This window comes from Plectropomus leopardus, chromosome 17 (assembly GCF_008729295.1).
Source record: "Plectropomus leopardus isolate mb chromosome 17, YSFRI_Pleo_2.0, whole genome shotgun sequence".
Taxonomy (NCBI): Eukaryota; Metazoa; Chordata; class Actinopteri; order Perciformes; family Serranidae; genus Plectropomus; species Plectropomus leopardus.
The window spans coordinates 13,165,547-13,226,494 of record NC_056479.1 but is presented as its reverse complement, the minus strand read 5'-3'; the positions used below and the strand labels follow the sequence as shown (position 1 = coordinate 13,226,494).

General features: G+C 38.7%; 2 protein-coding genes across 3 annotated transcripts; one reads left to right on the top strand and one right to left on the bottom strand.

Annotated features, from left to right (window-relative positions):
• The first annotated feature begins 1,043 nt into the window (after positions 1–1,043).
• axin1 (axin 1) lies at positions 1,044–27,442 on the top strand. Of its 2 annotated transcripts, XM_042505051.1 has the most exons (11): positions 1,044–1,167; positions 3,610–4,575; positions 13,513–13,653; positions 14,748–14,844; positions 16,034–16,171; positions 20,189–20,718; positions 20,821–20,985; positions 21,913–22,107; positions 22,306–22,413; positions 25,039–25,188; positions 26,974–27,442. In XM_042505051.1, the coding sequence occupies exons 2-11, from the start codon at positions 3,686–3,688 to the stop codon at positions 27,098–27,100; spliced, it is 2,541 nt and encodes an 846-aa protein (XP_042360985.1). In that variant the 5' UTR covers positions 1,044–1,167; positions 3,610–3,685; the 3' UTR covers positions 27,101–27,442. The 2 variants fall into 2 exon arrangements, with proteins under 2 accessions (XP_042360985.1, XP_042360986.1); XM_042505052.1 differs by lacking the exon at positions 22,306–22,413.
• Positions 27,443–40,047: 12,605 nt separating this feature from the next.
• On the bottom strand, positions 40,048–50,866 carry galr2b (galanin receptor 2b). The gene is made up of 3 exons (XM_042505774.1): positions 50,771–50,866; positions 47,140–47,522; positions 40,048–40,810 (listed from the first exon to the last, which is right to left on the bottom strand). Exons 2-3 carry the CDS (start codon positions 47,511–47,513, stop codon positions 40,048–40,050), a joined length of 1,137 nt encoding a protein of 378 aa, XP_042361708.1. The 5' UTR covers positions 47,514–47,522; positions 50,771–50,866.
• Positions 50,867–60,948: the final 10,082 nt, after the last annotated feature.

Below are 60,948 nucleotides of genomic sequence, written 5' to 3'. Positions count from 1 at the left end.
CCAAATGTTGCAGTTGTTATTTACAGTAAGCATACGGCAGCCATGGTCAATTTTGGACAACACTACCCAGTTGAAAAACACAGAATTAGTTAGAATAATATTACTGTCACAAGCATGAGCCTCTTGTCCATGAGTAGATGCACACTTCCTCCTGCACAGTGATATACTAAGTGATTTTGGATTGAATGCGCCCTTTAAGTTTAGTCTACCAGTCACATGGAGCACAACCTAGCCTGTTAATAATTTTACAATTTTGTTCTGTGGCTCTAGAGGAAAGTTTCTTAAGTCTGAAAAAAAACTAATGATAACGTGTTTATCAAATGAAAGGTATTGGTGAGTTGCATGGAAAATGTAGGGCCTAGCATTTTTGGAGCTTGAGCTATACTAGGGATTATTAAAGAAAGATCAACTGTGTGTCTGATGAATGAATTTTGTCCTGCCAGTCCAACACGTTTATGGAAAAGCAGTACAAAATAACTGGAGTTAACCTTTATTATTAGACAGGATCTAGAGCTGACATGATCAATAATCAAATTTGTTTAGTACACACAACCTCAGCATATATAGGCCTTTACAGCGTATTTATAGGCCTATACAGCATATAAACAATATAGGTACAAGAATGCCTATACTTGCTTTCCTGTGATCCATATTTTAATGCTTATAATGGAGATTAATATGTTGAATGTATTGATGTCTGCCCCAAATAGAGAAATTAAAATGAAGTTAATGAAAAATCAGCCAATATGACATAGGGCCATTTTCTCTTCTGATATTAAGATATCTGGTTTGTTTGTTTGTTTGTTTGTTTGTTTTAATATTTTGAGCCATATTTTGGAGGATTGAGTCAAAGAGCAAAAAGAAAATGCTTCAATCATTTATTTAAATGCTCGAGAGAGAGAGGGAGACAAAAAAAATCAGTGTACCACATGTAGCAAAACTAAACAGTGGTAATGTGTGTAGTGAACGGGCGAGGCGCTGTGCATCATCTGCCGTGTAGCCTCAGCTCCGCACAGACAGTGAGAGACAGTCATGGAGAGGTGGAGAGCGGACTGTTTTCTTTGTTATTTTTAAAGTCGTGCACTTCGCAACTATGACACTGTTGGCGGCGACTTGTGCCGGTCCAAACGCCCGATGCACTCGAAAGCAGCAAGAAGATTTTCACCGGTTAAGTATATGTCACTTTTTTTTCTCTCCCCCTGCTCAGAGATTGGGATTGCGGTTGTCGGGAGATATGTGCCATCGCTTTTTGCTGGTTGTAAATCTATTCGGAATTTGGTGTGGGATTCTCTCTGTGTCCTCTGACGGTAGGGGAAATGCTTGCGGTCGGCCTGTTGTTCGTTTAGTTTAGCAGCTGTTAGCGGAGACAGGACAGATATTAATAGGTGAATAGTGTGACAAAGTTGTGCACTTGTCGGTCGGCTGCTGAAAGGCCTGGCTGTATGTGTGTGTGTGTGTGTGTGTATGTCTGTGTGTGTACGGAGTTTGTTTCTGGCTCCCCTCCCCCACTCGCTGCTGCTGTTCTGCTCATTCTGGAGAGGCCAAGACATGAATGTGATGAGAGGCTCACTTCAAAAGGAACAAACGGATACAGTTTCAGGAAAAAGGGACGTTTCTGCACGCGGCTGTGACCGGCTGAGTAAACGCATAGACCTTACTTAATATCCCTACACACCTGTGACCGCAGAACCGTTCATTTCAATATCAATGCGCTGACCGAACATCCCTCGCGCGCGATGCATCATGACATACAGGAAGCAAAGATGAATGCTGGTTTGACCAGAAGAGTAATTTCTTAGCAAACAAGGCATTAAATGTGCTTGTATTAAAACAGCCCACATTTTATCCCTGGTTACCATTTTCAGCCCTGCACACCTGGCCTTATGCACAGTGCACGTGCTGCGCACACTTCAGGATTGTGCAGAGAAATAGCACTGTTGCCAATTTTGTCTTTGTTCAATCAGGAAAATGATTTGTATCTGTATTGGAAAAGACAGAGAGTGGGTGTGCCCTAAAGGGAACATGATGGCAACCATTAGACAAAAAAAACAAACACAATATTTATTTTGAAATCACAGCTCAGCTGTCAGCTGCTTTTGAAATCTACTTTTTGCAAGATATATTATCAATCCCCAAACCATTGCAGTTAACAAGTGCACCGAGCTATAAATATGATTTTGATTGGTCAGAGCTGTTGGTGGTTAACATGATTTCCTCCTGGCCTCATCTGTCAAGAAATATTGGCAGCTGCACGAAAGTGTTAATTTAAACAGTGAGAGAAAATTAGCTCTTTTTTCAACGCTGTGGCTGCATTTGGGAATCGACACTAAAATGGTTACTGGAACTGTATCTGGAAAGCTTGAGCTGTAAGTACAGTTCGTAGAGGTAGCGATGTATGCACTACTGTGTCCTCCCAGCAAGGAAGCTCACGGACAATACACAAGGACCAGGACATGTCCTTGAACAAGACATTCAATCCCAAAAATCATTCTCTCTGCAGCTGACCCTGCACTATAATAGCAGAAGCATGAAATAAAGAATGAATATGATATAAGGATCAATAAAGTAACATTTACACTACTGCGCATATCAGCTAATAGTCTATTGGAGAGAATAAGACTGCTACATTATTGAGTTCATACTGTAAACCTCAAGTGATCTGATTATACACCAATACTAATTTGAATGTAACCAGAGTAGATGTGTAAAGTAATGATATTCTTATGCATATAAATCAGAGGATATTATTACTGCAAACTACATTAACACTACAACATATTCATACTAGTGCCTTCAGGGCCAGACAGCGCTGAAGCCACGACTCTTGGCTTGGATTACCACAACACTCCCACATAACTCTGACTGTGACTCAGTACGGCACAATTATAGACTATCAAACCACATTATAGACTATCAAAACCGCATAATGAGCTAAATGACTCCAGCTTCCGGTTTCTGCTTAGGTTTGCAGATGTGGTGCAGAAAACGCGGTCATACAGTAGATCAGGGGCAGGAAATTCTTTTTCAGTGTATTTTTGTGTTATCGCTTTTTGAGTTGATTTCATCACTAATTTCCACAGTTGTTCTGTTAAACTGATTTCCAAATTCAAATGGAAGTTCACTGTATTGTAGTTTCCAAAGATTGTAATAATGTTGGAATGTAAATAACTGCTGTACAGCATGTGCTGCAAAGGTGAATCAGCACGGTTTTAGAGCTTTTTAGTGGCTTGTCTAACATTTAGAAATCCTCTGGATTTCTGCACAATTTGCATTAATTTTAATGCTCAGTTGGAAACCGGCCACATGATGAGTTTTTTTATGAAAACCTGATGAAAATGCAAACTGTGTAAAAGTCCCTAAGGAGGTAATAGTCTGTTTTTAACCAGGCGTATGGTGATTATGGCACATAATCAATCACCTGATCGCAGAGCTAGGTCTGTTGATATGAATTCTTTGTATTAATAAATTGCTGCAATTTTATTTTACCTTTTAATCTGAGAATAATTATTAAAATATCTTTTATAGTAGTGCCCTGTCAAGGCTAGCACTACTCTACCTTTCAATGATGTGATGAAGCTGCGTCTCATTGTATATTTTTCCTCCTTGCAGGAGTTTTTTTGCAGTGGCATAAGTAGAGGTCTGGATCTGATAGTTGTGCAGTGTGGGCTCTACGGGGACGTGGTTTATGGATGCTGGGACTATGAGCATAAGCGACAAAAGGGACTACTTAGCAGACCTGGGAGGCAGCTTCACTGAGGATGCTCCTAGACCTCCAGTGCCAGGGGAAGAAGGTGAGCTGGTTTGCAGTGATGGACGCCAGTACAGCAGCCTCGGCTTTCCTGCAAAGAACGAGAAATGCGAGGCGTCTGTGGCGACGCCCAGGCGACCCGACTTGGACCTGGGTTATGAGCCGGAGGGAAGCGCCTCCCCTACACCACCGTACCTAAAGTGGGCAGAATCTCTTTACTCCCTCCTGGATGACCAAGATGGCATCCATCTGTTTAGGACGTTCCTCAAGCAGGAGGAGTGTGCAGATATGTTGGACTTCTGGTTTGCCTGCAGTGGCTTCCGCAAACTTGAAGCGAATGAGGGTAATGAGGAGAAGAAGGTCAAACTGGCGAAAGCTATCTATAAGAAATACATCCTGGACAACAATGGGATTGTTTCCCGACAGATTAAACCAGCTACTAAATCCTTCATCAAAGACTGCGTCACGAAGCTTCACATCGACCCTGCAATGTTTGATCAGGCTCAGACTGAGATACAGACTATGATGGAGGAAAACACGTATCCCTTATTTCTCAAGTCTGACATTTATTTGGAATATACGCGGACAGGAGGTGAGAGCCCTAAACTGTACAGCGACCAGAGTTCTGTTTCCGGGAATGGAAAGGAGCTGCCGGGTTATTTACCGACTTTAATCGAAGACGAGGAATGGAGATGTGACCAGGAACCAGAGGAGCAGCCCAAGTGTGACCCAGCACCAAGCAGCCGGCTCACTCAGAAGCTTCTAATGGAGACGACACCACAACGTGTTGCCAACAGCCCCAGATTCCAGGACAGTCACGAGTACAGGTAAATCCTCCCAGCAATCACGAAAGCTTCACTTCAGCTTTAACTACACAGCCTTTCTCTGCAAGCTGCTGAATTAGAAATAAACCTGAAACCCCACAATACCACGAACGCTGCTTGAAGTTTGAGATGAAAACAGAGTCTGAGTGTAGCTCAGGAGACAGCTGAGATAAGAGGAAGACGGTGTATTTACACCTGTGGTGTTGAGGAAATGTCAGAGGCTGCAGAAGTTAACTTGTTGTTAGAAGGTTGAAGTAGTGCTCTGTGTTTTTCTTGTACAGGTACTTGGGGAATTGTGTTTTCCCATTGGACCGGGCTTTATAGGGAAAGAGTTCAACATGATATTGTTTCCAACATCATTTAGTCTAGAAACTGACATTTTTGCGTTCCTTCTCTTTTTGTTAGTATTAAGTCTGTGTTTATAGGAAAACAGTCTCTTTTTACTGGCCATGGATGTCAACTTGATTTGATAGCTTTTGCTCTGATACCTCATCCGAAAGCAATGACAAAAACTCTGATGACAAAAAGAAGAAAAACATTGCACTATTGAAACACTAGTTAGCCATCAAGTACACCCTCCTCTTAAAATGATCCTTTTACATTAATGTGCATATCTGTAATGAACTTGCTTTTTTTAAACTTAAGATCAAAGCTGGAAATGTGTCATATTTATTAACTTCAGAATCAAGACAGAAGTAATATTTCATTCTTTCTAATTCTCAACCTGATACCCAGGGTTAGTTCAGCAAGTAGTTCAGCCAATACGGTTGGTCCTGCAGAAAGGTTGTCATTTTTCGTCACCACCAATTTCCAGGCCACCACCACTTAAAATAGTCCATGTTGGCAAGAACTAATGCAATATAATCATTCCACATGTTCATCAGTTTTGTTTTTTGGTTTTTTTTTATGCAATGACTGCAGCTGTCCATCACGGTGCTGCAGCGGTGCCTTACTGTCCGCATCACAGACTGGAAGCAGAGGAACAAAGTAAACTTGACCTCTTCCTACAATCTAGGAAACTGAATTTTTTTTCTCTGAGAAACTTCCTGCAGTCCGAAGAGCGTCGGAGGCATATTGCCATCTTTTTGAGTTGTTATAAACTTGACTGATTAACCTAAAGTATCTGAAATTGTGGTTAATTGGCATGGAATTTAAATGTTAATATAAAAAAAAATGTCCGTAGCACCTACCACCACCACCCTAGTTGGTGCCAGGAAAATCCCTGGTAAAGGATGACTGTGTTGGACAGCTACTGTTTGTTTGTGTGTAACAGCAGCATGAAAATAATGGCCTAGCATCTTTGAGATACTTTCTATGCTCACGTGAGGTCAAATGTTATAATCTGTGAAATGCCAAATCTGCTGATGGGCAGCTGATTAATTCTAAGAAACATCAGCATTTAGTCAGTTTGTTGTATTTGGACACACACGGAGAGGGTTTTATTTAGATTTAAATTCAATGTACAGTTGTTGTTTTTTTTTAATTTGGTGTAAACCTGTGGCTGCTAAACACAATTTCCAGCATCAAGCCCGCCCGTCTGTTTCCTCACTCTTTTGATGACTAACTTATCTGCATTTTGTAGCTGCATTTGAGTCTTGCAGAAATAGTTGGTCCTTTCTGCATATTTTTTCAGATTTTCTGACTTGTCATGACAAACTATTTAAAGTTATAAGTTGTTTGGCCTGAATGCACCCTTCTTTTTACTCTTAGGTACTCAGTACATTGTGCACATAAAACAGATTTGAATGTCTCTACTGATTATTGCTTTGGACAAGAAGGAGCAGAAAACTTTGCTTTTGTCTTTTGAGTCTATTCAAATGCCTGAAACTTCTTTATGGAAGACACTCGGATATGTCAGTAGGAAAAGAACAGGTGTAAATGATAACATTAGTGATGGTTTAATTACCTTTAAGTTAAGTACAGTTCAAGGGGTTAATGTAAAGCTCGGACTGTTCAAGCTGTTATTTGCTTTGACCCTCTTAGTCATCATATCCACATTACTGATGATTATTTCTCAAAAATCTCATTTTGCAAATATTTTGTGAAAGCACCAGAGTTAACTCTACAATATCATCGCTAAGCAATATCAAAGTATTTGGTCAAACAATAAATTGATTTTCCTCATACTGCCCAGCCCTAGCTAACAGATAACAGTACTGGATGTTTTTTTTGGATTGTTTTGGTCATTTGATTTGAAACTGTCTAAATCTGAGCCGTCACTGTACTTTTTGTTGATCTTCGAAATTTTGTTAACTCCTTCCACACGTTTTTAATCTTACAAAACCTGCAACTTAGTATATACTCATTCTTAGGACTGCAACTAGTTATTGTTTTATTGTCGATTAATGTCAATTATTTTCTCAATTAATTAACCAACTATGTGGTCTGTTAAACACCAGACAGTGGTGAATAATGTCAGTTAGTGTTTCCCAAAGCCAAAGATGACACACTCAATTGTGGTGATTATTTCTACATTTGCCAACTAATCGATAAATTGATCAGCTGTTGCAGCTCCACTCACACTGTACAAATCAATTGACTGGCCTCGACGTGGCTGCCGGCACTAAATGTAATCACTTAACCGCTGGTCATTCTTGTCCAATGACAGTTGTGACAAAGTTTATTAAAACAAGACAGTTGTGTCCTCAACTGCGTTTCCTGCAAGAAGAGAAAGTCATCATTGCTTTGTGCAACACTACACACACGAACACAGAAAAAATATGGAGCTGCCGATTATGGTCTGTGAGCAGTGTCAAGACTACAGTTTTATCCACAACATGTAGAATTGTACTCTGATAACATTTAAACATGTTTACTGTAGTTTAGAACAAATCTTTTGACAAATCCGACAGCCGACCAAAATTTCTGACATGCCAGAAATCCATCCGATCAGAGAAATTAATCAGGTGTCTCCTCAAATGACACGTTTAACGACAACTGATCCGGCTAAAATTTGCTCTGATTCTAAAATTAGTTTGAGGGGCTAAATTTGAGGCTAAACTGGGCTTAATCCGTACGGTGTCTACCCGGCTTAATACACAGCAGCTGGTAAAATGACAGAGAGAACAGACTCTGATTGACTCTAAAAGGCTCTGTGTAATCAGGCTGTGGATGCTTGTTCACTCTACATACTTGTGATCCTCCTGCATGAGAAATTGTAATCATGTTAAACAAATGAAAAGTGGCTTAGCATTAGTAACATGCTCACAATTAAAATGTCTTAGAAACGAGAGCGTAACAGTGAAAGATCAAATAAAAACATTAGTAATTGCTGGTTGCCATAACCTTGCTAATGTACAATTTGTAAAGCTGGTTATGTAATATGGTTACAGTGTCTTCAGTTTAGGATTAAGGCCACTTGCAGTAAAAAAGAAAAAAAGAAATAAAATACCAAAGACATGTTGAAATGTTGAAAGGAAAAATATACAGACTACTGTCATTGTTGCAAACTGAACCCAAAAGAGGCATCAAGATCTGAATGTGTGCTGTTATTATTTGCAAGAGAGCTGCAGCAGTTTCTGGATTTGTTGAGAACCATTAAATTATTTGCCAAATAATTTGATAAACAATTAATCCGTTGAAGAAATTTTCTGATTTTAGTTTCTTACTTTCTAGTTTCTTTACTGTTTTATGACTGTAATCTGAATGAAAACAAGACATCTGAGGACTCTGGAAAACACTAATGGACATTTTTTTGCCATTTTCCAACATTCTATAGACCAAACAACTAATCGATTAAGGGACTGTTTGTTATTTGTGAGAGAGGCACTTTATATATATATATATAGTTTTGCATTGAGGAGGGCCGAACGCTTTTTTAGATTTGGCTTAGAGGAAGGACATTCAAGTTTAAATGTTTTTTTACTGGATTTATTTTAAATATCCTTAGAACCAGTAAGTCGGTTTAAAAGGCACGTTTCTTTAATTATTTACAAAAACACCATTTATCATTTCCATAGGCTGTGACATATAAAATACTAAAAATGACAGCAAATATTTACCCAGAACAACAGTAACAGATAGTAAGTTAAATGCACTTAGATTTATAATTGCACTCTGTTGAATGTTATAATCACATTCCTAGTACTTAACAAAGTTCATATATGGTTCACAGACCCTATTGCTATTTATGATGGAGGAAGCTTTCATGAATTTTCCCCAAGTCAGTCAGGGAGGCTCAAGGAAACAGGTAAGGTCATGATATTAAAAAAAAAAAAGAATGAATAAAAAATGCCACCCCGCCACCCTCGTACTCTGATAAAATGCATTCCATTATCGAGAAAATAATCAACAGATTGTTTGACAATGAAAATAATCATTAGCGTCAGTCTATTTTGCAATAATACTGGTCCTCCGTTCAGTAATTTAAAATCTCGTCGCTCTGAAAAGGAACTTCCCCATGTTTGACCTCTACTGCTGCAGCACCAGTGTTATGAGTAGGGACAGGAATTCGCATCAGCTGACAGACAGACAATACCTTTCAGTTAATATCCTCTCTGTGACTAACACACTGCACACAGTGCAGGACGGGCAGTGAGGACAGAACAAAACCTGTTATAGTTTGGCACCTTAAAACTGAACTAAAATCAGACCTGCCATAGAATTGGCAGCCGCAGACTTATACTCATTTTTCGTCTTGTTTCATCACATTCTCCAGTATTGGCATACAGATTTTCTGGTTGATATCTGCAAGAACGCAAGATGAACTAAATGCTTGTTTGTGTTTGATTTTTTTTTTTCTCTGGGAAATAACCAAAGGCAGTTTTCTTGGAGATCAATGTTTGCTTGAAATCTCAAAAATATAAGAGAAGAACACAGTTTTAATTAGAGAGTGAAACCGTTTTGGGCGTATATTCACATCATTATTTCAGCAATCAAGCATTTGGCTGGAATTACAGAAAGACACGCTTCATTTTTAAAAAGCCTTTTAGCAGCACCCGTTGGGTTTTTATGAAACTAAATTTTACATCAGTTGCGTCTGATCTCTTCAGAGACAAGCAACAAAAGACATTAAATAGTCCTTCAGATCAGCTTTTAGAAATCAAATGACTTGAAAGAGAATGACCTATACATTCATTAATGTTTGGGGAGATTTTTGAAATGTGAAGAGCCCAGTTTTGTTCGTGTTCAAGTTAGTCCTGTACTTCAAAGACGAGACTTCATCGTCTTTGTAATTTTAATGAAAGTTTTTTCCTTTGGGTGATCTTTTGAGGGTCCTAACAATGTGTATGCTGGAATGAAGTTGAGACAAACATGGAATAATTATATGGATGAACAACTGTGTCACTGCTAATAGTACTCGGTTATAATTTTGTGTTTGGAATTTGAGTTTTTCTTGTAGAAACAGTGAAACAATACCTAAAAGACAGCGAAACAATGTATAAGATTCTTCGGCCTTTGCATGTATTTGACTGTCGACATGAGAGGGAGACAGGCAGGATCGGGGAGAGAGAGAGAGGAATGGCATGTGGAAGTTTTGATTACACATGGAGGGCAACTGAGGACACCATGGCCAGTGTATTTGCAAAAATACTTATAGAAAACATGTTTGACAAAAGACAGCTATTTCTAAAACAGTTGGAAGTAGGGATGGCAATTTCAGTTAATTTTGCTTTCAGTAGCCATACACCCATCAACTGATAACAACATAACAATGCAAAATGAGTGAAATTCAAGAGGCCTTTTCTTTTAGTCCAGTGCTTCATTGACTTGGGGAGCTTCAGCGGTGGTGACATTTTAATGTTTTGTGATGTAAATATATTGCCTTTTATTTTATCGTCTGATGGCTTTACTGTCAGACAGTTAAAAGATTAAAGTAAATATCAAAGCATGTTACTCCTGATCATTCAGTGGGATTGTTTCTCATTGATAAGCAAGGTAAGGAGGAGCGGCATTGAGATATACTGACAATAATGAGCTTGTCGATTTAACTTTTCCTTTCTGGTAGCTACAAGGTGCTAAAATAATCGTTTGTAATGATGATATCTACTGTTTTTAGATAGCCAAAGACATTAGTTTGTGCCTCTGCACTCAGTAACATATTGTGGTGCCGCTAGCTTTCCTCCCCAGGTGGGCAGGGCTTTGAGAGTGGGACACTTTGAGCTTTCTGTTTCCCCCATGTTAGCCCTGGTGAATAAGCAGCTTAACAACTATAGCATTGTAAACTATGTTAGCACCTCTAGCTGTGTTAACAGCGCTAACATTGTTAACATAGTTAAAAATACTCAAAATTGAGTTGCTTACTCACTGGGGCGACCTGAGGGTGGCCATAGTGTTTCCACAGCAACACTGTTAGGTTGAGAAAGCATTGCTCGCTGTGACCGCCAAATTAGCAGTGCCGCTAATTAGCTCCCACCAGACCTGGGTTGTGTACAGTGCAGTGCAGTAAACTGAGAGCAGGAAAATTAACCTGTAGACTGTATGTGTAACTGGTCAAAAAAATATTCTCAACGGTTAACCATTACAATCCCTAGTTAAAATTATCTTTATTGGAAGTTAATACAATAGTAATGTGTTGTGGCTCTCTTGGTGATGGCTGTCTTTTATATGTTGTGTTAGCACTGTAGCCTATTGTTTTTAAGGTTTCCTTGGATGCAGTGTGCAACAATAAGCACTTTTTTTAAATTGACTTCCCAGTGATTTTATATGACACAGAAACTTGACTTTAGCTTTGTTATCATTTATGTGTGGTTAAGATTAAATGTTTCCAAAACGAATTTGCACCTCTGTGAGCAGTGTTGCAGAACGGTTTTGCCCAAGGACTCACCTCATGTGTCTTTCATCAGCTGACGGATTGCATTAATGTTTGCTTCCCTCCCTTGTCACTTCCTTTCATTTCTCATCATCAGAAATGTTTCCACATATAATCACGACTTCAAACTCATTTTCTGTAGACTTCACTTTTTTTTATTTGTTCCAGCTCTTCACAAACCTGGCACTGTAATTATTCGCTGTTGTTGAATGTAGATGCTAATGAAAATCAGTTGGTCACAAAGGTTTCATTTTGAACTCTGGGTGCTTCTGCATTCCAAACAGGGAGAAAGCTTCAGGGAATTCCAATTTGAATAAAAAGAGATGATGCCTAACATCTTTAATTCATGTGTACAAAGCCCTGCAAGAAGTGTGTTCAGCAAAGTCAGTAACTGAAAATGTAGAGGGTTGAGACATGAAGCTTTCCCATATATCTGCAGACACTCTTGTAGGTTATGCATCAGAATTGGAGCTGCAGTTGTACTCCACCGTTCAATACTGTGGTATTGAATTTGGTTTGTTCACAAAGGCTGTTGGAACACTATTAAAATCGAGGTTGCTCGCAAACCTGTGCTGTGGCTGTAGATTTGGATTACAACAAACAGAAGTGAGAGGAGTTGCAGGAGCCTGAAAGGTTGACATATAGCAGGCAATGGAGTATCAGGTCCCAGGTAATGAGTTTGTGTGCACATTTTAAATGGTTAGCTGGCCTGGCTGTTATAGCCCGACCAACACTACAACAACAACACTTTGAGGTCCGATGTTGATATTTGTGAGTTTTAAAAATATGATAACCACATAGTGGCTTAAAATATATAACACACAGTTTTTATGCAGATCCTTTGTTATTCTTTTTCTCTTTCATATCCCCAGTACCGTCTGCAGCAGTTGCTACTAACCTTCCATATAAAGTAAAACAAATACTGACAGGACACGCAAACGTAGTCTAGCCCAAAATTATTTAATTAAAATCAAAGCAATGAAATATCAATCACTTAATGTACAGAGGTTATCAAAGAAACAAGTTGGTTGAGATCCCAAAACAAAACATCATAGCAGTGGCATGATTTATATTGTGTTGGTTCTCTCATTAGTTTCCAGTTTGTTTGTTTTTTCAATAAATGTTTGCTTCTGATTTGTTTGTGTGCTGGTAATGAGTTCCACTGTCTGGAAGTTTTTAAGTCGATTTGTATCCTTTAGATCAATTAGATTTTGTTTCGATTTGTAATCAAAGCCCCTTTCCAGCTGGACAAAAAACCCTCTTACATCTTGCTTTTGTCCTTGGCGGGAAAAGTTACAATCAGCCTTCCTGGGATAAATAACTCTAGTACTCTTAGACTCAAGTAGATATTTATAGACCGCAGCTCTGATTGGCATTGATGGAAATTTGACATGAGTGGACAGATGTTCTGATTTTCACCCCGTTTTCTAGCATGACTGTCAGTAAGTCTTTGTCCTCTCAGTCACAAATTATGTCCTTCTCTGTCCAAGCAGCTCTTGAACATTGTTCCACATTGGTTGGTACTGAGTTTGACAGAGGGACTGAATAGGTAACAGATATTAAAAAAGAAGCAACCATTTTCACTGGCCTCCATGCTGCTTTTTACTGTTTCTTAACCTTGTTTTCTGGTGCATTCATGACGTTGAGTTTGTTGCATTAGAAGACAAAAAAAAAATACTCATGTACTCGTATTGGGAAAGGACTGTATTGCCTATTTTTTAAACGGGCTTTCCAGCTTTCGAAAAACACGCATTATACATGTTTATTTTTATGAAAAATTGTACAAGGTACCGGGATGATTTTTCAATTCACTCCTCAGTGCTCTCTGGAGAACAAACTATGTCCTGGAGACATTTTTTCTAAATGCTCCCAAATGTAGTCTTGCATATCTTTACTGACATTGCATGTTAGTTATTGACCAATTTACATTGAAACAGATAATTCTTCAATTAGCTGATTTTGACTGATTTCCCAATCTAAATCTACTACCTACATACCCTGTTTTGATGTGGTTAAATGGAGGACTTATGTGCTACAATATCCGACCACTCATCGTAAAACAATACAATATAACAATGAGTCATGTACATCTTTGTTTACAATGCATTTCTACAAGCACGTCTATCTTGTCATCATCTCTTCCAGTAAATGTTTCTCAGCGTTTCCTGTATTTCTTTGTTTTTTTCCAGGCATGCACCATGTCGGGAGCCCATGAACCCGTACTATGTCAACATTGGTTATGCTGTGGCTCCTGTTACCAGCGCCAACGATAGTGAGCAGCAGAGTATGTCCAGCGACACAGAAACTATTTCTCTTACCGACAGCAGTGTGTATGTATTTCCCCATCTCTCTCGCTCTCACACACACACACACATACACACATATCATGCTTGAAGTCGTTACACCAGGTTATAAAGGCTATGCAAGGCTGCATTTTTAGCCTAAACACAAGATTTATATCATCTAATCAAGATACTGAACCCAATGCTATGTTAAGTATTCCCTGTCGTATTTAAAAGAAAGGCATGTCATATAAATTAGCATTGCTCAGAGACAGAAATAAGAGTTTAATTGGCTTCAAAATTGCAGTCTTTTCTGGTTTTTACTTGTGCTCAAACTTAACAACAGGAGCAGCAGCTTAAGCCCCATCTGCTCGTTAGCCAAACCAGTAAGAGCTGTTAGACTTGAGCTCTGATGCTAATTAGGAGTCCTAAAATCTCACTCTAAGCAGACATAAAACCATGTGTGATAGAATGAACAGAAATTAAAATACTAACCTACTGACCTCTTTTGTAAATGTGCCACACAGAGCGGTTTTAAATGTTTCCAAAGCGATTTTTTAGAGTCACAGTTTTGTATTCGGGGTGAACAAAGCAGAACTTGTCTCCTTTCAGAGGTAACTTTGTTTGGGCACAAGCAGGAGACCAAAGGCAATGTTCTGTACCATCTGGGATCATTTGCAAGCAGGACTTGTATTTCAGAAGCAGACTAGGCAGATGATTTTGAAACTATTTTGTAGGTGCAGAGATTGCACTGGGGACTTGTGCCAAAGAAACTTCAAAGCTTGCACAACTGGACAAAAATGTGTTTGAAGCTGAATGGATTAGAGGCAGTTATCGGCTAATTGGTCCACAGCTTCCAGCACATGAGAGTGTGAAACCCAGCATGACCAATACCACATGGAATTATGGACTGATGGATTTGTTAACATGTAATTGTAATCTGCCAGACCACTTGTGGTGCAGGACGGACACAATAAGCCTGTGAGAATGGCTGTCCCGCTGCACTGATTAATCAAGACTTACAAGGTGTTCGTTTTCGGCAAAAAAAAAAAAAATGCGGTGGAAAGCCTTCAACTTCAAAGCTGCCTGTGTTGTTTATTCATGAGGATGTTTTATGAAAATGTCTTTGTTGTTAATTCCAGAGATGGGGTTCCACCCTACAGATACCGCAAACAGCATCGCCGGGAGATGCACGAAAGTGCCAAAGCAAATGGGCGAGTGCCACTACCTCATATTCCAGTGAGTTATTCATGGGTTGTCTCCCTTCCCTCTTACTTTCTGCTTCTACACCTCTCTTTAACTGTCTGTCTTTGCCTTATTTTTCTCTGCTGCACCATTGGAGATGTGCATATTTAAGCTGTGCTGTGTCGCAGGGCCTGTGATGGAGTGTAAGAATAGCTGATGGTGAAAGAGAAGGCTGTCTAAATGTAGCTTGATGCTTTCCTAAGCTGTGAGCAGTGAAGCCTAGCAGACATGAATCCTCCCCTGTGACAGCCTGATGCCTCCCTCTGCAGCTTACGCTGTCTCTCGGTAGGAAAACCCTGGCCCTAATTAGGCCTCGGAGTAAAGAGTCAAATTAAAACTCCACACGTAGCATCCCATTAGGATGCATGAATCAACTGTATAGTAGAGCACAAATCCCCAAAGCGTAACTCTCACGATTCCCTGCCCCAACAAATTAATCATGACTTCACTTCATTGGCAATAAGAAAATTGACAAATCTTGTAGGTCATTTTTTCTAAATGTCACTTTGTTTTCCAGCCTTTTTTAATATATAAACTGGCTCCATATCAGTCATTAGCAGCTTTGAATTATCATGATTACAGTGCAGTAGCTTGCGTTATTAGGAAATGTCAATCATGTCCTCATTAAGGAGATTACATGTGACATTTAAAATTACATTACACTTGTTATCTTCCCAAGTATATATTACCAACATTATTTAGATGTGTAAATTGAAACAGAAAGGTTAGTCACAAATTTAGGTTGAATTCTTTGTGCTGTAGACATGTTTATTAAATTGATATATTTGGTAAAGCTTGCAAAGTGGTGTTTTATTTTTAATGGGAAACGTAGCCAACCTCTTTCACAATCACACTGGAGGAATGGGAGTGTCACACTGGCCTAAAAGAATTCATAACAAATGGTTAATTATACATTGGCATGCAGGAAAATTTAAAAACATCACTACATCAGGAAGGATTCAGTAGTAGTCAGAAGTAAAGTCTTGTTGCATTTGAGTCAAATGTAAATGTATTACTCCTTTGGACATGTAATGCTTGACACTGCCTATTTGAATGTTTCCTGCTTATGTTTTATTCCTTTTATATGGTCTTTGGTGGTAAAACCGCCCATATGGTGTTGACAGTAACACAGCAGTGGCAAAATTTCACAGAGTGCTTTACAGGTTGACATTTCTTCCCTCAGCGCACAAACCGGATTCCAAAGGATATACACGTGGAGCCGGAGAGGTTTGCTGCAGAGCTGATCAGCAGACTGGAAGGAGTACTGAGGGAGAGGGAGGCTCAGGAGAAGCTAGAGGAGCGGCTTAAGAGAGTACGACTGGTATGCTCACTTCATGTTGTAAAGTCTTGTCTTCTGTTTAAAGCACATGCAGACTGGTTAATTAAAGTCCCCCTCCACTCAGGTGTCCCAACCTTGACTATACTGATTTGAATCTGTACTAAGTTTGTCACTAGAAAGGTGTTTTTAATTTCCTCTACTGAAGCAGGCTGTGCACTTCCCCAAAATCACAGATCAAAACATGCACCAGGCAACATAGATTAGGTATGTCAGTAATACGAAAGCCAATCACTGTCTGATACAGGGAACATGCATTGACAGGGGAACAGACTTTGTCACAGCAGCGGCCAAGAAACCCAAAACCTCCAGCGCAGAGCAGACTTGTCAGTATAGAGAATCGAGTTAGCATTAGCATAGTGAGAGTGTAGAGTGTGCAGTTTTTGGATGTAAACTGGACACTGGAGCTTTCTTCCACTAGCTACCAAAAACCTCACGAGGCAGATATTATTTTATATCTTACAGTCAATAATGCTGTCTTAGCCGCTGCCAGCTAGCCAGCAAGCTTACTACACTTAGCGTTCTGGTACGCCTGCTAGTTGCTGATTTTAGTTCACAACAGACTCCTCATTTGAATCTGAGTCTGACTGAGGCTCGAAAAAGTATGGCTGAATTTCTCTGATATTTCCTCTAATGCTAGCCATCTTGATGTGCAGTGCTTTCACCTGTCAAACAAGCGTTGTGTCAGCACTCGAGAAGGCAGAAAGCAAAATTAACGCAAGCAGCAGCAGTGGTGGGCAGGGCGGAGGCCAGATCTAGAATTTCTCAATGAGTGAGAAAGGGTAGATCGGCTTCAAAGCAGAGTTTGTGCCTGGAGTGGGATGTTAATTTGGTTTAACACGTGAAGAGCAGTGTCTCTCAGCAGTTGTTGCAGAGGTTGACACTGATAAGCACTGTAGACTAAAAGACCTCTAATAAACAAACAAACAAACACAGTTTAGGTAGTGCAGGGAAGGAAAAGGTGCCCACATGTTTCACTCAGAGATGATGAGTGGCTTTTTCTCAGCTCAGTTACATCTTCAGGTGACACTGACTGAACAGCATTATTGGCCAGGTGGAAAAGAAAACGGAGGTCTGCTGATTGTTTGCTGGATTATATCATCAATAATATGTCAGAAAATAATGAAAAATGCCTATTTTAATTTCCCAGAGCCCATGGTATCTTTAAATATTTTTTTATGACCCAACAGTCCAAAAACCTAAAGATATTCAGTTTATTATTAAATGTAACAAAGATAAAAGCAGCACATTTTCACATTTGACAAACTTAAATCAGTGAATATTTGGCATTTTGATTGAAAAGTGACTGAAACGATTAATCTATTAGCAAAATACAAGCAGAAATTTTCTGTCAATCAATGAATCAATTAATTCAGTAGTAAATTTGGCTTCAGCGTTTATATTGAATATTAGATTTCAATCCCACTATAGTTTTGGTAGTCTCATCTGCTGGAACACATTTTTTTAATCTTTACTCCACAAATCTTGATTTCAAAGGCCTCTTATTTCACCAGAATAAATTTGATTTACTTTAATAAAAGAATAAATTATGACCATAGACAGTGTATTGCAAAGCAGACCAGTAGTATCACTATCAGTAATGTGTGAGAGATACCACCCAAAGCCCATTCCTGAGCCAGAAAGCAAGATGAGTGTCTGGCCATTGGGCTTAAAGTTTCCAGTAACAAAGGAGACTTAAATCCGTCTGGCCTTAATGAAATTAATGAGGCCAGCCATTTGAATGGAGAATAAAAAAACATTATGAATCACTTGGAGATTTCCATCCTTGGCCTGTCAGCGATCTGGCTTTGTCGATGAATCAGATGGAGCACCTGCATACTCGGCCACTTGTAAGCCTGGAACAGCGTGCAGCCCGTTTGATGTCACTTGAACGGTGATGAAATGGTTGCTGCTACCACAAATGAAATCTCCCTCAGTACACAGACCCCAGTACTTAGTCTCAAGGCAGACAATTTGTGTGGTTTGGCCCTGAAAGGAGAGAAGCTGCCATCACACAGCTCGAGGTTTGCGTTATTAAACCTGGAGGCAAGCATGAAATGACTGCCTTCATCAAGTGATACTCTGAGCATCTAGAAAAGGAAATGTGAGCTTGGCTTTTAGCTTTTTTAACCATAATATCAGAGGTATTAAAACTGATACGGTTATAATGCAGGAAGGATTTCTGGTTAAAAATTGATGTTATCATTTTTATTGCTGTGCGGTTCACATGATTGCATGAGGATGTGAGCAACTTATTGCCACAGCTCCATCACACAGTCTGCTAAGAATGAAATAATGGCTTCACTTAATGTAATTTTTTGGAACAATGGACCATGAGGCTCAGCTATGCACAGAATAATTCACATGCACAAGTAGCAGCATCCCATTCATGGAAGCAAATCAGTGGTGAAATGACTCATGTTAGCAGGATGGTCATTGCTTGTCTGAATTGGATTTTTATTTGGTGTTAACAAGACAGCAGAGCGTGCAATCATGTATACTATTAGTCCTCACAAGGAGAGGCCCGTTGTTGAAAAATGAGGCACTGTAGACAGTTATCAGTAAATCCCCAACCACCACTGGAGCTAACTTGTAGAATCTGCTGTTGTTTGCCAAGGATTTTCATTTTCAAATGAAAAAGAGAGAGCCGCTGGTAAAAATGTGCTCAAATAAAGTTGCCAATAAATAACTTCCAGCTTACACAAATATCTGGATCTGGTGCAGCGATACAAAGATGCATCAATTATTAAAAACATGCCAAAAAATATTTGGTTGTTGGAATAGCAAAAAAGTAAGGCTCTCACATGCAGCGCTGCACAGATATTTAACGTCAGTAAAATATATAAACTCAGAGATACTTCTATCTTGTCTAGTATGTCAAGTTTTTTAATCAGTGCCATTCAGCTTTTGGTGGTGAGACAGACTCGTGAAATGCAGCTTAGCTAGAAAAGTTCCACTTCAGCAATACAGAACACATTTATTTCTCACTTATCTGACAAATAGGTGCGGGGGATACCACAATCTTTGGTTTTAATCTTATATCGAATAACGCAAGGCTGGAATTGCAGATATCAATCATGAAAATCGATGCCTTTATTGGAGTATTGATCCTGTAGACTCTAGAATCAATGTTCACAATGAAATCATAATATCGGAAATCAGTATCGGTATACAGTGCAACACACTTACGTACTGTTGTCTCACTGTACCACTGTATCTCTTTGTTCTGTCTCCTCCCCTCTTTCTCATGTCTATCCCAACGGTTCATGTCTGGATTGGGAGTACTGCTGAAAATGATTTGCACCTGCACATTTTTTTAATCATGCCGTGTGTTACGTGACTGTTTAAAAAACAAATAATTAACGATACAACAAACTTCGTTAAATATGCAGCTCCTGTAAGATATCGTTGGGTGTAAAATTCAAATTATTATTTTTTTTTTGTAATATTGGTGGTGTGAGGTCCTTGTGCCATAAAGATAGACTATTACCAGTTTTAGATGACTGAATTCCTCCATCCACTGCTGTGTTTCATTTCATTGCTGCACATCCTCCTCTCTCCACAATGCCTGCTTATCAAAAGCTATTGTGAACGCCTGCAGCACCCCACCCCTTGATTCCCACTGGAGCAGATTCAGTCAGAGCGGGATTTAGTCCCAGTCACTCAGAGCTGAAGCTCTATGGGCTGCACTTGTCCTTACACGAAACAACATAAATGTGTTGCGTGCACACATAGCATCCCCAAATCCAACTGATAATGCTGTATTTCTTGGTTTGTCTCCAAACCTCTGCATCAAGAATGAGAAGACAGAAATTAGCATGTGGTAAAAATCTGCCATCTGCAGGTTGAAATGAATACAGCACATGCACTCTCGTTGGCTCAGTTAATCAAAGTGTTATAGGTCCAGCCTTTATAACCTGGATTTGTTATCTTCCACATTGTTATTCAAGATGACATTTTCCCTCTAAATTATGTTTTGTGTGTTTGTCTTTGTTTCGAAAGGAAGAGGAAGGTGATGAGGTCATGTCCACAGCCACAGCATTGTCCAGTCACAGGTTACCCCCTGGTGCTTATCTGCAGAATTACAGCTCCCGCTATGCTGACAACACCTACAGTGGTCCTCTCCTGAGAGATGCTCATGAGGAGAACCCTGAGAGCATCCTGGACGACCACGTCCAGCGGGTCATGAAGACTCCAGGCTGCCAGTCACCAGGCACAGGCCGTCACTCTCCCAAGTCCCGCTCACCAGACGGCGTCCCAGGGGGGAAATGGACAGGACTTGGAATGCCACAGGGTAAACATCCATCCAGGCATGGTCTCAAAGCAGACACCAGCCACCTGTACCACCACAAACACGTGCACCACATTCACCACCAAGGCACTGGGAAGCCCAAAGAGCAGGTGGAGGCAGAGGCGACCATGCGTGTGCACGGCAGCTCTCCCTGGAGCACAGAGGCGAGTCATTATGGGTCAAAGTGCCGCAGCTACGCGGATGGAATGGGATCTAACCCCATGGAGCACACAGGGTACAGGTATGCACCAAACTCAAGTATTAGTTTCTTCTTTTTCAATAATGCAGCCAAAATGCTTTTTTGTTTTTTTGTATTTACCAGTTGTTTTCTAACATTATTCAGTAGCAAAGGTGGCACACAGTGTAAAAGAGCATTTAAAAAAGGTGAAGAAGTGCGGCCTTATGACATGCCAGCACCTGCAGAGGAGATGGAGAAAAACCAGAAGATCCTTTTGTGGCTGATGGAAGGACAAAAAGAAATGGTTCAACACAAGAGGAGCCCATACGGGTCAGTGATGACAGTTAACTCAGTGCAAGCATTTTTGTTAAAGAGACAGTTCACCCCAAAATCAAAAAAGATATATTTTTCCTTTTTCCTGCAGTGATATATATCCATCTAGATTGTTGTGGTGTGAGTTGCAAAGTATTGGAGATATCAGCCATAGAAAAGTCTGACTTCGCTGGTATGTAATAGAACTAGACGGCACTTGGCTTGTGGTGCTCAAAGCCTTAAAAATAAATGGGCAAAACTCAACAGCAATATGTCTTTACAGAAGACATGACTCATTACATTGTTAGAAATTCCATGCAGGAACTATTTTCTTTCTAACGAGCTACGCCTGTTAATCATATCACCGCACAGGAGGAAGTACACATCTACTCATGCAGGAGAGGCTCTTGCTTGTGACATCATAAGATGTAAACATTAATAGCATCCTCCTCAACTGAGCTATAACATTTGCCAGCTGAGTGGTGCTAGGTGAGCTAGCAGTACATACAGGCTTCCTTATGTGGTGATGCGGTTGGCGAGTGTAGTTTGATTGGAAGAACATAGTTCCTACATGAAATTGCTCACTACAAGGTCTAACTCAAGATCTGTGGATTATCTTGAGTTAGCGGGTCATGATTTCTGGGGTTTTTTCAAATATAATTTTTTGGCGCTTTTAGCACCACAAGCCGAGTGCCATCTAGTAATATATCTCTTAGGCCAATATCTCCATCACTCAGCAACCCACACCAAAACAATCTAGACTGATAAATAGCACTACAGGTAAGAGGAAAGATATATGTTGTTGATTTTGGGGGTGAATTGTCCTCTAGAGAGATGTTACGAGTAAGCACTAGTGAGGGTTGAAGAAGAACAATGTGCTGTCTTTCAGTACACTTGCTTTGTTTTGTTTGTTGATATTCTAAAAGTCATGATTTGACATTTTAGGAGTACGACCGGGTCCAAGAGGACCACAGGCCACGAGGCCCAACTGCGGAACAACGTGCAACCGTCTCACCCTTTCATCCAGGATCCCACCATGCCCCCAAACCCAGCTCCCAGCCCCCTCATCCAGCTGGAGGAGGTGCGCCGGCGGCTTGAGGAGGAGAAGATAAAGTCTGGAACTGTACAACCTAAGCAAAGGTAGGTGGACTGACATGTTTCATCACCAGTTATCTGTCCAGTTAGTCAGTTTTACAACAGAATCCATTTAACTCAATCACAGGGGAAGAAGCCGGATCTGTCCTTTTTCTTGAGTCAAAATGAAACCTTTTGTTCTCAAGCCTGTGTGCTCCTTAGGGTCGGTGTGTGTCTAACTGCTGGGGTTGTTCGGTCCCTCAGGTATGTGATGGAGGTGATCCAGAGGGGTCGCACCGCAGTCAGGCCTGCACTGTTCCCTCCGCTCAGCGTGGTGCCCGCCGTCTCTGACAGCGAGCTCTCCCAGCCCGAGTATGTCCAGTAACTTTTCCCACCATCTCCATATTCCCCATAAGTCACAGCAACCCAACCTCTCATCACTGGTAGTTTAGTTACCCAGGAATGTGTGTTCTTGTAGAGCTCCTAAAAGAAAGATCTAGAAATCAGTAATGAGTGATTCCCTTCCCTAATTCCCTCCTCTGTGTGCTGTGTCATAAAGTAGTGTCCCACATTTTATTCTTGAGTTTTTCTGGCAGGTTTATTTTGCATATTGATGTTGAACCGTGGTTAAACTGTTGCCCGGGGCCATCTATGATTTTAACAGACACGTGGCAGCCAAGGAGAAAATTCTTTTTTCAGTGTTGTATTATTTTTCTACTGGTCTACTGATAGAAAACATAAGAGATCCCGTGCTGGTTATTTCCCATGAAGACCAAAAACAGGGCCGCAGAGGAAGTGTAAGATCTCTGTGTTCTTGCAGAGGCAGAAGTATTCGGGAGAGGGTCGACTTTTTTATGTTTTGTCAGAAACAGGTTTGTTTGATGTTTGACTGGCCTCTCAGATGAGTTCCTAACTGATGCTGGGGAGCTGCGTAAGAGGCAGATGAAAGGCAGATTGCGTAGCACTGCCAGTGGGTGAAGCCTCTGGTCACACATTTAAGGTCTGAGTTCCAGGATTTGGAGTATGCCTGAACCTTTCAGTGCCTCCAGTGTCCAAGTTCAAAAATGTGTAAAAGATAAACAGGAGTATTTTGGCGAGCCTCGATTGCTTTCCATTTTTTTCTGTTTTCCAAAAGCACTCGACACATTTTTGATCTAGGTCTATGTTTGAGTACGTAGAGCAACAAGTCATCCATTTTTCCTAACTGAAAAATAGACAAAAATTTAAATTTAAAAAGAAAGAAGTACAGTACTGTGCAAAAGTCTTTGGTCACCATAGATTTGTTGTTTTAGCAATGTTGTAATAAGGATATATATATATATATATGTGTGTATCTTTATTGAGATATAAATAAAGAATACAGAGAACATTTAGAATGCATAAAAACAGCAAAAAAGTCAGAACAAAACAGCTTCTTAAGACTAAAGTCAATATTTAGTGTGAAACATGGAATTGTACAACCAGAACAAAAGGTAGTTGCGCAATCAATATCGAGCTTTGGACATGTCTTGAATGCAGGCTGGTGTAAATGCACCAGTAGAGAAATATTGTAAAGCTCATTGAAGTGGAAAGGGAGGTCACACTAAATAACTGGAACTTTAGCCTCTTGAAGTTGTTTTATTTTGAAATATTTGCATTTTAAATACTGTATACATATTTCTTGCATGTTCTGGTTGTATTTTAGTTAAGAGACTACTGAGAAATAAATATTTATGATCATACTATAACTTGCTAAAATAACAAAGTTTAAGGTAGCCAAAGACTTTTGCACTGGGCCATATGTTTAGTCTGAATGAATGTGGTGGTTTAATTTGCATGATCCACAAAAAAAAGAGAATATAGAGTATAACAGGAAAAAGTACAAAGCACTTCTTTCATCCTCCCAAAATAGAGATGTTGGAATTTTAATAGTATGACAAGCAACAAATGCCAGTAAAACAGGGTGATTATATAAATGTAGTAGCAATAAACAATTGGGAAAAAATACATTTTATCTGAAACCTTTAGCAACCTAGTCTCTGTCAAACTGGCCTGTTGAATACCTAGTAATCACAAAAACAGATGTAGTTACTTGTAGTTCAAATTTTGCGACATTGAAGGATAACACAGCACACCCAAAAGCTGCTGGTTACCTCAATATTTCAGGGCCTCTTCCAATCAGAGGAAGTCATGAATACTAGAGTACACCCATTTATTCACACTGCCGGCTGTGTGACTCATACTTAGTCTGCATCAGTGGATATATGCGTAGTTGCAACTTAAAGGTTAAGTTAACCCAAAGTACTTCGAAAAATGTACTGTTTATTCAGCCCTGCAGATATTTCTGGGTAAACAAAAATCTGGTTTTGATATATCTGTCAAAAGCAGACTTTATCTGTTTTTCACAAAGTAAAGAATAACAAAAATGTCTAGTGCATTGTTTTGTTTTGTTTTCCAGCTCCACTTCAGTTCATTTGTGTGTTTTTCACCTGTATTTCCTGTTGAAATTGTGCTCTTCATTTTCCCTGTTTACCATGTTGTTTTTCTGCTCGATCTATACAGACTATCCATAGAGAGCCTCAGAGTTGTTTCCTCCAGACCTGATTATTGAAAGAAGCTTTTTGTTCAGTGGTTAGCAGTCAGTCAGCATGTGGACCAGAAAACAACAGGATGTTACCCATATTGTTACTCTCATTACTCGCTTCCTGTAATTACACATAATGATTAGAGAGGTCAACCCGTGCAGTGTATGAAACAACCTCAGTCATCAGTTTGTCCCTGATGTCTTTGATGTTAAACACCTTTTACAAAGTGCAGTACTTACTATCACTTCAGACATCTGCTTGAACATGTCTGGAAATTATTCGTTTTTTAAAGTGCAGAATCATGACCCATTTTTTAAAAAATCAATTTAAAAGTGAGGGTCCTTTTTATTTGTGAAAATATTCAACAGAACTCTGCAAAATGTTGACTTTAGTAATGGGAAAGTTTCACATTTTCTGTCTTTTTCATCTGCAGACACAAAGCCACTAAAAAGCAGCCATGTGAAAACATTACTGTGGCGTATTACTTCTGTGAGGAGCTGATACCGTACAGGACATCTGTAAAGGGGAGGATCGTCACACTGGGCCAGTTCAAAGAACTGCTAACAAAGAAGGGGAATTACAGGTGAGACTGACAGTGATGTTTGATGTCTAAGGACATATCATGAAAGGTGTATCACAACAAAAAATCTGAATTTATTCTTTAGTAATTAGCAGTCAGTGTTGTATTAAGATTGTATTGTTTTATAGTCTCAGTAACAAAGCTTGCGTTATAGAGCAGTAGTTGTCTGGGGGATATATGGGAATGAATATTAGCTCTAAGTACATCAGAATTAATGTTGTCAGGTAGCTTGTATAGAATTGGGTTTTCTTACAACCTTAAAATAATTTTCAAAATCACTCTTAAGTGCAGAAAAGCTCTTCGGAAAATACATAAAGCTGGCTATCGTGAATATAGAATCCAGAACCTTAAAATTTGTAGACATTGGAAAAACATTGGAAATACTTTTTTTTGGTTGTAAACACACGCTTTCCAGTCTGTGGTCTTTTTTTTTTTTTTTTATTAAGAAAAGGAAATTATAATTTAAGAGGGCTGTAAAGTTAGAATGAATGCAAAATAAAGATGTATTTCAGTTTTAATTTCACTTTCAAATGTAAAATGATTGCAGATTATAATGCAAAATGATTATAGTGTAAAATAATTCAGGATTGATTATAGTGTAAAATAACAATGATTATAATTTAGAGTATAATGGATTTTTCTTATTCATTCACTTGTTTTCTTTCTTTGGTATTGCTGTTATTCTGGGTTATCCAGTGGTTAATATAGGATAGGTACCGAGAAACTTTGTGTGAAATAATCTTTGCTTCTCATGATGCATGTAACCAAAATAAAATTATTAGTTTGTTCAAGTGTTACACTCAAGCTGATGGGTCATTGGTCCAGGCTGTGTCTCTTAACACTGACTGAAAGGTTTTGAATAGTTCAGATTTTTTAAATTGGGGTTGCATGAGGGACTTGTCAATAGTCAGTGCATTAGCTGCAGTAGATGCTGGTCAGCACGCCCTCAGTTCAGAGAAACAGGTGGGAGGACCGCCACAGAACTAAGCAAAGCATTGCTGTGTAGGGGAAGCAGCAGCAAAACGATTTCCAACCACCCAAAAAAGTCAGTTTTGTGTATGCTTAATTTCAGGTATTCTCACTGATTTGTATTGTCATCAGACAGCCCTCTCTCAGACGGGGAACTAAAGCCCTTATCTTAAAGCCACCAGACTCCATTGACCGAAAACAGTAATTTTACCTCACAGAAAATGGGAGTTGCTGGCCTAAGCTGCCTTGTTTGGTATTGTCATAATATGTGACTTTGGTGAACTAACCCCTTAAAACACACTAACTGATTGAGGCAGCAGTAGACCAGCAGCTCGTCTGTTATGCAGGGTAAATTAGTCTTGTGGCTTTTTAGGCCCTTAGATGTTAAAATGTTTTACTGCTGCCTCCATCCGTAGGAGTACATTGCTTAGCTCTTGTATTAGTATTCCCGCCTGCTTCTCCAAACTGGGGGCGTGTAGACTTCCATCTACTGAATGTAATCATAAAATGTAATACACTTAATATTGGATAAGTACCTTACACAACCCCGTTTTATGTGATCATCTTTGATGAGAAGCAATTTAGTTTCTAACTCTCAAAGGCCGTAGTTCTACACCACACACATCAAGTTATAGAGGCATGATGAGTTTTAGGATGATGTAATGATCAAAAAGTATGTGCTAAATCGCCTTAGTGAATCTCAAAATTTTAAACTTGATGGTTTCAAACTGTTTTATATATCCCCACTCTTTGGCATAATGCAAGTAAAGGTCATCTTTTAACCTTGAGAATTTAACTTTGTGTTTCGCTTTTTTTAAGGTATTATTTCAAGAAGGTGAGCGACGAGTTTGACTGTGGTGTGGTGTTTGAAGAGGTACGTGAAGATGATGCTATCTTGCCCATCTTTGAAGAGAAGATTATCGGGAAAGTTGAAAAAATTGATTGAATGTCACGTTTAAGAGAAAGGAGTCAAAGGGGCAGCTGTGATTGAGCGAGGAGCAATCGGATGGTGAAGAGGAAGTGTTTAAGGACTGAGACCGGAGAAGAAAGTGATCAGAAGAGGTAGATTTAGAGTTAAGAGCAAAGCAGTGGTCACAGCGGGCTACTTGGGACATTTAAGGCCCGAGCAGCACCACTGCAGTGATGCTGGACTAGAACAAAAAAAGACCTCATTCACTTCTTTGGAGTGTAATGTAGCATTGTAAAGTTTACTAGATAAATGAAGAACAAAAGTGCTACTAAAGCTACATATTTTTGATATGATGTATCAGAGGGTGTCCTTTCTAAAGTAACCACACTTGTAATTTTTATATGTATTGGTACCAGATGTGTACAGTTTGTGTTAAAAGATAACAAATTTTATATCTATTTAAGTATTTAAAATGCTCATTTTCAATCCTATTGGAGCAGGAGTGTTGCCCCTGTTGAAGACGATCGAAATCCATTTTAGGGCTGATTTTTTTTCTTTCTTTTTTTTTAATTCATTGTAAGAGCTCTCTTGACTTTAATGTTTGTGCTCTTCTTCACGCTTTTAATAATTCACTTACCAGTACTTTATTTTATGGCATTCAGTCAGACTGCACTTTCATTGTATTAATACCACTGATTATGTCTCAGTGTAGGCTGCAACATGAATTTATAAAGCACCAAACATGGTGGACAGGAAAATGGATACCCCTGCAGTGTTTTGTAATCCAGCACAACAGCCTGCTGTCTTAAATTAGGGCTTTTAAGAATATTATGATCAATTTTGACACTGCAAGAGATGATTTATGGTCATTTTTTAGGCTCAGCCTTGGTGGTGGAGTTGTGATTCATTTAACTTCTAAATATAATGCAATTGAATACATCAACATAAACTCAAATTTATAAGTAAGCGCTACTTTATCAGTAGCTGTGACCAACTGTTAATCAGCTGTCCTTTGGCCTATGACCAGTCTATACATAAAATTCAGGGCAAGTTTGTGAATCCATACAAGGAAGTTATGTGTTTGTTGCAATAGTCCCCTCCTATTGCCACGTGCAAATTAGTGACTTTCTTGCTCGATAAAAGCAATTTTTCAGGCCCACTTAGCAACTGTATTTCTAAAAAGCCGCTAGCAACAAATTTAGCAACCTATTTAGATCATTAGGAAAAAAGAAATATACTGTTATTCATTCCCCTGCATGATACACAGAGTCATCGCGGCCCATGGCTCTTTTGCCATCAGTGCGCCCCCCCCCTTCTCTCCTCTAGTGCTGTTGAGATAAAATGCTGCTCATTGAAATAGCGATAGTTTCTAAGGTTAAATTGACTCTCTCACTCTTTGGATCGGAAGCGTGAGAATCTGGTGCACTACAGTTTAAGCACCGCATTTCTCATGCCATTCAAATACTTTGATGATTTTTCTACTAAATCAAAATCAGCAGAGTTTTTAATGCTTCCATTAACCTATATGCAAATAAATGTTGATATCACCGATGTGCAAACATGAATCTGATGTCTTCTGGCGACTTTTAGGAGTTAGTGCTAACTAATTTTATTAGAACAGACTTACAGAAAATTATCTTCACACCTTGACTCTTAACATTGTCTGCAATGCCAAATTTTCATCTTCTAGGGTGTAGACAGGAAGGGAAATCCACTGACCAACCAATCAACCGCTAACCAATGCTGAGCTGTGAGCTGCTGGTGGCAGCTAAAAATGACCATCACAAGAAGTCAATTCTTTTTTCACACAATCTCAAACTAAATTAAAACTTGATCGTACACTTTGCAAAGTTGTGTATTATAGGGCTGTCTTATTGGGCTGCATTACTGCATATGCAGGGTGTTTTATTTTTCTGGTTCAATGTTAACTGCATGTGAATGTAGCCGCTGGCTATGTTTATTTACCATCTTCTACTGCATTATTTTTACCCCAACTAGCTGAAGTTTCAAGAAAACTGCCTAAAAATATAACACAGTAGATGCAATAATACTGTATAAAATAGGTGTAATTGGAAAGTGCAAAGCAAATATCTATGCAAGTTGGTTCCCCTAATCCAAAAACTAAATTGGACTGCAGTCATTTAAATGAATGATTCCAATAAATAAATTAGAAAAAGAGGTGACACATTAGAACAATCAGCAAAGCCAATAGAGACAAAGTAGGAGGGCTTCGGCGTTCTGTAGGCAGGCGAAGCATCAAAGCAAAAAAAGGTGCTCTTTGCTTAAAAAAATAGAGATAATAGAAAGAAGAGGAGCTAAACCGAGGCACTCCTTTTATGATAAAAAGCTTTATTATAAAAGCTAGTTCATGAAGGAACAGAATAAGAAGCCAGCATATTTTGGCCAACACAGGGCCTTCATCAGGGCATAAACAAGAAAGAATTGCAACATCTCTATCTAACCTAAATTGTTTTTAGACAGATTAACCCCAGCTGGTGGAGGAGCAGGCTCGGGCAGCAGGAGAAAACTGGTGAAAGTGCCACAGCTGAATTAATCAACTGCAATGGTCTGCAGTTGATTAATTCAGCTGTGGCACTTTCACCAGTCCAGACCAGCCGGGGTTAATCTGTCCAATTACAAATCGTCAAAGCCTGTTTGAGTAAATATCTCTTAATTTAGGTGTTTAGATAATATAAGGCTGATTTTTCAGTTGGGTCGCGGCCAACAAGTTCTCAATTTTGATGATTAATCCTGATTGTGGATAAGTAATGTGACCTTTTTTAAGAAATCTTGCTAATGAAAATTTGCAAAACAGTTCCTCTTGCCAATTTTCTTTTTAATTATTTCCAGTTTCACACTGAATGACACTGTTTGGGGTTCAGTTTCTAAATCAAGCACTGCCTTCAGCTTTAGAGATTAGAGTTTTTTATGAAACAGAAACTCTCCCACCTGTGGACTTACACACTGTTGGTCTTGCTCGTGGTGCAGAGATAGTATCACAGCATTTTGAATGAGAAGGCCAGTGAATGTCATCAGAATACTATCAAACGTTGATGTTTGTGCAATGAAGATCACATATGATATATTCAGACATACTGTAAGTGCTACCCATTTACAGGCAGTGTAGAAGAGGGCTAACAGACACTTAAAGTGTTGCATTTATATTCATATCTAGCTTTTTTTCCAGCTTTGAGGACTGTGCATGTTAATCTCTCTGATCCCCCAAGACTTGCCACTTTCAAACACGTCTTAGTGGATCGATCAGTTAAGAAGGGGCTGATCTCTAATCTGTAGCCTTCTCTAGCTTCTCACAGCTTCATCTTGTGCCTGGCAGGAATTAATCATTTAGTGCAAATGATCTACTTTTGATAGATCTCGTTACACCAAAGAGAAAAAGGCTAGATAGTAGGCACATTCTTTAAATACACATTTATATTCCCCTTCATATTGTGGCAGCGCTTATTATTCAGTATCCTTGCTATTAGTTCTTAAATATTCAAATATTGAAGCTTTTGCATGAAAGACCAGAATGTTCTTTGCAATGAACAAGATATTCTACGATTAGCATTTCCTGATGCATCTTGTTATAAACATCAGATCACGTTGAAGTTAAACACTTCATGAAGCTCGCACAACATTTAGACCTTCTCATTATTGCACACTGAAAAAAAAAACTAAAAAAACATCTCAGAAAGTTTGTATTTCCCATCAGCTTCATTTTGGCAGTGTAAATGAAACTTTTGCACAGGAATAGCACAACTGAAAAGAAACTAAATCATGCTGGGGAAGCAGCGAGACATCAAGATTTAAAGCCACCATGATTTTTCTCGTCATTGTGCTGGAGTCTATAGTAAAGAATGTGCTGTAATAAAAGCCTTTTTTTGTGACTGAATAGGCAGAAGGATCTGTTGACCTTGAAACCAGAGTGCTGTACCGTATGTGACGTTGCATAGAAACACAGATGCTGTTTTTCAATGCTGCCTTTTTTTTAGATTCCTAACTTAAATTGTTTTAATATATTTACTGTCTCCAGTGTCTATTAAATTAAACATGTTTGAGTGCATGATCAAGTAAAATACTATAAGTATTAGCTTGATTTTCATTGTTTATTTCATATGAAATATAGTGTCAAATCAGTTATGATTCTTGAAAGCCCCGAAAGTAAGCCTCCCTTATTTAAGATCAATGAAATGTATATAATAAACATCAGAGTGCCTTTATTACTATGCTAATGATGTCTGCTGTTTGACTTTCAGACAGATGCGGGGATATAAATACCAGGGATATGCTTTATATATATTTTTTGTTGTTGTTGTTTAGACTTTTTTTTGTTTGTTCGTCATTCTACCTTTTCTATGTAAATATGTACAACTTAAATTTGTCATCAACCAGCAGCCCAGTCAGCACATTCAGAACCCTGGACCTGTTTCTGTCACTAACTAGCATGGTTACCATTTGAAGGTACCTGGACAATAAATACATGCAATAAACCAACACTTGAGCTCTGAGTTTTATTAACCTAAACTTCATCATTTGCTGCACATAAACAAGAGTTTGCATGTTTGCAGACAACCCACCTTTGTTGTAAAGTAAAACTTGCAGCATCCTGTGATTTTAACTCCGACATGTTAAAATCACAGGATGCTGCACCTGTTTTGAGCATAACTGCAGTGCTATGTCACAGACTGAGGAGGGCACTCTGAGTTAACTGGCATTATTTTATTGACTGTGTTCATCTTGCATTGATTCCTCCACCAAAACTGTCTGGACAAGCATATCGGATGCTGAACAAGGAATGAATTGTGGATTAATGTGCACGCTAAATGCAGAAATGAACAGCTTTTCCTTTTGGATATGAAGACAAGTGTTTCACGGTAAAAATCTTGCTGAATAACCAGCAAAAAATCAATACTACAAACACTGCTGTCTCTCTCTGGCTGTTTGCATATTGGTTTATATATTGGATTACTACTGATAATAAGTTTCCTGCAGAGATTACCAAGAATTGTGCTGTTTTTATCTGGACTCTGGAAATAAATCAACACCTCATAATCAAGGGGGAGCTGTATAAATCAACAGGATGCTCAGATTAAATGAGGCTGCTGCTGCCATGCTGTGCTAGTTGTGCTCCTTCATATTCATACCAGTGGAGCTCTTGGACTGATGATTGATTAACTGGCTCTGATCAGAAAAAATAAATGACTTTTTTGATGGATATCAGCAGGCTGTTAAGTCAGTACTTTAAAATACCTTGTGGAGTTAAAGCAAAGAAATAACCATTCATTCATTTTTCAAGCTAAATTTAAATCCTTTTTTATTCAAGTCTTAGTAGCGCGTGTGTGTAGTGGTCACAGCTGTACAGCTGCACTCTAGGTGTTTTGATTCAGTTTTCACACCTCTGAAAAACATACTGTATGACTTCATCCTGCTTCCTGATGTTTCCTAACAATACTGTTGATGAGATTTCTCTGCAACATGCTGACCTCCCCAACATTCATTTCACTCATCTCTTCCTTTGAGTCATAGGAGCATGTGTTCGTGCAACTCAGTCTCCAGAAAAAAATGTTGGCATTGTACGTTTCCGCAAACCATGGATATGTTGGATTTATATGTTTCATATGTCTAATATCAGTGTTTCTAGAGTGGTTTAGTTCTGATTACATGTTGAGGTGGTAGATGGCATCAGATCTTGGTGAGATGGCTGCCATACTGCAGATCACTGTTCAACTCCAACAAAACGGGTTGATTTTTAGCAGTGCATTGGTAGAATTTCCAGCCCAATTGAAACACTAAAATCAGTAGTTATTTTGGACACAAGACATAGGTAACATTTCCCACCTATTTGTGACAACAAACAGGTTGTTTTTTAAATGAGGTATTGGCAGCATTTCCAGCAATGTTTGTGCCAACAAACACGAGTGGTTTTTTGCAAGCCATTGCTGCATTTCCAGCTGCATTTATGCCACTGAAAGTGGGCGTTATTTAGTGAGTCATTGCTGCATTTCGTGCAGCAACTGAGCCACATAATGTTGGGGTTTTTTAGTAAGTCGTCGCTGTGTTTGCAGCAGTGATTTTGCCAAACAGTGGTTTTTAGCAAGCTATCACTGTTTGTGCCACCATTTATGAGTGGTTATTAACGAGCCATCCCTGCATTTCCAGCAACATTTGTGCCACTAAACACAAATGGTTATTAGAAAGCTGTCCCTGCTTTTGTGGTGGCTTTTGTGCCGATTGTGGGTGGTTTTTTGGCGAGCAGTCACTGCATTTTAAGCCACAATTGTGGCCCCAAACATAGGTATTTTAAGCCAAAACATGATCTTTTGCTAATCATAACCTTGTGGTTTTTATGCCTAAATATACACACACATTGTTGAAACATAAAGAGGCTGAAAGTTTCGACAAATCTTCTCCATAGTCTAATATTAGAAAGGTTATATCTATGGTTCACAGATATGTAAAATGCCAACATTTTTTTCTGGTGACTGGATTGGGTTTGTAATGTCAATCCACCAAGAATTCAGGCTGGATATGAAGGAAATGTGTGCCTTTTGGTTTGCAATATATAGATATACTGGTTTATACAATATAACAAAAAAAAAGATACTGATCCAGTGACAGAAATGTTAGAGTTTCTGGTCAGTTTCCTGTTGATGTTGTCATATTCTATACACAGCACACAGAATGCCAAGATAAACTCACCTTTAAATCACACATTGATGCAGCATTCCTCTAACAGCGTTGTATAGTACAGTAAATGTGTGATGGCAAAAAACTGAACCAGGTTGTATTTATTTCTTTTATGAGCGTGTACAAAGGAGATGTGTTGTGTCATCAAGAAGGTGAAACAAACACAAAAATGTCAGGTACTGGCTGAGTGCGCCGAAGTACTTCATATTATGCATTTAACTCTCACAGTCAATAATTGTCTGAACAAACAGACTTTACAAACAGGAGTGTTTCCTACATTGATGCTATTGTTGATGTCAGAAATGTATGTATCTTAGATAATATCACTATGTGATTAAGGTAACCCTTTGAACCCTCTTGTGCTGCTCTTAAACACTGTTTACATGTATTTAAAACCTTTGAAACCTGAGCAAATTGGTTTGTTTTTGTCCCCCAAATTGCAAGAAATTAGGGGGAAGAAAATGACCTGATTTCTTTTAAGGGAGAGAGAGAGAGAAATTATAAGTAGATAATAATAACAAAAAAGGGGGAAATATTAGAAAAAATATATATATTTATATTTGTATTATTATTTTTATTATTATTAACTATTTAATTATTTTATTTTATAAATAATAGCTTTTGTTTGTTTATATTTTACTTGCCAAGCAGTTTTCTTGCAACTTGTCCTTAAAAAAAAAAAAAAAATCAAGCTGTTTTGCTCAGTTTTTTAAAGGGTTTTAACTCAACTAGAATAATTAATGCTCAAACCATACACTTGTCGCTGAAGCATGATACTGCAAATATTTTTGGTCAAAAGTTTTCATGCAATCATTAAATGAACTGCTGATGCATGAAGAACAAAACCGAAATACTGAGGACACAAACACTTCTCTTTTAGATATTAAAAATATCTCTTTCTTCATGTTATGCAGATACACACAGGAAAAAAAGTGGACATTGTTTTTTTGAAAAACCTATAGAGAATATTGTGAATCAATTGTATCTCCATGACTGACCGCTGTCACATAAAACAAAGTTGTCAATGACGTGCTTGGGGAGAGGTGATTGCTTCCTCCAAGGTTTCTATTACCATCGGCCTGAGCTTTGATTATTTGTTTCCCTTTGTGTCTATGCTGCTGTAGCTTCACTGTTTTTCATCACTACACTGCTAAATGCAATGAAGTTGCAGCCTATTTCAATAACAAGGGATTCAAATTAGATAGAAAAATCAGCCAAATGTAACCAAACAGAAATCTCATTTCACTTTGGCACCTTGGAGGTAGTGTTGTTGTTTTTTTAAATTGTAAAATCTAAGAAGCTCAATTAATTCTCCATTAATTCACCAACCCCTCTTTCCGTTTGGTAGATGGTGTGTCTGTGTTGCATCATCATCTAATGTAAAACATCTACAAAAAAGTTGCTCTGACAAATCTGTCAGGGCAGCTGTTGCACCGACATACACTCTGTCAAGGTTGTCAGTTACGCAAGTATGAATTCCCTACAATCACCGCCAACCCAACAGTCTATCTCCACAGCTATTCATCACACAAGGCATTCGCATTCACAGAAAGAACACCCACTCTGACCCCACTTAAGTCATCTAGAAGTGCAATGTGTGTTTCAGTAAAAGCTGTGTTACCTCACAGTACTACATAACGTCTCTGATAATGGAGATGTTGGTACAGATCATTGTGTCTTTGTGTCATCTGCTTTCTAAACTATAGAGGGTCAAATAGGCCATAAATGCAGATTAGTTCAAGTTTTTCTTGTGCACAGTTGTATGTATATCCACAAAAAGTGCAACACAATTTGCATATAACCCATGTTATCCTGAAGTAATTTGTATATAACTCACATAACTGGGAAGGCTGTCATCATGTGACCAATGCGCTTCACTGGAGTCAAGAAGAGAGTAGTAGTAGTAGCATAAAGACAGATGTTTGGGAGGTGGAAGGGTAAAACAACTCAGGAGTTTCCTCCAGGAGACCATTGTTTGGAACTGTGTGAATTCAAGTGAACTTTGAGTTATTTTAAGGTACCCCATTACTATGTCTTGTTATCTTAAACCTAACCTATGTATATTTACCTACTGCCTAACTAAGTAGCCTACGTAACTTGACATTCAGCACGCAGCATGATGACACCATTCATGAGTTGCTAAATCATTGGGAAGCATACAAATCAACATATACTCATACAACTGTTAATATGAGATCCTACAAAAATACACACACAACAGTTTGTATGATATGCGTTCCATGTATGACATTATGTCCTAAACCGGACACACCAAAGCGACATTTGATAACTAGCTTCAATTTTATTTATTTACTTTTTTCACTCTTGTAGCATGTGCTGCTATGAAGAGCATTGTTGCAAGAGGGTTACTCAGCAAGACTCTGACTCGATCTTTAGTTTGTCTGTGGGTAAAATCAAGTAAAATGTATAAAGTATATTTCTAGACCAAACATCATAAAGTATTTCACAGCAAGAAACACAAGAAAGGCATGAGATAGAGACACAATATAAAATTAATAAATACAAATAAACAAAATACAGATAAAAAAAAAAAAAATAAAATAATCAGAAGCTTTGACTACATTTCTTAAATTAAAACAATAATTCTCAGAACTCTGTGTGCAAATTTCACAGTTTATCTTCTCAAGGCAACAGTATAAGCATTCTTGTCATTTTTATATAAAAATAAAACATAAAAGTACAAATATCTTCAAATGACCCAGTGATGCATTGAGTTTAATTCTTACACTGCTTCTCTGTCAATTTCAGAGACACCAGACCAGGACAACTGGTCACTCATAAAGAGGGAAAATGTGAGAGTATAAAATTAAATGATGTGGTGATTGCTCTTAATGTTTTGTGAACTGCGATTAAGTTTCATAAAATGTGTTTAAGAGACTGAAAAGCACTGTTACTCATTCATTTATTAAAAAAAATGTAATTATTTCAGTGGTACAATCCAGACTCCACAGGCTAGTGGACACACTGATGATGATGTGTGAGAGACAGAGCCCCATATTTTGTCCTGCTGCACACACTGAAATCCAATATAAAGAGGAATCAAAAGTTTTATCATTATGTAATCTTAATTAAGTGTCTTAAGTGTTTATGATAACATTAGCTTGAGTCACTCATTAGTTACTTCTTTGTAAGTGCTGCCTCAAATGCCTGCGGCTCTGCCCTCACCTCCCAGAGAAGCAGCGATCTCCTGGGGATTCGCTCTGCTGTGCTTGTTAATCTCATCTCTTACTCCTGCAGCAGAAAACAGCAGCTAAAAGCAGATTGAAGCAGTACGGGCTACTGTATAGTTTGACGCAAACTGATGTTTTTGTGATATTCCTGTTTTTCCAGAACAGATATAGACAACTGTCCTGATTTTTCCAAACAGAGTCACTGTATATTTGGCTTCTATACCCCCAGAATTGCATTTATTACACCTTCTAATATATAGTCTTCTACTCTATGTGTTAGCAGTGTGATCATTTAACCACGTAATGTACAACATGATGAGCCAATAAATCCAAACCCAGGAATTCCTGGAAAATGAAGAAGCACGTCAAGAAATCATTGTAACTGTCAGCATACAAAACAACATTTGCTTGGAGCAAACTATGAGATAAGAAATGTTATGTTGCAAAGCATCAGATAACCAATGATAGATTGCAACCAACACCAGGATGGCAACAAAGCCACATGGTTACGTTCAGAAAAAACACCATGGTTTGGCTCTACATTAATTTGGATGGGTCATTGGTGACATATCATACAAACTGTGTATGAGGATATGTGCAAATCTATGCACATTTTGAATTAAAAAAAAAAACTTTCAAAAACATCTCACAGCAGAAAATACTTTATTTGTTAATTGAAGTTTGTACTACATCTGGTTCTAGAACATAATGATAAATATCTATTCAAATATATATATTCAAAAAATCTACAGGTTGTCACATTCGAAAAGTCTACATGGTGAAACAGAACAAACAGATATTTTTAGAATACGCCAAAAGAAGCAAAATCACAGGAAAAAAACTGGAGGAGAATTGATCAGTGCAAAGGAGAGTGTTCTGCCTGAAAATTAGTCTTTCAAGAGGAAAATTGCATCTTACACAATCTGAGCAGAACAGTTAAAAGACAAAGGTTATTTTTTTCTTTTTACAGCTCTGAGGTAGGACACAAGCTTACAGAGAAAGAGAGAGAGAGATACTGAGGATCCGCTCTCATATTGAGAAAGAAACAATGTAAGTGACGATAATCATTTCACAGCTTTTAAATACACAAAAAAACACACACCTTTTAAAATACACACAAATCTTAAATGCTTAAGTGCACTCATTGATAAACATATACCTTTAAATATATAATATTTTACACCAAAGAGAACATGCCATGAATACAATCATTGCAAAATACAAGTAAAGCAAGAGGATGGGGTCCAGAAAGACTCCAGTGTCCCAAGAAATGTTTAAGAATGATCAAATATATTAATAAACTTTTTGCTAAATGTGTACCTTTTGACACCTGTTTCTTGAACTTCTTATACCAGAATGTATCCTAATGAAATTTCTGAGAGTTTAAATGCTGGTATGAAATTTGAATATAACTGAATATAGATTTTCTTGAAGTTGTAACATACTGTAAATGATTCAGAAATACCAGTAATATCTTGACAAGACAGAACAGCATCTGCATGCAAAATACACAAGAAATGCTTCAAATAATGTCCTGCTGCAGTGAAAAAACTACAATCTTGATAAGAGACTTTCAAAAATAGTCAAAATCAGACCAAAGATTACAGTTGCACTTGAGCTTGTGTGAGAAAAAGACCAAGTACATTCTTTTTTTGTAACAGAACATTAAAGTAACAATTGAACATTGCATTGATTATACTGTAGTGTCGTGATGGCTGGCTTGTTAACTAACCAGAAGAAACATCAGTTTTCAAAGGGATGCCCTCCCCGTGGACTTCATAAGCAGGACAATAAGCCTAAACTTTCATCAAACCCTGTTTGAAGTCAAGCAAAGAGCAAATGATACTGACTTACCTGAATTCTCCTCCTGCAGTTGCTAACTTTTGAACATCTTTGGGCCCGTTTGAAAAGTGTAACATTATGTGACACATTCTGTGCTGCTCTTAAAAAGTGCTGGAGTGATGTGGATTCTCAAATACTGACAAACTTGAATCAATACCAAAATACAGGACGTGGTTAAGGCATATGGTGGAAACAGGAAATACTGAGAATTTTTCAATTTTAGTAAATACTTTTTTGACTGAGTGCACATCTGTTAGTGGGACATTATTGGGACAAAAATAAGGAAACAAACACATTTTGAGTTGTGGACTCACCTTATACACCTGAAAGGGCTAGTGTTTAGCAAGATCTATTGGCAGAAAGGGAATATATCAAATATTTGTAAGTGTGTTTTTATGGAGTATAATCACCTGAAACTAAGAATTGTTGTGTTTTGTAAAAATGAGCCCTTTATATCAACATAGGGAATGAGTCATCTTCTATCAAGGTCACAATCGGGGGATTTAGTGTTTAATAGCAGAGAGGATTGCATATTGCCCAGCTGAAACTTCTCCCAGTTAGGGTTACTTCAATGTTGATTGTTCAGGAATATCTACAGAGGTTTATTCCTCTCCACAACTATCAGACAAATGGTGGTTTAGATCAGTAAAAACAGTAAAAAAAAAAAAAAATGGTGTTAGGGCCCAATAGCTCACCTGGAGCAGGCGCCCCATGTGCTAAGGCTGTATTCTTGCCGCAGCATTGCCTTTGCTGCATGTCATCCCCTCTCTCGCCCCCATTCACACTTAACCTGTCCTGTAGAAAATAAAGGCATTAGCACAAAAATAAACAAATAAATAAATACGTGAAACACCAAAACATGACTTATTAGAGTTTTAGAGGGGCCTATCCAGAGCCAATTTTTGGTTTATCCACTCTGGGCTACTACTGAAATTTTGCGGTGCAACATGGCGATTTCTGTGGATGAGGACCTGCTCCCTGTGTAAATATAAAAGGCTCGTTCTAAGGTAAGGAAAACATGATGACTTGTATTTTCAGATAATTATACACTAAAGAAAATGTACTTATTATATATATTTATATATATATCCATACAATGGACCTCTCAAACTATATGTGTAAGTATGTTTCATTTTGTATCATCTCCTGTTTGCCACCAAAACTGTGAAAGTCATGCTGAGAAGTTAGCACTTTTCTTTCAAACATTAGTTGCAGTGTCTAAGGCAATCTGTTCTGAGACTGTCAGCAAAGCTGAATCTGATGTCAAGTCTGCCGCTGAAAGGGCATATTGAGTGTCACTGTGGCTTCTCTTGGCTCTGCGATAGGCCTGTTAATCATCTCACATTCATTCTGTCGCATGTTCTCCTCGTTCATCTGAGACACTTCTGTGGAGCCCGCCTCAAACCCGGGCACAGTGTTGGCGACATGAACCACATGGACCTTATTTCTTCCATTTTTACTGAGGATGCAGCTGAACACTTTCTTGAAGCCTTTGCGAAAGTGCTTGGACACCAAAGCATACACGATGGGGTTGACACAAGAGTTGGCGTAAGCCATGCAGTGAGAGAGAAGCCTGAAGGCGTACGTTGTCTGATTAAAGGGAAAGTCTCCATACAGGTAGCACAGGATCACCACGTGGTACGGCAGCCAGCAGATGCAGAAAAGCACGGTGACGATGATGATCATTTTGGTGACCTTGCGTTTGGCCCTCTTAGATTCTGACATGCCGTCCAGAGGGTCAACGGCCGTCCAAAGGTACTTGATGGTTCGAGTGTATGACAGACTCACAATCAGCACGGGGATGACGTAGCCAAACAGGAAGGTGCACGTGTCCAGCACTTTCCGGTTCTGCTCCTCCCAGCCCGGGATACACACAGTGCTGTTGGCGTAATCGATCAGGTCGTAGTAGCTGAGATAAGGACCCGCAAAGACCAGAGAAAGACCCCAGATGATCACCATGGCAACAACTGCATTACACGGGGTCCGGAGCTCTCTGGAGCGCAGCGGGTATCGAATGGCCAGATACCTACAAAGAGGAAAAAATATAGCCCATATTTACAGGTGATCCAAACCACATTAACTCGGTAATTAGTGAACATGCTGGGCCAGTGTGGTACAGTGTGATAATTATAGGCTGCGAGAATGTAAACCTTCATCATTAAAGCTTCATATTTAAACTTGGGAAAGAAAAATCTGTATTTACATAACATCTTAAATATTATGACAAAAGCTTTGAAGTAGGATGGTTTAATAATTAAGCAACCAGTGACTGCTATTATTGAAATTCCTTTGAAGCCTTAAGAAAATTAAATTCATTATTTTTAATGTGAAAATGTATTGAAATTGGGAAATCAAAATCAAAATAAAAATCTTTGTGAGTTTATTCAATATTTTTGGTTTTGTTTATTATGTTTTGTTTTACTTCATCTTGGGTTTTCAGAAAATTATTGGGCCTTTTTACATCTCATAATTCAACCCAATGAAATTACATATAAATACATAAATAAATTACATATTTAAAGTTATGCTACAGAAATTTTCTAATATGTTTAAGCTATTCCAAGTCTTGTTTGCCTTTATTGTTTTTGATTTGATTTTCTATTTTATTTTCTATTTAAAAAGGATTAATTTATTGGTTTTACTAATCATGAGGTAATATTCCTGTGCTTGTTGCTAGTTTCTTGCTGATTTTGGGGTAATTTCTTCTTTTGTTGCTCATTGCCTTCTTCCCATGCTTCTGAAAGAAATTTGCTCAGGTTTAAAAAGGTTAATAAGCTTGATTCTTTAAACATTGTCAGTAATTTTGAATACCCATGGTTGGCCAACTTTTGGAACTACTTCTTCCTCTTGAAGACTTAAAGAATAAAGCTCTGAAGCTTTATTTTACATTTGTATGCTGCCACTCTGTTGTATTGTGTTAGGTCCGCCCATTCTCCAGAAGAAAATGTTGGCATTTTATGTTTCTTCACACCACAGATAACTTAGATCTGTCACTGTCATACGCATCATATCAACCTTTTGTAAATAATGCAGTTCTGACCATAAATATATGAGCTGACTTTTGGCATCAGGAGATGAAGAACCTGTGAGACACTTGGAGATGGATGATAAGCTTCAGATCACTGCAGCCTGCTATTGGAGACCCACAAAGTGGCTGTTTTTTTAGCAGGCCGTGCCTGTATATCTAGCAGTGTTTGTGCTACAAAACATGGATGATTTTTAGCAAAGTCATTGCTGTGTTTCCTGGGCAACCAAACGTGAGTATTTTTCACTCAGCCATCACTGTGTTTCCAGCAGTGTTTGTGCCACTGAACATGGATGAAGTTTTAGCAAACCATTATGACGTTTTTAGTACCAAATCCACTACCAAAAATGGGTGTGGTATCACTCCTTCAAACACTGTTGCCGTGTGGAAATGACACCAGCTGAGTGTAATAATCAATCAGGGATATTTTTAACAGCCAGTTCACCCAAGGCTGGAGAGAGCAGCTGAGGCTAATCAACAATATGGACCTAATGGATAAAGAGCAGAGCCGGAGCAGCAGGAAGAGAAACCATGGAGGCAAAAGGACCCCAAGGAAGTTAATCAAGGCTCCTAATGAAGAGTACAAAGCTTCTCTGATGTCTCTCTCACTCTGTTTCTCCAGGATGACTGGTTTCTACTCCATTTATCACAGTGGGTCTTTTAATGAGACACCACTGCTTCTCTGGCAGCAATTGTGTCAACAAACATGGGTATGAAAACCAAAACATGATATTTTCTTAAACATGTGCTTCAGCACTGTGGAAACATAAAGAGACATATAATTTCAATATATCACCCAAATTATAACACACAAATGTGTAAATATCCGTGATGTGCAGAAATGTACAACGCCAACATTTATTCTGGTGACTGACTTGGATTGGTAGCTCTATTTATCTTTTCAGTTTTAAACACAGAACTGTAAAAAATGAATTAAAGTACATAGAAGTAGTGGAGACAAAAATGTCAAATGTCACCCCTGTCAGTGCCCCACTAAAAAGCATGGATATGCCACTGCTTTACATGCTTTGATTAACAGAGATTATTCAGTGCTTCCACTCTCAGAACTAATTTATTTTGAGATACATAAAGCTGAGGCTGACTTTAATCCAGCACATGTCAGTTGTGTATCACAAATTAAATAAATGTCAGTGGTTCGCCTGACATATTAAACATTTTATTTACAGCCAGATAAGGAGAGCATTGCCTGAGTAAAAGGGACATGACATGGTTTTGTTTTGCTTCACCATTGTATGACTCCAGTAAGGATAAGGCTGCCACCTCCACACTCACACTGAGGCTTCTTTGTTGGATGATCATCATTCACATCACAGCCATTTGTGGGTTTTATTGGATAAAAAACACCTCAGGGAAATATGACAAATTTGCTGTTATGTCCACAGAGAGTTTTTTTTTTTTGGTAGGATTTTCAATAGGAGCTGATCGTGCAGGCTTCACCTGGTAAAACCATAACCACAGTGCAGAACATGACTGCGCCTTGTGCTGTGCTTTTGATGTTGCTGAGTAGGTAGGCAATAAAGAAGCAAATCCCATCACACATCATTACAAATAAAGAACCAAGTGTTTTTACGGCACAGCTCTTTCAATAATCTGACACCATGCTGCTTTTCATTCATTGTTGCTGAAGTTATTGCCTCATCGTCACCTGGTGTGTTCCTCTTTGAACATGTAAAGCAATATTTGCCATATTCAGCAAGCTGCTCTATGAGCTCATGTTCTCTGAGGGACATGGAGTATTTGAGGTATCGCAGCTTCTTTTTCCTCAAGGCAGAGGTTCTGGGTAAAGCTGCAAATCCATGTCCTCCCCAGATGCATTTACTGATTCACTTCAGCCAGTTCTCAGGAACCAGAGGCAGCAGCCTCCTTGGTCTGAAATCGTCACTGAAATAGGGCCAAAAACATCTATGTTTAACATGAGAAGAAAAAAGGCAGATACCTTGAACCTACTTGACACATATAGTGGCTGAGTGTCTTGGGCCTCACTTTGCAAAACATGAGTCTGTTAATATCTGGCACGATGCTTTGCTTTTCATGTTTTTAATGTGTGTTGCTAAATCTGAGTCCAATTAAAATGTAAGAATTAAGAAGAGCAGACTCCGAAACATCTGCTAAAAAAGAATCATTTCGTTTTCTGTGAAATGGAACAGTGGCTGAATTTCAGAGTATCCCTTCCCTCAAGATGTATGATTCTCCCAAATGTGAAACACCGATAATATTGGATTTTTGCCCAAATATCCACATGAAATTTTGTATATATTATGTATCACTGCAGCTGGAACAGATGTTATTTAAACACTGAGGTAAAAAAAAAATCTCTGTATAGATTTTTCCACATTTTTGAGGCGCTGAAAGCTTGAATAACTCTGCTTCATAATATCTTGAGCTGCTTTTGTTACATACTGAAGTGTTTGCACAAATGAATTCCCTGATTAGAAGCAGTAATGCTAAAAGGTTTTGTTTTTTTATTGAATTACTTTCACATGGGATTTTTCTCTGGCATCAAATCACAGTCAGCGTAAGATCAGCCTGTGGGCGGCTCACTGCAGCAGCAAATACTTAACAGTGTGTGCTGCTGTTCATTCAGGCTGAACTGTGATTGAATTCCTGCTGGGGATTCCTGGTTTAAAGTGTAACTGTAAGCTGCTGCCTTTTCTCTATGTGTTACACAGGAACTGAGGAATAAAAACAGCAGAAATCCATTAACATCCCTACTCGGATGTCCCTGCTCTTTTCCAGACTGTGGAGGAAGCGTCTGGCTGAAAAATCTATTGAATCCTCTAAAGTGTAAACACAGCCAATGTGAGCACAGGGTGTCTGCTGCAGAGGGCAGCTGCACACCGGCTCTGTCTTTATTGACTGAGCTGACAATGTTGCCCCACAACTATAATGAGGCTTAGATGGCTTTTCAGCCAGGGATAATGCATGATTCTCTCATAAGACGGCCAATTACAGATGCTTTGACATCTTATGGGTCTTTGACTTATTCCATTAACCTGCACCTCTGGGCTCTCACTGTTCTTGGTGCTCCTGAAGTTGTTTTCTTATCTTCAGTTGAGAAAAATAACCTTTGCAATGAAATAAATGCACTTAAAGAATTCATAGCAGGAATAGACAAAGTGTGGACTGGAATAAAATCTTCCTCACAGCCTTCCTTAACAATTTTTTTAGGCTTGATATTCTTTTATCATATATTAACAATAAATTCCTGACAAGGCCTGCATTGATGCATACATTAAATCATTATGAGTCACGCATCAGTTAAGCAGTACTCCAGTATATGTTTTGTACCCTTATCATGAGGTGCATCATTTAAAATTCCTGCTGTACTTTAATGTTTTTAACGTTGTGCATCCACTATAATCTCTTTGATTCTTTTATGACAAAACAAGAAAGTGGCATTTACAAATCTCAGTATATTTCCTCCATTTACTAATTCGTGCCCTTGAAGGTCTTCTCCCCTTTGAATTAGTAATATGTGTAATATGTGCCCTTGAATTACTGAATTTTTCATGAATCTGTTCTCTCTTGGCACTTGTTGAGAGAGAAATATACCTTCACTGCACCAGAACCTTGAGACTGTATCATATTTCTCACTGTTAAAAACACGCTGCTATCTTGTAAATATGATTTGATTTCAGAGATATTGCCAAAGCACAAATGAAATAGTTTAATAACTAACGCTATTAATCTGGAGGAATAAATTAAGCAATTTGATTGGGCAATAGATTGCTGCAGGGATGACGACGGAAGAAAGCATCGTCCTGGTTCCCTTGTCAAAAAGCCAGTGGGATTTTTCCAATGGATTTTGGAGGACAATCGGAACAAATGAACACCCCTTCATGAAATCTGAAGCGTAAATGACATCACTGTTATAAAAAGCTAACACAAAGGCTGAAGAAGAACTTCAACATGGTTGTATGATTTAACATCGGCACCACAGCAAGGCTGTAGCATTGTCTTTGGTGTAACGATGTGCTGTAGTCTCATTGAGCCACCTGTTAGCAACTGATTTTTTAAGACACCCAAAACCTTCAAAATTCACAAGTGGGGTATTTACTGACATATTTTATGTTGTAAAGAAAACATAAAAGTCGTCTTAAGCTTCTGTTAGACCTTGTTTCAGGCTTCTAACCAAAAACTCATTCAGAAAAACACTTGATTTGGAGACGAGGGAACTGGGAGTGCTAAAATGCTAACCCATTTCTGTGTTATTGGACTCATTCCTGCACCACTCCATGAAATATTTATGGAAGAAAAGAAAGCAGGTGTACAAGTGCATGAATTAGTGACCTTGAATTGCTGCCATGAGGAATTCATCACAGACATTCCCCCATGACGCTTGACACCTACCATACCGTGTATACCACTGATGGCAAATGATGAAAGCAAACCAGACAATGAATGATGATAATTGATTAATAGTTTATAGCATTCATTTAGTGAGAATGTCAACAGTCCTCTGGGCCTAGCTCTTCAAATATGAATATTTGCTGTTTTATGTCATTGTTAATTTGAGTTTTGGTTTGTTGGACAAACAAACTAATTTGGAGGTCTCACCTTGGGCTCTGAGAATTTGTGATAGTGTGACATTTTAAAAGACTAAACAATTCATTGGCTAATTACAACCCAGCCAGCATTTGCACATGGGACCCATGTGTGTAGTAAATGGGCCCTATTAAATGGGATTGTCCACAGGCTCCATTGTGGCCAAATATGCCAACTGCTAAACATGGTTGGCTTAACCCAAGTAAGCCCCAGATAAGATGCCCATTTTGGGCACATATGCACTTGGTACCCAGGCACCCCTAGAATAACCCATGTGGGGCCCACTTGGGTAAACCCTCCCATGTGGGCAATTGACATGGGGTCATTACGAAATATGTAGACAATCCCATATAATAGGGCCCATTTTTTAAGCCCATTTACTACACACATGGGCCCCACCTACAAATGTTGGCTGTGAAAAATGATTGACAGTTTAATTAATAATGAAAATAATACCCACTGTAGTTGCAGCCCTAGTAGCAACAATATTATGCAACAGGAAGCAAAAGGCTTTTTGGGAAGTGAGACCTTCAATGTGAAAAGCAGCGCTAACAACGCTAACAATCATCCTCTCTGTTCTCTCATTTGTTTACAATAATTATTTCAAGGTAATTTGAAAAGTGTTTATGGATGTTTTAAATGTCACACATGAGCCTGGGCATTAGGTGGAAATTATGTTTAAAAACAAAGCATTTGCAGTATTGTGTAATATACTGTATTGTTTAAATGTCACTTCTGGGATGGTCCGCTAATTATTAACATACCTGTCAACAGAGACGGCAGCGAGTGTAAAGCTGCTGGCGTACATGGTGAGGTTGATGAAGAAGTGCACCACTTTACACATGAAGGAGCCAAACACCCAGCCCTCCAGAGAGTATATGGTGGCTTGGAAAGGGACGCAGAAGATGATGAAGAAGAAGTCGGCCACGCTCAAGTTGAGTATAAACAGATTGGTTGTGTTGTATCCCACCTGCCCGCTCCGCAGAAGCACGGCGAGCACCAGGCTGTTGCCAATGGTGCCCAGCAGAAAGATGAGGGAGAAGACGACCGACACGATCACACTGGTGGGGTTCAGCTGGTAGCTTTCAGATACGTTTGCCTGGCCTCCTAGCTTGCTGAGATCCTCAAAGTCAGACATTTTGCAAGTCTAAATAAGGGAAGAGAGAAGATGCATGTGTCAAGCAAATGATCATACTACAGCTTTTGATCGTTTATGTCATCTGAGTGTAAATATTACATCGAACTGGTGCTCAGTATTAATAGAGTGACAAAGGATTTGATTCAAAGGGGAATTTAATGATGAGTTACTTTTTGCAACTTTTGAAATTATACCAGAAAGGTTGACAAGCCTGCATGCACCAGAAGATTTCTTTATCCAATTAATCCCAAGTCGCATCATGTCACACATATTAATGAGACAAGAATCAGAGGCTGTTTTTTAATTGGTTGGTGATGTATTGTCAGATGTGCCCAGGGAATATTTTCACAGTTTAATTACAAGTAAGTGTGCAATGCAGCTCAATTTAAATTGAGATGACACAAGATTAATTAAAATGGTCATGCTAAAGTCACACTTTACATTACATCCTTTATTTATTTCTGTTGCATATTTCACAGTCACAGACCAACACATCCTCATACAATGATTTGTATGATAGTTTAGGAATTTCCACCTCTCAGCTGTGTTACATTGCAAAGTTATATGATGAAGGGACGTAGTCTCATGTGGAAAGATCTGTGTTGTGTCAGCGCCAGAGAAACTTCATTATCTGCTTGTTTGTATTTCTTTACACCAATCACTATGGGGACTGTCGGTCTTGTCACTACGTGCCCTGCTTTCTCCTTTGCTTATACGATGGATGGTGCATTGCTTTTCATAGGTATAAGAATTGATTTGTTGGATTTGTTGGCGTCAGATATGAAGTTGAATATAGGCTTTGCAGGTAAGTGGACGGAGCCACTTACAGCCAACAATTCACCAGCTCAATTCTCCTCTCTAATCCCAAGAACTGTGCCTTAAACCAACAGCAGTTTGAGTGCTGTCATATTTTCAATTCACTCTCTGAAGAGACGAATAGTCTTTTCAGAGCAGTAATTTGATTTTTGACCGGTAATAACGCCACATCAGAGCTTGTGACGTGTTGCAGTTTCACAAAATGATGTCTCCAATGACGTCAGTATGCACTCTCAGACTGACAAGTGGTGCAAAATAGAGGCTTGAAAGTGAAGAGGCACTCTTGATGGTGAAGCTGATAAGCCACAATGAAGAGTATCCCACTCAAGCGCCATATCTCCATCTTAATTAAATCCCATCTGTCTGCCATAGAGTTTGATTCAGGATAAAATGTTTAATTACGTTAAATGAGCAGCTGAGACTGCAAAGCGTGTTTGGTTATATTCCACATTGTTCAGTGCCACAGTGTGTTGTTTATTAAGAATTAGTTTACCATTCAATTAGGCCATTACATGGTAAAATCATTTTGTAGTATGTAAGTGCAATATCTAGGAGACACGGTTGATCAATTGGATTCAACGTCAAGAGTTGACTTTCATATCTCATGTTATACTGTATTATATTTTCACACCTTTCAAAAGACTTTTCTTGGAATTTGAACTGGTAATTACTTAAAATTAACTGAGGTCGTCACTACTAGGTTCTTGCACACCTGAAACTCCATTCAGATGCTTTGTCAGTAATAATGGGCAGCTGGAAGCGGATGCACCATATCTGCTTTAAGTGCATATTAATCATTTTAATCGTCATGCTAATTTCTGCTAGTAAAAAACACTTCACTGACAACTGTATCATCTCCTATATTGAAAGCACTTCATGCTATACATCACCTTCAAATGGTGCATATAGATATGACTCTTTTGTTGTTGTTGTTGTTGTCTCTTCATGTGGAAATAAAACCCCGACTGAGGGGAAGAAAAGCAAGGCAGCTTTCTTCATATGGCACATCTCGTTACAAAGAATCCCAGCAGTAGAGAAAATGTGAATCAAAACCATATAATTTCATCCAATTTTGTTATGGTCTTCATAACCACATCACCTCAGAATTTGTGTTTTGCAATATCCTGACATAATAAGAATGAAAAATCCCACCTATTTGATAACACCATGCAATGCCAAGCTCAGGCTACAAACATCACAGATTTTTTACAAAAGCAGAAGCAAAAATGGTTTTTCAGGAAATCACCCTAAAGCAAGAACTTAACCTAATCTGAATTTAACTGAAGAGGCATAAATAAAGCTTGCTAATTATCCCTAAATGAACATAATTGCATTTTATTTGAAAGGCATGCCACATTAACAATTAACGTCCTGTGACATATCTATGGCAGCATGGAGTGTTTATTTAGATTTTATTTTGCTAGCTGTCTTGCCAAAAATGAAGAAAAAATCAATCACAGAAATGTTGTCATTTTACAATCGTAAAGTGAAACCACAGGAAATTAAAATTCTGAAAATACAGGCATACAAAATTGATATGTTGTGACAGTATTTTAAGTCATTCTCAGGCTTCCATTCCTCAAATCTCAGCAATAACCAGGCCAAAATGAATTATTAAATATTATTAAACTTTTAGCTGCCTTTGAGATTAAACTGCTGCCAGTCTATCTGCATAATCAGAATCGTGACTGAGGGCAAAATGACACTCTAAAGTGGTGGTAGTAAGAATGTATTCTTATTATTAACCTTATAAAGAAGCAAGGTTGTAGCATCGGCTGAACAATGCTGCAGAGGAATTTTCCTCACAGCTCTGTCGATGCCTGACATCAGATGTCTCTTTCATGGTATGGCTGATTCCCAGTTCTTCCCACTGGAGAAAACAATCTGGACTGATATTAAATTTCCGACCACAGTGGGATATCGGGGCTATGACTCCAGCTAGAACATGTGTGAGAGTCTCAGGGGGGATCAAACAGAGATAGACATACAGGAGCTTTATGAGGTGGTAATAGACGTGGGACCTGACAGGTTGTGGAATTTAAAGACTTTGGCAGAGCTCAGTGTGCTGTTTGTCACAGCTTGATTAGAGCTTTTGGAAATGAAACAATGACTAATGAAAACAGCTGAACCAGAGAGGAGGAGTACGAGGATGACAGCCGTAATCAGACAGTGGGAAAACATCTTTATTTTCACAGGAGTCTTCAGTGTTAAAAAATGATTTGCAGGCACAGATAAGACAACAGCCATGAGCATATTTTTCAGTTGTTAACCAAACTTTACATATCAGCCCAACAGCTTTGATATTTTGTATTCAAATTATTTAAAAGAAAAATGATCATTGTGTGTCATTAATTTGAATTTCAAATGTCCATTCCAACATTTCTATTTCACGCAAGCAGAATCAGCATGCAGATCAGGCAGATGGAGTGGGATAAACCTACCAGGCTGATGATGGGGTGGACAGTATCCAAAGCTTCCACTCAGATTAAGACTCCCAACAGACCTTCTCCGATGAGATGCTCATACTCTTCACACTGAAGCCTCTGTTCTCCCGCTGTACATCGCTATCTGCCTGTGTTGCTGGTATCCCACTCTTTCCCCTTCTTTCCTCTCCCTCCCTCTCCTCAACCCCCACCTCCCCGTTGAGGACTCCTCCTCCACATTCACTTTAATGTTCACTCTTCACTGCAGAAAACGGATTGCAGAGCGAAGGTATGGGGAGGGAGGCTGCAGCGCCTGTTCACAATCAGTGCATAATCAGGAGCTTCCCTGACTGATCCCTGCACGACAACCCAAATCGGCTTGTCTTCAAATGAGGCAGTTGACCTTTGCATTTGCATGAATTCTTTACCATGGCTTCTTATGTAGTGAGTGATGTCAGCTGAGAAAGAGCATAATTCAATTCAGGAGGAACACCAGAATAATAACTGCTGTTTGGGGTTTAATTTGTGGACAATATATTGGTGGCATTCCCACTCACGTTTTCTTACATAAACCCCAACTAACTTCAGAGAATCGTTTCAAGAATCATTTCAGGAATCTGATGCATGTATTAAAACTAAGTTTGATATTTAAATGCGAGATGTCAACATTAAAGGGGAGCTATCGTGCTTTTCCTTACTTTCTGTCTATAATGTTACAGTGTTGTATGTTCATATGAAATGTGGCCAAAATCTGAAATAATGATGTAAGTGTATATAAAGCCAAATCCTGTGAGTAAAACACTCAGGCTTCAGACCATTGTTTAATTTCCATGTTGTTTTTTTTCTACTTTCAAGTCAAGCTGACGTGAAGTCGTGACAGATTTCTGTGGTCATCTGCTCCAGGCACACTACTGCAGGCATTTACAGTATGTAAAATACTCTGCTATGTGTATCTACTGCTAATGTCACAAAAACATTTCATCTTTGTTGACAATGTTTTTAATTTAGCCCTGATTTTGGATCATGTTGAGGTGGATGGGTTCAACAAACCAACTTTTGTGCAGGAGTCTGGAGTTCGTGTTCTGTGTGGATGTGGACGTGCGTTTTTTTTCTACACCTTACCTTACCTGTGCCTCTTTTGCCTAAACCTAACCATTGTGACAGTCCATGCTGTTGTATGAACATAGGGACCATGCTGCTGTTACATCACCGTAACAGCATGCAATAGCGTAAACAGCTGACACACAAGGATACCTTAAACATCATAGGTTGACGCTGACTGAACATCACCAAGTTTTGAGTGAGAATTTGTTGAACACACTGAGGCACCCTGTAGCGGCAGTATGAGATGCACAGAGCAGCAGCACTTTTTGACACTCCGAGCAACTGCCGTAGTATATAGGGCAAGAAAGTCTGCATAGAGCAGGCAGGAAGATGGATCGGTTAAAAAGAAAAACTTCACCTGGGTGACCATTGACCTGTCCCTTAGCATCCAAAACTGACGCTGATGGGGTTAGCACCAAAGTAAAAGTATGAGCCTGAAAAAAAGCCGTTAATAGGTCCCCTTTAATACTTACTCTACATGACTATTGGTCCAGGGATGTCAGTGCTTATAGCTTTAGGTGGTTTAGATACTCTTAAATGCATAAAAGTCTCTCTTTGCTTGGTGATTTTACAAGCTTCATGCACATTCATTACTTTTTTTATCAGAAATATCATGATCATAAAAGACCCAACATATACTCGTAAATATTTCTGTAGACGTCACAACACTGGAATCATAAGGTTCTGGGCAGTTTTGAGATATTGAGCTTCAAAGTTGTTTAATTCTAACCAGCAGAAATGATAGGAAACTTTTTGCTTTCTAAATAAAAAGTCCAAAAATGTTAAGAAGTTGCCACAGAATTAGAATATATGAATCACTCAATTTTGACAACTGTTAGATAGAATCTTATTATTCTAAGATGATGATGAGCCAAAAAAGTGATGTAAATCCCCCAAACAGCGTACTGTCTAAAACAAGCATGTGCAGTATGAACGGAATTTTCTCCTTCAAAGAATTACTCATAGTGTCCTGTTTTAAACCATTATTGAAACAGCATCCTCTGAAAAGCGGGTTATTTTTATATGGACCCCAGGGAGAATAACTGCCCAGATACATCAGCCAGTGAGGTTTCTGATAAACAAACAACCAACCAACCAACCAAAATCCGCAGAATGAAAATCACAGCAAGTCAGAGCTAAATGAAAAGGTTAAAAGACTCAGTAAATGGTCAGGTTGACTTTTTGTCAATTCAAAAGCAAGCATGGGACAAGAATGATTCAGACAGCAACAGAGAATAGGGAAGCAGGATCAATCGATACTAATTTTGTGCCATGAATCATGAAGTCATCATAACATGAAAACAATATAAGTAAAAAAAAAAAAGACTTGATTTTTGTAGGTTTATGAAACAAATGCATGAAATAGTGGGTGTATTTGTTAATCTAAAGCAGTACAATGCAAATTTTTTTTAATCTTTATTCATTTAACTCCTCCTGACACTTTGTAGATTAAGCTTTATTTGTATTTTTTTTCAATTGATGTATTGAGAATTTAATGCCTATGTGCCACACGCTGTCTACTGCTCTTTTTTACCCAATCATTGATTCTCCAGCCGCCCACCGACCCATCACACTGTTTGACACAATGCCAGCCAACGGTTTCTTCCACCTCTAATAAGGGATCCATATGTAGAGAAGGAGAGAAGGGGCCAAGTTCTTGTTATTGCGAGACTCTAACTCAACTCAACTTAAACCACTGTCTTTCACCTCATTTATTTTACTCACTGGTTCAGTTGCAAACACAGATGAGTCATTCAAGCTCTCGAGCATCATCGTCATCTCCAGCACGCTTCAGTGTGAGTAAACTGCCAAATCAACATGATTCAGCGTGGGCTGGTCTCCCTGAAGTGGCTGAGCTGGCTCGGGATCCTGAATCCTGATTCAAGTTACAATCAGATGCAACCTCACAACCTTCAGTCTGACAGGCTGCTGCCTCCTCCAAACACAAGCTCTGACATGCTGTCTGCGCTGCTGTCAGCCATCATCCATCAACAACACCGGGTCAGACAAAGCAGCAGGACGGAGCATCATGTCCACAATGAGAAACAACCTGTGGAAGACAAAAACATGATTTTTCATCCATTACTTTTCATTAGTATGATTTATATGGCTGTCATACTGTCATTTGTTATTGCTGTTTTTTCAGTGTTTTTGCCCTAGTTTTACAATAGTTAACAGTAGCATGGCAATTTTAAATTTCTTCTTACCTTTTAAGCACACAAACAAAATTATTAACGACTAAATTTCATTGGATGCATCTTCTCCACAGTACTTATATTTACTATTGAATTACAAAGTCACCAGGCTAATTGCAATTGAGACAAAATCCATCTGTCCGCTGATTCCTTATGTAACAGGACCACCCCTTTTCAAAAAGGAGGGAGGGATTTGGCCAATGTAAACAGCTCGTTTCGGACAATGATAGATCCTGGCCCCACTGTAAGGCAAATTAACATTCAGAAATACCTCCGGGTGTTGTTTCATGTGAGCGTTTCCATAGCAACTGCAGATAGATCACTTTGAAAAGGAGTGGCAAAAACACAGGATTGATTTCCGCCCAGAACACAAGGAAGAGCATGACATTTTACAGAGTGGTCTACATAGAATTGCAGGGAATTGGTGAATTATTAAAAAGGAGCTTCAGGCCAACAGCACCAATAATATTTTTCTGCCAACTTCAAACCTCAAAGATTTCTTTGTAAAATTCAACACAATGATTGGTATAACGAGTAGTATTCTTTTATTGTTTGGAAATGTTAATAAAACTGATCAATCCAAATTCACCTAATGGGTAAAGATTCTTGGGTGGATGTAGGGGAAATACACTTGCATTTCACTCACCAATAAAAACATGAAAATAGTAGAGGACTTTTGTTTTGACAAATTTAAGATAACTACACTACAAAAAATGCAGAAAGGGTACAAACTGGTGGATAGTAATCACCAGAATTCAGAAAATTAACTGTTTGATGCTCAAGATTTCCTGGCGGAGGATGTCCAGGCCCCCCTTTCATATGTGTTGCCCCAAATGTTCAAACAAAACCTAAGCCCTTGAATTCAGGCATAAGACGACACTTTTGTTTGTCTCCACTTATTAAAGTCTGGGTAAAGTGAGGTCAGTGGTTTCTTTCTAAACACATTAGAAATGTTAGAAAATACTTGTTGAAAACGTGTGGAAATTTGAAAACCGGGTACTGTGTAGCACTGAATTGTAGAGTTGTACTATTTTTCACCATTTCAGTGCTCAGGATTTATTGGAAAGGTCTGAAATTATTGCTTGATTATGCACTGGAGCCATCCTAAACATAGTTCCTCCCCCAGTAAAAATGAAGAACGAGCCACAGTGAAGCAACAGTCTCTCGTTAGCAGCTAACTCAGTAACACAAAGCACACACATCCCCCAAGACGATGAGGGAGCTGATGCGCAGCTAAAGACTGTCATTTCAGATTAACCAGACAGTTCCAAAATTGTAAAATAGCGCTGTTTTGTGGTGTAAGTGCACAACACCAAAAGGCATCTTTCACATACACATAAAAAGCAGCTGGACGGTGTTTGGTAGAAACACTGCTGGCAACTTTGATACGAGAGTTTGGTGTTCACTTCCCATGTAATTGAGATGTATTTTTCTACCCCTATACATGTGCCTCCTTGCTCAAAACCTAATCCTCTGAAACTGTATAAACCTAACCATCCGTGCCAGCATGTGTGGAGTTGACATCCTGGTAGTGGTTGCCATGTACTGTTGTGGCTGAAAACACAACACACGTGCCATGTCATCTCACCATGTGCATTTGTTGATATCATGGTAGCAGCATCCTGGAGCGTAAACAACAGATGCAGAAGGATACCTAACTTGTAATATGTAGTCATGGAAGTCCACCAACAAAGCTGCAACATGTGATGAGCTGGGATGAGAACGTGTTGACACACTCCAAGCCAAAGCTTATGAGCTGCTGCCAAGTGACAGACTCTCATTCAGCAGCTAATAGCAGTTAAGGTTAGCAGAAAGCAAACACCAAAAGTGGTGAGCAATGTAACTGCTGAAAGCCTGGGCTACCAAGTTGGGTGAAAACCACTGACAGGGACATTACTGAAGGATGTTCTGATTGTGTTTCATGTTTTTATTCAACACAGGAGAATGCAGTGAACCAATGTCGGCCTAATGCTACAAGCTCTAATGTTAGTCATAACCGTAATATAGTTTCACCTTCACTAGGCCGCCAGTGATTCAGAGCAAAGAATACTACTTCTTTTTTCATGATTTCGAAAGGTATTTTTTTCCATGGTGTGACAAACTCATTACATACTTACTTTTACTTAGCCCAGACTTTAATATCCTTTTAACATAAGGAAAGACCATGTGACAAGACATCCCTCTACACTTTTGTTTTGCAAACATTTTATTCATTCTATCTAATGTAGGTTCATTGTTTCCTGAGATGAATACAGAGTATTCTGCAGTGTTGCAGTGGCATGCTGTGACAGTGTTCCTGAGCTGATGAAAGCAGAGTGAGGTGACACCATTGTACACGTGGCCTGTGTGAGTAACAACCTCAGAGTCGACAAGCAATTACAAAGCTCCCAGAATAAAGGTGTGACAAAAATGCTGATGGGATCATTAACTTCAAGATGAAGCTTCTATAAAAGAATTACAAGTACGCAACTCAATTACTTTGGACAGGTCATCTTGTTAATAAGTCTTCTGCCAAGGTGTGAAAGCAAGCATTACATACTGACATTATACAGCACAAATCCATTACATTGTGAGTGAATGGTTCATACGCTGAAATGCAAAGGAACACAGAACAATCAGGGATAAAATAAATAGCATTTTCTCTTATGGTCTTTTATCTTTTTGCTTTCTTTTTGAGAAATATTCATGTGAACTCCATTGTTTTTTTTAAGGTATCACAAGCCTCTTTCTCTCTATCTCTCTCTTTGCAGCTAGTATGGATAAAACAACAGTTATTAATATGCACACAGAGTAGAACAGGCAGTTAGTGTATTCAGTAAATGGTGGGCTGTGTCACTCACTTCTGGCCTGGGTCTCCACTGGGAAAAGACAAACTGACCTCCACTGTCCTGCCAGCACAAACCTCAGGAGTTTAGGCCGTATACACCACTCTGAATCAAACTGGCTCATCTCCACACTGGGTGTGTTTCTGCAGAGGTCAGTAGTAGCTAACCCTAATCCTTGTAGTCTTACTGCACGATTCGTAACTATTATTTTTGAAAAAGCACCACTTTTAATGAAATATTATGTTAAACAGATAAAATGAAAATGAGCATAGGTCATGAAAGGTTGTTTAAAAAAACTTTGAAGATCTTTCTGTATTCATACACCTTTGTTGAAAATATGTGCAAAGCCTTCAAGGCTGCCTACACTGGTTGACTCGTTACTCAACTCTCTCATCTTTCACAGATTAGGTGATGTTACATTGAAAAGAAGTTAAGAGGTGATGCTGAGACAGTTACTCATGGAAACAGATGACTGTGGGAGAAATATGAAAATGGGAAGAAAAGGGGTGATTGCATGCTAGCTGAGGTAATGCGAGAGTGAATAAAAGTGATTGTGGTTCAGAAAGATATTTGTAAAAGTACTGTATATGCCTTGTATGGATTTCAATGAAATTTGGTACTTACAGTAAATTCATGACCTAAAAAAAACTTGAATTTGAACCTAAATTTTCCTCTCAGCGTCACCATGAGGTTCACATTAGTGGTTTCCAGTGAAATGCCTAAACATCTATGGGATGCATTTCCATTAAAATTGGTAAAAACATCCATAATACTTCTGGATAAACTGTAACAACTTTGGTGATCCCATTAATCAAGTCAAGATTTTGACTTCCTCAACCATGTGGTTTAAAAGCAAATTCAGCTGTATTTTGTTCTTCAGTGCAAGTCAACAAATGTTTGCATGCTAACACACTTAACTAGAATGGTTAACACTGTAGATATTTTAGACTGAATCACATTGTTTGTCACATTGTCAAACTTTTGGGTAGAAAACCTCTGCATACAAACAAAATGAAACAGCTCTGAGCAAATGCTGCACAATTGGTTAGTTTCTAGCCACCTATAAAAATCCATATTTGGAGTATTGCCATGGCTTTATCTTTCTGACGGGGAAACTGGAACTATTATCAAAAGCCACCAGACTCCATTGATGATAAAAGTAATTTTATGCCGGAGAACATGGGAATTGCTGGTTTACCGATGCCTCGATGAGCAAGCAAAATATTCCAAATATTGCACGCACTGAAACAGATTTTTTTGGTGGTCTTTTTTTTAGATGGCTAAAATATGTTTTGCTGTGGCTCCCATCCACAGCAGTACATAGTTTAGCTTCTGTGCCAGTAGATTTGATTTATCAAAGATGCTGGCAAAACAACAAAGTAAACTATAAGCATAGCAGAAAAGTCAGATAGGTCATTACACCAGGTCTCACGATATATCTTTAAATTTTACAGCTAAAAATAACACAGAAATAAACAAGTTGACTGATTTCACATATCTCCACAATTGAAATCTTTGACCAGTTGTCTACCTGAAAGTGGTTGTTGTTATTGCTGCAATGTCACAGTGATTCGGCCTACTAAATAGCCTGCTGTACTCTTTTAGACTTCTTATAATGGTGCAGCTTGCACTTTTGTGTGAAAACTGAAGTAAAAAGAAGGGATTTCAGTTTTGAAACGAACATTGGCGCAAATCTTTCAGTAAGCAGTCTATTTTATGTCGTAGGTGCACAATCACTGGAAGCTGTTTCACCAGTTTTGCAGTGAGTTCTGGCACTGAGCCAGAGGAGCATCTGATGAGAAATCTAACGCAACACACTGATTCATCCCTATCCGTGGACTCATCACAGCAGCAAAATGAGGTCTGATTGCACACACTGAAAATACTATTGCATCGCAAACCATGGATCAGTCCAGGTCACAGCTACTGTATATCATTATCCCCTTGTTGTCATAGAAACCCATGCAGATAATGTGGTGGCTGCACTCTATACTTTATGTATGAGTATATTCATCTTGGGGCATGCTTCCATGGGGAATGCTTTTCAGTGTGCCAGCACATTTTTTTAGTCGTACACAAAAACAGAAGCATGTGGGCTGACAGAGCCGCAGTAAGCAGACATCTTCTTCAAAGCGCTCTGTGCTGTTTTTGTGCAGCTTCTGAAGGAGCCTGAAGATGATATTAAGCCAAGTTGCACTCACTGCATGGTGAACAGACTGAGCAGTGATGACAGAGAGATGCCACAGTCGACCCCATGTACGGACAGCATCAGGACAATAGGATTAACGGGGAGTGTACAAACTGTATTACAGAGTATTTTGTCCTCTCACTGCAATAAAGCACTAACTTCCAGCACTTTCTACTTCCCCTAGGAGCTTCCCTCTTCCTACTGCAAACCTGATTACTGTTATTTGTTCAAGCATCCAGCTCCACATTCATGGCTACCTTGTGTGATTCAGACTTGGTTTGATATAATTACACTAAAGTCACAAATACATGTATTTGTCGGCAGTGCCTTTTAAACAGTGTTTATTTGAAAGCAGGCAGTAGTGGGTTGTAAAAGCCTGCTGTCAGTTCATGTTTGAATGAGTTTGTTTTGAGCCCAATCTATAATGTCACGGTCATATTGAAAATAACAACGCTCGGCTTCAATTTGTCAGCAAATCCCACAGGCTGACTGGCATAATTGATTGTCAGTAAAAGGAAGCGCTCATTAGCCTCAGAAACAACCACTTCAAACAAAACATCATCAAAACAACAGATGGACAGTGCCATGAAAAAAATTTACTACTTCTGCATAATTAACAGACTGGAATAAAACAAGAACAAACTAAGGAAAGTTAAAGGGAAATGTACGCAGGAGGATTAAACTTTGTTTGGGCAGGATTTAAAGCTCTCATCATCAGAGAGGAGCCAATGTGATAGCTAAATCCTGTTCATGTTAACCATGGATTTAAGGCTACTTTTTAGAAAGTATTTTATTGATTTTTCTTACATAAATGAGAACTTTGCAGCCTCAGAGCTGCTCTCCCTGGTAGCTTGCGGATAAGGACATCATGAACTTGCTGACAGCTCTAAAACCTTTGAAGTCTGATCTTGGAGTCAGACAGATGAACACCATGATCCTAATGTTTTATGATACTGCATATGTTCACACATGGGAAATGCTCCAACGCAAAACACCACAGCCTGAGCTGTGTACTTGAAAACAAACATTTTATTCACCACACCTGAAGAAATGCTGCTTACTTTACTGTTAAATAAAATGCTGAATGAATGAAATGGGTTACTGTGTGTACAAATGCAAGCCAACTCGTAATGAGCAAAACATTTCTTCCATCAAATGACCAGTAGCTTTTTATTTACCACAGTTTCACCAGTAATAGTTAAGCATCACATATGCAGTTATTATGTGTGAAAGATTTAAGCCATTGCTTCTGAGTTGCAAAAAATACTACACATACAGTGAACCTGATATATTTACATATAGGAATATGGTTATTCTGCAATCATGTGGTGTCAGACTATCATGAAAATAACTTCATTTTTCGACAAACGTCAGTGCGTGCACAGCTCACACATCCAACACAAGCACAACATACCACATACACAAATCATGGAGCAAACAACAAGTATGGGTCTGCATAGCAAAAATAAATAATATGTGATGAACAATCCATAAATAGATGTTTGAATGTGCTTAAAAAAACAGTGTTAAAAAGACTACTAAAAAACTACTAATAACAGAGGGGTTCCCCACAAACAAAGCTCAATAACTGTTATTTGCTAAATAATACTAAATAATACTAAATAGATAAATAATATTATTTTGATAAATAATCTTATATTATAATTGCACAATAATGCATATTTTCAGCAAACCATGATTATTAAGACAAAAAGCAAAAATTAGACTACTTAATGCCATTGTCAGTGGTGTTGGGGTTTGCTGCAACATCTGACTACTTCCATTCAGATTAATATTTTGAACGATTTATTATAGGTAATCACGTTAAAATACTACGGGAAATTAGCAGACAGATGTAGCTACAGATGTAGGCTACAAAAGTGT

Excerpts from the sequence above, each read along its gene's own strand:
- axin1 (XM_042505051.1), top strand. The coding sequence starts at position 3,686 with ATGGATGCTGGGACTATGAGCATAAGCGACAAAAGGGACTACTTAGCA. Across the intron at positions 14,845-16,033 it reads TGCCACTACCTCATATTCCA|CGCACAAACCGGATTCCAAA; the intron begins GTGAGTTATTCA and ends TTCTTCCCTCAG. Across the intron at positions 20,986-21,912 it reads CACAAGAGGAGCCCATACGG|GAGTACGACCGGGTCCAAGA; the intron begins GTCAGTGATGAC and ends TTGACATTTTAG.
- galr2b (XM_042505774.1), bottom strand. The coding sequence starts at position 47,513 with ATGTCTGACTTTGAGGATCTCAGCAAGCTAGGAGGCCAGGCAAACGTA. Across the intron at positions 40,811-47,139 it reads GCTGCCGTCTCTGTTGACAG|GTATCTGGCCATTCGATACC; the intron begins GTATGTTAATAA and ends TCCTCTTTGTAG.